At 48.7% G+C, this 66144-nt stretch overlaps 4 protein-coding genes across 5 annotated transcripts in view; 2 read left to right on the top strand and 2 right to left on the bottom strand.

Annotated features, from left to right (window-relative positions):
* The first annotated feature begins 16624 nt into the window (after positions 1 to 16624).
* On the top strand, positions 16625 to 30528 carry NELFCD (negative elongation factor complex member C/D). Of its 2 annotated transcripts, none has more exons than XR_001888997.1 (15): positions 16625 to 16780; positions 21488 to 21603; positions 22148 to 22257; positions 23105 to 23214; positions 24314 to 24421; positions 24892 to 25044; positions 25261 to 25391; positions 26313 to 26478; positions 26715 to 26849; positions 27287 to 27426; positions 28411 to 28525; positions 28848 to 28943; positions 29023 to 29074; positions 29514 to 29643; positions 30040 to 30528. XR_001888997.1 is itself a non-coding variant. In XM_017891188.1 (15 exons), the coding sequence occupies exons 1-15, from the start codon at positions 16667 to 16669 to the stop codon at positions 30072 to 30074; spliced, it is 1800 nt and encodes a 599-aa protein (XP_017746677.1). In that variant the 5' UTR covers positions 16625 to 16666; the 3' UTR covers positions 30075 to 30528. The 2 variants fall into 2 exon arrangements, 1 of the variants encoding a protein (XP_017746677.1); XM_017891188.1 differs by having other exon boundaries at positions 29023 to 29163.
* A 517-nt stretch (positions 30529 to 31045) lies between these two features.
* On the bottom strand, positions 31046 to 42590 carry CTSZ (cathepsin Z). Its single transcript, XM_017891187.1, has 6 exons — positions 42264 to 42590; positions 41605 to 41768; positions 36755 to 36934; positions 33248 to 33398; positions 32285 to 32447; positions 31046 to 31406 (listed from the first exon to the last, which is right to left on the bottom strand). Exons 1-6 carry the CDS (start codon positions 42404 to 42406, stop codon positions 31296 to 31298), a joined length of 912 nt encoding a protein of 303 aa, XP_017746676.1. The 5' UTR covers positions 42407 to 42590; the 3' UTR covers positions 31046 to 31295.
* Positions 42591 to 54536: 11946 nt separating this feature from the next.
* On the top strand, positions 54537 to 62168 carry TUBB1 (tubulin beta 1 class VI). The gene is made up of 4 exons (XM_017891182.1): positions 54537 to 54862; positions 58405 to 58513; positions 59043 to 59153; positions 59257 to 62168. Exons 1-4 carry the CDS (start codon positions 54806 to 54808, stop codon positions 60333 to 60335), a joined length of 1356 nt encoding a protein of 451 aa, XP_017746671.1. The 5' UTR covers positions 54537 to 54805; the 3' UTR covers positions 60336 to 62168.
* A 1912-nt stretch (positions 62169 to 64080) lies between these two features.
* ATP5F1E (ATP synthase F1 subunit epsilon) overlaps positions 64081 to 66144 on the bottom strand; it is a 5176-nt gene continuing 3112 nt past the window's right edge. The window contains exons 2-3 of the mRNA XM_017891186.1: positions 65693 to 65819; positions 64081 to 64245 (exon numbers count right to left, since the gene is read on the bottom strand). Of these exons, the coding sequence (XP_017746675.1) occupies positions 65696 to 65819 (124 nt within the window). The 3' untranslated portion in view covers positions 64081 to 64245; positions 65693 to 65695. The remainder of the gene's footprint in view (positions 64246 to 65692; positions 65820 to 66144) is intronic.

Below are 66144 nucleotides of genomic sequence, written 5' to 3'. Positions count from 1 at the left end.
TTTTGACAGGGTCTCACTCTGTCACCCAGGCTGGAGTGCAGTGGTGTGATCTCAGCTCACTGCATCCTCCACCTCCCAGGTTCAAGCGATTCTCCTGCCTCAGCCTCCCAAGTAGCTGGGATTACAGGCGCATGACATGACACCCAGCTAATTTTTTGTACTTTTAGTAGAGACAGGGTTTCATCATGTTGGCCAGGCTGGTCTCGAACTCCTGACCTCAAGTGATCTGCCTGCCTCGTCCTCCCAAAGTGCTGGGATTATGGGCATAAGCCACTGAGCCTGGCTTTTTTTTTTTTTTTTTTTTGAGATAGTTTTGTTGTCGCCCAGGCTGGAGTGCAATGGTGCAATCTCAGCTCACTGCAACCTCAACCTCCCAAGTAGCTGAGATTACAGATGCGTGCCACCATGTCTGGCTAATTTTTGTATTTTTAGTAGAGACAGGGTTTCACCATGTTGGCCAAGCTGGTCTTGAACTCCTGACCTCAGGTAATCCACCTGCCTCGCCTCCCAAAGTGCTGGGATTACAGATGTGAGCCACCACGCCCAGCCTAGTTCTTGAATGCAAATTTCCTTACCAACCCGGCAAGGAAGTGACAAATTGAAAATTTCATTTAAAGGAGTCCCCAAGCCACTCAGTAGTATTTATCAATAGGATTAGGTAAATGTAACACAGCATGGAATTATTAATAATTAATTTCCACCAATAAAGCTGAATATAAAGGTAAGAGACATTGAAATTATATTACAAAGAGAGAAATAACTGAAAATGACACAAGTGAGATTATTCTAAGAGTTTCTTAGAATCTTAGGATACATTTGCTCACTCGTTCAAGCTAGGTCAAGCAGAAAAAAGAATTAATTGGAAGGACAAAGGAATGGGAACTTCGTGGCAACAATGGTCAAAAATGCAGTCACTCATGAAGAATCAGTACCTAGTAAGTCAGAAGAGTGTACCGTGGTGTCTCTCAGGAACCACATAACCCCTCAGCCCTGCAGATCAGCAGTGTCTGACTCCCCAGCTCCAGCCCTGCACCACCTCTCTGCTGCAGCCACCAACATCTCTGAACTACATACAGTCTCTGGTCCCAGTTTCAACATCTAGGAAAGAGAACTTAATTGCCCAGCCTTGGGGCAAGGGTCCACCCCAGTCCAATCTGCCATGGCCAGGTGAGATCAGGGCATGGAATGCTGACACAGAAGCTGGCACTGTCCCTTTAGAAAGGATTGGGAGACAGGCAGTTCTCAGGGAAGGCAGGAGCTGGGTGATCCACCCCCACCCCACAGGGGCCTCTGTACTCCACACCCAGGTGCAGAAACTGTAAGGGGCCGCCTTGCTCAAACCTCCCTTGAAGGCACCCGTCCAGAGACATTGCCTTACTTTCTGCCTTATTTTCTGCCAGGTGACCCTGACTCCCAGGCCATACCCGATTGGAGCAAAGGATGGTCCCTGTAATGGTCAGGACCTTTTTCAATGGTGAGTCTTGAAATTTTTTTTTTTTGAGACGGAGTCTCGCTCTGTCACCCAGGCTGGAGTGCAGTGGCCGGATCTCAGCTCACTGCAAGCTCCGCCTCCCGGGTTTATGCCATTCTCCTGCCTCAGACGTCGAGTAGCTGGGACTACAGGCACCCACCACCTTGCCAGGCTAGTTTTTTTGTAAATTTTTTTTTTAGTAGAGACGGGGTTTCACGGTGTTAGCCAGGATGGTCTCGATCTCCTGACCTCGTGATCCGTCCGTCTTAGCCTCCCAAAGAGCTGGGATTACAAGTTTGAGCCACGGCGCCCGGCCTGAGTTTTGAAATTCAAATGACCTGCAGTGAAACAGAAAAAAGGGTAGTAGGAGGCAATGAACCAGCACCCCTCAGCAGGAAGGGCAGAGTCATGGTGGCCTCTGGAAGGACTGGACCCAGGACCCAGGGACTCAGGATACCATCTGACCCTCTTCTTCTCTGCTCCCTTTTGCTTCTCCCTATAGAATGCCCTCATCTTCTCCGCCTGGGACCTCATATGCATCATGCCAGGAAGCACGGCAGGAGGCCCTTCAGATTGATGTCCGACCAGCCCTACAATGAAGGCAAAAGCAGCTTTCTCCAATTTGAGCTTGAAAAATCCTCCATGAGGACTTGTTAGGAAAATATATATATGACAAAATATTTAAAACAAAAGTAGAAAAATTGTACTTTTAAACCAGTGATGTACTCATCACCGGTTTTCAACAATTATCAACCAACGGGCAATCATGTTTCATCTGTACAACCGCCCTCCACTGGATTATTTATTTTAAAGCAAATCTCAAATATTCTGTCACTTCCTCTGAAATACTTCTGACATATCATAAGGAGTTTTAAAAACTTAATCATGGCCAGGCACAGTGGCTCACGCCTGTAATCCCAGAACTTTGGGAGGCCGAGGCGGGCGGATCATCAGGTCAGGAGATCGAGATCATCTTGGCTAACATGGTGAAACCCCGTCTCTGCTAAAAATACAAAAAATTAGCCTGGTGTGGTGGCAGGCGCCTGTAGTCCCAGCTGCTCAGGAGGCTGAGGCAGGAGAGTTGCTTGAATCTGGGAGGCGGAGCTTGCAGTGAGCCGAGATTGTGTGACTGCACTCTGGCCTGGGCGACAGAGCCAAACTCCGTCTCAAAAAAAAAACCAAAACTTAATCATAATGTCAATATCATGCTAAAAAAATTAGCAAACACTCCTTAATACCATGAGCATAGTCAACCAGTGTTCACATTTCTTTAATTGTCTTAAAAATTGAAAACTGGACCAGAGCAATTGGGCAAGAGAAAGAAGTAAAGGGCATCCAGATTGGAAAGGAAGAAGTCAAGTTAGCCTTGTTCACAAACATGACCTTATACCTAGAATAACTCAAAGATTTCACCAAAAAAATGTTAGAACTGATAAACGAATTTGGTAAATTTGCAGCATACAAAATCAACATACAAAAGTCAGCAGCACTTATATATGTCAATAGCGAATAATCTGTTAAAAAAATCAAGAAAGCAATCCCATTTATAAAAACTACAAAGAATATTAAATATCTAGGAATCAATCTAACCAAAGAAGTGAAAGGTCTATATAAGGAAAACTATAAAACTCTGATGAAAAAAATAGAAAAGGACATACAAAAAAGTGAAAAGGTATTCCATGCTCATGGATTGAAAGAATTAATAGTATTAAAATGACAATACTATCCAAAGCTATTTACAGATTCAATGCAATCCCTATCAAAAATAGCAATGACATTCACAGAAATAGAAAAAAAATCCTAAAATTTATATAGAACCACAATAGACTCAGTATAGCCAAAGCAATCCTAAGCAAAAAGAACAAAGTTGGAGGCATCACACTACCAACTTCAAAATATATTACAAAGCTATAGTAACCAAAACAGCATGGTACTGGCATAAAAACAGACAAATATACCAATAGAACAGAATAGAGAACTCAGATATAAATCCACACATTCACATCCAATTCATCTTTGACAAAGGTACGAAGAACATACAATGGAAAAAGGATAGTCTTTTCAACAAATGTTGGTGGAAAAACTGGATAAACTATATGCAGAAGAATGAAATGAAACCCTATCACTCACCATACACAAAAATCAAATCAAAATGGATTAAGATTTGAATGTAACACCTGAAATTATGAAACTACTAAAACAGAACATTTGGAAAATGCTCCAAGACATTGGCCGTGGGTAAGCAAAGATTTTTTTGTGTAAGACCTCACAAGTACCAACAACAAAAGCAAATGAAAATAGACAGATGGGATTACATCAAGCTAAACAGCAAAGAAAACAATCAACCAAATGAAGAGACAACTCACAGAATGGCAGGAAATATTTGCAAACTACCCATTTGACAAGGGATTTATAATCAGAATATATAAGAAGCTCAAACAACAGAAACAAAGAAAATAAAAAACGCACAAATAATCTGATTTTAAAATGGGCAAAAGACTGGAATAGACATTTCTCAAAAGAAGCCATACAAGTGGCTAACAGGTATATGAAAAATGTTCAATATCACTAATCAAATGCAAATGCAAATCAAAACCAGAATGCAGTATCATTTCACCCCACTTAAAATGGCTTGTGTCAAAAGAAACAAAGAGTAACAGATGCTGGTAAGGATGTGGAGAAAGGGGAACCCTTCCTCATACACTGTTGATATGAATGTCAACTGGTATAGCCCCTACGGGGGACAGTATAAAGCTTCCTCAGAAACCTACAAATAAAACTATCAAGTGATCCAGCAATTCCACTATTGTGTATATATTCAAAGGAAAGGAAATCAATACATCCAAGCAACATCTATGCTCCCATGTTTATTGCAGCACTATTCATGATAGCCAAGATACGGAATCAACTGAAGTGCTCATCAACAGATGAATAAAGAGAAAGTAGTACATATACACAATGGAATATTATTCAGCCATTAAGAAAAAGCCAGAAGCGGCGGCTCACACTTGTAATTCCAGCACTTTGGGAGGCAGAGGCAGGAGGATCTCTTGGGGCAAGAGTTCAAGACCAGTCTGGACAACATAGGGAGACCTCATCTCTACTGAAAAAAAAAAAAAAGGCAGGCATGATGGTATGTGCCTGCAGTCTCGGCTACTCTGGAGGCTGAAGGGAGGATTGCTTAAACCTGGGCGTTCAAGGCTGTAAGGAGCCATGATTGCACCACTGCACTCCAGCCTGGGCAGCAGATTGAGAGAGAGAGAAAAAAAAAAAGATCCTGTCACTTGCAGCAACATGGATGGAACTGGAGGCTGTTCTGTAAAGTGCAATAAGCACAGAAAGACACGTGTCACATATTCTCACTCATACGTGGGAGCTAAAAACACAGCTCTCATGGAAAGAGAGTAGAATGTTGGTTACCAGAGGCTGGAAGGGGAGCAGGGAGGGAGGAATAAAGGGGAAAAAAAGAATATAAATATATTTATAACCACTGAACTGCACACTTAAATATGGTAAAGAGGTACTGACCATTTTTTATTTGGGTTAATAAAAGGAATAAGAGCAAAAAAAATTTAAAATGATAAAGAGGAACAGGCACGGTGGCTTACGCCTGTAATCCCAGCACTTTGGTAGGCCGAGGCGGGCAGATCACGAGGTCAGGAGATGGAGACCATCCTGGCTAACACGGTGAAACCCTGTCTCTACTAAAATACAAAAAATTAGCCAGGCGTGGTGGCGGGCGCCTGTAGTCCCAGCTACTCGGGAGGCTGAGGCAGGAGAATGGTGTGAACCCGGGAGGCGGAGCTTGCAGTGAGCCGAGATCATGCCACTGCACTCCAGCCTGGGCTACAGAGGGAGACTCCGTCTCAAAAAACAAACAAACAAACAAACAAAGATAAAGACAGCAAATTACGTATGTATATTTTACCTCAATAAAAAGAACAAAGAAAAAAACTTGAAAAATTGGCTTCAAATCAGGATCCAAACAAGCTTCATTCATTGCATTTTGTGGCTGTGTCTCTGCAGACTCCTTCAATCTACAAATCCCTCCTCTTTTGTCCTCCTTGTAGCTTTTATTTATTTATTTATTTTCCCAAGAAACTGAGCCATGTGCCATCTAGAGGTCCCCACATTCCAGGCCTTGTGTGGCATCTCTGCAGGGTCTTTCCACAGGATCCTCTATCTGACTTCATTGGCAGCTAGATCTAGAGGCCTCCTTTCCCACGCTGGGGTGTGCAGGTGAGCTACCTCACAGGTGGCGGGTGCTCCCTCAGCATCAAGATGGGAGACAGCGAGCCTGCTGGCGTCTCTTTTCCTGAGCCTGGAGAAAGGTTTCAGGTGTCTCATATGGCCATGATTTTAGGGCTTCCCATCAGGTTTCTGCCTGAGGGCTTTGGCAGATATTGATCACCATTGCTGTGATCCATTTCTTCTTCAGTATCCATTATCCATCTATCATTCCTTCTTAATTTATTAGCTAGAATTCTTTCTAAAGTGAGTTGGCTCACCTTTTCTCTAAAGAGCTAGACAGTAAATATTTTAGGCCTGATGAACCACATACAGTCTGTCGAATCTTCTTCTTTTTTTATTGTCCTTTAAAAATGTGAAAATCTTCCTTGACAGTAGGCATTACAAAAACAGGCTGCAAACCAGATTTGGTCCATGGGCCATAGTTTGCCAACTTCTGTCTAAAAAGAAGAGAACTTTTCCTCATCCACTATCTGGTTGCCTTAAAGTATAGGATAACTTGGACAAGAGAGGTGGGATTCTTTTCTTTTAATTCTCAATTTCAGAATGATGGTTTGAGGCTGGGCTCATGCCTGTATTCCCAGCACTTTGGAAGGCTGAGGCAGGAAAATTGCTTGCATCCAGGAGTTCGAGACCAGCCTGGGCAACATGGCAAAACCCTATCTCTACAAAAAATACAAAAATTAGCTAGGCATGGCGGTATACATGGCTGTAGTTCTAGGTACTTGGGGGTGCTGAGGTATGACGATTGCTTGAGCCTGGGAGATCAAGGATGCTGTGAGCCATGATCACACCACTGCACTCACCCTGGGTGAAAGAGTGAGAATCTGTCTCAAAAATAAATAAATAGGCTGGGCGCAGTGGCTCACGCCTATAATCCCAGCACTTTGGGAGGCCAAGGTGGGTAGATCACGAGGTCAGGAGATCGAGACCATCCTGGCTAACACGATGAAACCCCGTCTCTACTAAAAATACAAAAAAAATTAGCCAGGTGTGGTGGCAGGTGCCTATAGTCCCAGCTACTTGGGAGGCTGAGGCAGGAGAGTTGCTTGAACCTGGAAGGTAGAGGTTGCAGTGAGCCGAGATTGTGCCACTGCACTCCAGCCTGGGTGACAGAGCGAGACTCCTTCTCAAAAAAATAAAAATAAAAATAAAAATAAATAAATAAATGAAAATAACAGTCTGGCACCCTTATATGCTCCAAAGGTGATTAATTGGACACCTCATGTCACAGTTGCTTGAACCTGGAAGGTAGAGGTTGCAGTGAGCCGAGATTGTCCCACTGCACTCCAGCCTGGGTGACAGAGCGAGACTCCTTCTCAAAAAAATAAAATAAAATAAAATAAATAAATAAATGAAAATAACAGTCTGGCACCCTTATATGCTCCAAAGGTGATTAATTGGACACCTCATGTCACCAGCTCACCTGTTCTCGAATCACCATTCCCTCCAGGCACTACTACAGCTGCCAACTTTGCTCAGGTGAGACTTGGCTGCTCCTGCATCCACTGTACCTCTTACTTTTTCTTTCCTGTCCCAGGACTCCTAGGACACTGTGATATGTGACGATTGCAGAAATCTGCAAGACACTTGCATCTGGGCAGCCTGGAAGAGTGGGGAAGATAATGCCTCCTAGGGTGGTCCTTGACCAATAGAGGAAAAAAAAGCCAGGGGGAGGTAAACGTGTCCCCCTGTGTCCTTAAGTGAGCAATTTTGAGGCATATTTTAGATGATTCCACCAAAGGTCCTGCAAGAATATGGTCCACAGTCATAACCACCTCAGCACAGCACCCTCGTACTGGCTTCCCTCCTTTCCTATTCCTCCCTCCTGCCCCTGGAGTAACTTTGAAATTGAACTACCTGATGTTGTTCTGCCCAGTCACAGTGCTCCCAGCCACTGGTGAGGGATTTGCTCTGCTATCCACTCTGGTAGCAGCTTCATGGTTCAGCGACAGCTTCATTCAGATGTTCCCCAAGCGATGCTGCAAATTCGTCTTCAAGTGGGCAAACCTTCTCAAAGTGTAGAGATTTTCGCCGGGTGTGGTGACATGCACCTGTAGTCCCACCTACTCAGAGACAGGAGGATCATTTGAGTCCAGGAGTTCAAGGTTGCAGTGAGCTATGACGGTGCCACTGCATTCTAGCCTGGGCAACAGAGCAAGACTCCATCTCTAAATAATAATAATAATAAAGAAGAAGAAAGGCTGGGCGCAGTGGCTCATGCCTGTAATCCTAGCACTTTGGGAGGCTGAGAAGGACAGATTGCCTGAGCTCAGGAGTTCAAGACTAGACTGGGCAACACAGTGAAATCTCATCTCTACTAAAAATACAAAAAAATTAGCCAGGCGTGGTGCATGCACCTGTAGTCCCAGCTACTCGGGAGGCTGAGGCAGGAGAATTGCTTGAATCTGGAAGGTGGAGGTTGTGGTGAGCCAAGATTGTGCCACTACACTCCAGCCTGGGCAACAGAGTGAGATTCTGTCTCCAAAAAAAAAAAAAAAAAAGAAGAAGAAGTAGAAAAAAAGTCTTATAATTTTTCCATCCTTTTGCTTTCCACCTATTTGTGTCTTTAAATCTATGATGTTTCCATTATAGACAGCATATGGGTGGGGTCTTGCTTTTTCATCCAGTATGACTATCTCTGTCTTTTGAGGTATTTAGTCTATTCACATTTAATAAAATTCCAGATATGGTTGGATTTATGCTGCCATTTTGCTATTTGTTTTATATTTGTCTCCTGTCTCTTCAGGTCTGCTTTACTGTGTTATTTTATGTTAAATGTGTTTTCATGAACTACATGGATTTATCTATTGATTTTCTTTTTCACTTTTGTTTTTTAGTTTTTTCATCAGTGATTGCTCCAGGGATTACAATTCACATCTTAATTTAGCACAGTCTGTCAAATTTGCTTTTTTTTGTTTTTGAGATGGAGTCTTGCCCTTTCACCAGGTTGGAGTGTAGTGGCACAATCTTGGCTCACTGCAACCTCTGCCTCCCGGGTTCAAGCGATTCTCCTGCCTCAGCCTCCCAAGTAGCTGGGAATACAGGCACGTGCCACCACATCCAGCTAATTTTGTATTTTTAGTAGAGCTGGGGTTTCACCATGTTGGCCAGGATGGTCTCAATCTCTTGACCTCGTGATCCACCTGTCTTGGCCTCCCAAAGTACTGGGATTACAGGCGTGAGCCACTGCACCCGGCCCAAATTTACTTAATTTCAGTAAAATATAGAAACCTCGGTCAGGTGCAGTGACTCACACCTGTAATCCCAGCACTTTCGGAGGCTGAGGTGGGCAGATCACCTGAGGTGAGGAGTTCGAGACCAGCCTGGCCAACATGGTGAAACACTATCTCTACTAAAAATACAAAAATTAGCCGGGCGTGGTGGTGGGTGACTGTAATCCTAGCTACTGGGAAGGCTGAGGCAGGAGAATCACTTGCACAATGGTTCAAGTGAACGGCGGAGGTTGCAGTGAGCCAAGATCATGCCTCTTCATTCTAGCTTGGGCAAAAGAGCAAAACTCTGTCTCAAAAAAAAAAAAAAAAAAAAAAAGAACCCTCGCTCCAATGTCTCACTTCCCCTCATCCTTTTGCTATTATAAATGCAACCGTACAGTGTTATGATGATGCTATATTTAATATTACATATTTTTAAAAGATAAGAGAAGAACAAGAGTCTCTTTATAGACTTTAATATTTACCTGATAATTCTGATATTCTTCATCTCTTGTGAATTGAAGTTACTATCTAGAGTAACTCAGCTTGAAGAATTTCCTTTAGTTATTTCTTGTAAGGCAGGTCATTAGCAACAAATGCTTTCAGTCTTTATCTGGGAATGTATTTATTTTACCTTTATTTTGATATTGCTGGATATAAAATTCTTGGTTGACAGTTTGCTCTATTCTAGCATTTGGAATACGTCCTTCCACTACCTTTGGCTTCCAGTTTTTCCTGATAAGCAGTCAAGTCATTAATCACATTTCCCTTGTTGCTTCAAGAATAAGAAAATACACAGACCAAAATGTCACAGATTCACACTGTTTTTACTTAAAGTTTAGTAATTTTAATTAATAAATGCTTCTCCATTTGCTGTATGCCTTTGGTCTATTATTTCCAGAGGCTGCAATGGTTATTTTTGACAGTTTTGTCCAGTATCATTGTGGCATTTAAGGGGCAAGATTTGTTGACCTCACTCTGTTGTCATGTCAGACATGAGAAAATGGTTTGTTGGTATTTATTTTTATTTTTTCCAGATGAAATGAGAGGCCACTGAGATGTATTAAGCAGTGGAGGGACATAATCTGTGTTTTAAAAGACTGCTTTAGACACTCACATTAGTTAATTATTGCTGCACAAAAACTTACCCCAAATTGATATACTTACAACAACACACATTTATTATGTCATAGTTTCTGTAGGAAATTTACAAGCAGTTTAGCTGGATGGTTCTGACTCAGGGTCTCTCATGAAGTTGCAAGCAGTATGTCAGCTGGGACTTGACTGAAAGTGGAGAATCCACCTCCGAGCCCACCTACTTAGCTGCTGTAGGAGCCCTCAGTTCCTCACCATGGATTTCTCCATGGGGCTGCTCTCAGTGTGGCATCTGGCTTCCTCCAAAGTGAGTGATCTGAGAGAGTGTGGCCAAAATGGAAGTCCCAGTGTCTTTTATGACCTGGTCCATGAAGTCCCCACCGTCACTGCCTTATTCTATTCATTAGAGGTGAGTCACTAAGTTCAGCTCACACTCAAGAGGGAGGACATTAAGCTCCGCCTCTTGAAGAGAGGAGTATAAAAAAAGTTGTGGATATATTTTGTAAACCATCACACTGCTGTTTGGAGAATGGATTGTAACAGAGAAAAGAAAGATGAGTCAGATCAGTCTGTGGCTATTGCAGCCACCCAGGTGAGAGCTGGTAAGAGCCTGAACTAAGACAGTGGCATAATGATGGAGACAACCGGATAGATTTGAAGTAGATTTTTCAAGTGGATCTGATGCAGAATTTGCCTTGGGTTGAATAGAAGTCATGGGGGAACAGAAGTTACAAATGGTTTTCAGGTGTCTGGTATTGGTAACTAAGGACCTGGTGGCCCCATGTCCCGAGAGGAGAAAACAGAAGAAAGATGACATTTGGGTTGCTCATGGAGATGTTTGAGATGCCCATGGAAAACCCAAAGATGAGGTTAAGAGGCAGTTAGATTAGTTAAAGACACAAGTCTGGAAATCAGGGAAGACACGAGAGCTGGAGATAAATTTGAGAATTCTCAGCACATAGATGGTTTTAAAGACGTGGGCTAAATAAAATCTCTTAGGAAGAGAGTGGAAGTAGAGAAGAGATCCAGGTCTGAGTCCTGAGGAACTGCAATATCTAGAGAATAAGCAGAAGGACAACAAGAAGGAAGTCCAAGAATAAACAAGTGATGGGGTGGAAGGAAATCCAGGAGTATTGTACTGCAGATACAGAGGAAGAATAGCTCTGTATTTCAAGAGGGTCAGAGCTATCACTGGTGTCAATAACTGTCGAGAAATCAAATCGAATGAAAACAGAGAAGTGCTCTTTGGATATGGAAGAAATGATGGCATTGGCATGAAAGAGACAGAAGACAGAGAGGAGTGGATTGAAACATGAATAGAAGAGGAAAGATTTAAGGATCGGGGTGTTCATTATACACTCATTGGGTAAGACCTTTCAAACTGCGATCTATCTGACCTTCTAAGTTTCCACGAAATGTGTTCACTTCATCCTCATGCCTGCCTTCATCTCAGTTACCATAAAGTCTCATCTGGACGTCTCATCAATAGCATCCTAACTGGTCTCCCAGGTTCTACTTTGCTCCCCTCAGATCTTTTCTCCATAGGGTAGCCTGAAAGAGCTGCAAACCCATTTCTGATCATGTCACTCTTGTATTTAAAAGCCTTCTCAGGCTACCCATTGCCTGGAGATGAAGTCCAAACTAAGTTTCTAGGCCATCTGGCTCCTGTCTACCTCTCTGGCCTGGCCTCTCTCTCTCTCTCTCTCTCTCTCTGGACCGGCCTTTCTCTCTCTCTCCCTTACTCTCTCTCTCTGGTCTGCCCTCCCCCGCCCCAACCCTGGCCTCTCTCTCTCCCCTTTACTTTCTCTTTCTCTCTAGCCTGGTCCCTCTCTCTCCCTCTTACTTTCTCTCTCTCTCTCTGGCCTGGTCTCTCTCTCTCTCCCTCTCTCTCCCCCCCGCCCCTTGCTCTCTCTCTCTGGCTTGGCTTCTCTTTCTCTCTCTGGCCTGGCCCCTCTGTCTCCCTTATTCTCTCTCTCCCCCTTACTCTCTCTCTCTGTCTCGCCTGGCCCCTCTCTCTCTCCCTTACTCTCTCTCTGGCCTGGCCTCTCTCTCTCTCTCACTTTCTCTCTCTCTCTCTCTCTCTCTCCCCCCCTCCTCTCTCTGGCCTGGCCTTGCTCTCTCCCCTTACTGTCTCTCTCTCTCCTTTTGATGTCTGCACTCCAGACATTTTCTTTACTGTCATTTCTGATTTTCTCCACTGTACCCTATTCTGTTTGTCCTCCAGATTCAAGTCACAAGTCTCAGTTTAAACGTAATTTCCCTGGAAAGGACTTCTTGGCCTCTTTCTGAGGTCGCTGCATTTGTTAAAAATTATCAGAGACAGCTTCTCTTTTCTCCTTTTCTGCCATTAGCACCAGATGAACTGTGATTCTGATTCAGCTGTATCCCAGCACATGACACCTAGTAGGCACTCAGTATTTCTTCAATGGATTAAGTGAAACCAACTTCTAATTTTCATAAAAATTCTCCAACAGAATTCTTCTTCTTCTCTCTCCTCCTCCTCCTCCTCCTCTTCCTCTTCCTCTTCCTCTTCCTCCTCTTCTTCTTCTTCTTTCTCCTTCTCCTTCTTCTTTTCTTCTTTTTTTTGGGGGGCAGGGGGGCAGGGGGACAGAGTCTTGCTCTGTCGCCGAGGCTGGAGTGCAGTGGTGTGATCTCACTTCACTGCAACATCTGCCTCCCAAGTTCAAGCGATTCTCCTGCCTCAGCCTCCCAAGTAGCTGGGACTACAGGCACCCCCCACCACACATGGCTAATTTTTGTATTTTTAGTAGAGACGGGGTTTCACCATGTTGGCCAGGCTGGTCTCAAACTCCTGACCTCAAGTGATCCGCCTGCGTTGGCCTCCCAAAGTGCTGGGATTCCAGGCGTGAGCCACCACGCCCGGCCCGGAATTCTTCTTAAACAGGAGAATGACTTTAGAACTTAAATGACTTCAGGAGTATTTAAGCAATGCAAGCTAATTTGGACAATCTAGACAAAGCTTTGGAAGAAACAACAGATCCACAATATCTCAGGAGGCAAGACCTATAGACCCAACTACTATTTTTTTTTTTGAGACAGAGTCTTGCTCTGTCACCCAGGCTGGAGTGCAGTGGCACGATCTTGGCTTACTGCAAGCTCCATCTCTCAGGTTCACGCCATTCTCCCGTCTCAGCCTCCAGAGTAGCTAGGACTACAGGCACCCACCACCACCACACCGGCTAATTTTTTTGTTTGTTTTTAGTAGAGACGGGTTTCACCATGTTAGCCAGGATGGTCTCTATCTCCTGCCCTTGTGATCCGCCCGCCTCAGCCTCCCAAAGTGCTGGAATTACAGGCCTGAGCCACTGCGCCCAGCCGACCCAATTACTTTTAAATCATTGCGACTTATAGACTGAATGTAATGCTTTCATTATGGGTTGTTTGTTAATCCATTTAACAATAAATGGATTAACCAACCTTTTGGTTGAAGGAGAAGTGAGTTGAATAATCCCCAATTCTGTAGGCACAATTAGTTATACATACATTAATTGGTCTGCTTTCAATTCCGGCACTATTTTTAAAAAAATCTTAAGAGGAGAGGTAGTAGGAGTTTAACAGCCATATATTCTTTCCAACATTTTGAGAAAGCAAGTGAAAATGAACCCTGAAACAAGCCAACAGCAGGGGCACTCATTAACTTAATACACTTTAATCTTGTGAATAGAAGCTGGAGCTGGATCCTTTGAATTGGAGCTGCAGACTTCCATCTCCAACCACCTGCAAGACATCTCCGCAGGGGTGTCCTGCTGGCACCTCTAACTCAGCACAACCCAATCTGAACTCATTATCATCCCATTGCAGAAACCTGCCCTCCTCCTGGGTTCTCTGTCTCAGCCTTGGGCCATCCCCAGGCACACAAGCTGGGGGTCACAGCAGCATTTTCCCTGCCCCTGCTCCTGGCCCCTATCTCCCACCTCCGAGGCTGTTGTATCCTCTGGACTTGACACCAACTTCACAGCAGTTAGCCGCAGCTCCTTCTCAGGCTGCGTTAATGCTCACTGGAGCCTCTTAATTTACATTCTCACCTTCTCACTTCCTTCTGTAAGGCCCCCTCAGCTAGGAGAAATGCCTTTGAAAACTCAGATATGTCCTTTCACCCACTCAGAGCAAGCAAACCAAAAAAAAAAAAAAAAATCCAAACGTTTCATGTTCCTCATAATGATGCATACTTGTTGAACATCTACCATGTGCAAGCTCTCTGCTCAGTGCTTGGCATACCTTATTACATTCAATCCTTAGAGATGGCCCTCAGTTAATACAGACCTAACTTCCTCCCAAGATCTGGCCCTCCCTGCCTTGCCCACCTCATCTAGATTTCTCCTCGGCCTGCCAGGTGCCGGTCTCAGTGGCCTTTCTTTTCCAAGTATGCATGCCTGGCCTTTGCCCTGGCAGTTCTGCTCTCTGGAAATGCTCTAGCCTGGGTCTTAGCTTGCTTGGCCCTTTCATGACATGACTCTCAGTTCAAATGTAAGTTTCTCAGCGGCCATCTCTGATCTCCCCAAGAAGATCTCTCCTGTTACCACAGAATACTAGCACTGATCACCTGTCCTTATTTCATTTGTTCCTCCCACCCCCTCCCCACCCATTCAGCTCCTTCAACAGAATGCAGGCTCTACCAGGGCAAGGATCACGTCCAATTTGTTCACTGAGCTCCAGGGAGCAGCGTAGTGCTGGGCACTTAGGGGACACTCAATAAATATTTGTTGAATAAATGAAGACATATTCCCTTATAAGTTCTCCATAAATAGTCACTATTATCAGTATTCTGGAGCTCTTTTCTCTAATACTCTTTCCTTACTGACATGGGCATTACCTTTCTTTTTTTCCCTTATAGACAGGCTCTCACTTAGTCACACAGGCTGAAGTGCAATGGCACAACTATAGCTCACTGTAACCTCAAACTCCTGGGCTGAAGCAATCCTCCTGCCTCAGCCTCCTGAGCAGCTAGGACTACAGGGGTATCACCATACCTGGCTGGGGGCAGGGGGCGGGGGGCAGTGTCTCGCTATGTTGCCCAGGATGGTCTTGAACTCTTGTCTCAAGCAATCCTCCCACCTCGGCCTCCCAAGGTCCTGGGATTACAGGTGTGAGCCACGGCGCTCAGCCATGGGCATTACCTTTGAAAACATCCAGATTTGATGGCGTTAATCTCCCTGTTTAAAACTTTCTGTGATTTGGATACAAAGATGGGAACAACAGACATGGGGGATTCCAAAAGGCAGAAGGTGTGGAGGGGGGTAAAAGTTGAAAAAGGTTGGCGAAAGGATTATTAGAAGCATCACCCAATATATCAATGTAACAAACCTGTACATGTACCAAATCTAAAATTAAAACAAAACAAAACACAACAACCAAACAAAACCTTTCCGTGATCATCAGGAGCCTGTCATACTCTCACCCCCTACTTCATGCTAGGAATCGTGCTGCAGGCTTCACAACAGCATCAGCGGCTCCCTTTGGCAACTACCAGAGAGGTCCCTTCTCTAGAGATTTCTGTTGGCTCTGGGCACTTTTGCTTTGTGGGCTCTTCTTCCATTTAAAAAAAAAAATTAAAAATGCTACTTTCCACTGCATTTAGTACTTTTTCTTTTCTTTTCTCTCTTCCTTCTCCTTCTCCTTTCTTCTTTTTTGACACAGTTTCACTCTGTTGCCCAGGCTGGAGTGCAATGGTGTGATCTTGGCTCACTGCAACCTCCACCTGCTGGGTTCAAGCGATTCTTGTGACTCAGCCTCTCGAGTAGCTGGGACTTCAGGTGCCCGCCACCACGCCCAGCTAATTTTTGTATTATTAGTAGAGAAGGGGTTTTAGCATGTTGACCAGGTTGACTGGGCTGGTCTTGAACTCCTGACCTCAGGTGATCCACCTGCCTCGGCCTCCCAAAGTGTTGGGATTACAGGCGTGAGCCACTGGCGCCCGGCCCTTTTAATTAATTTATTTATTTATTTTTCTGAGACAGGGTCTCACTCTTTCGCTCAGGCTGGAGTGCAACGGTGCAATCTTGGCTCACTGCAACCTCCACCTCCTGGGTTCAAGAGATTCTCCTGCCTCAGTCTCCCGAGTACCTGGAATTACAGGCGCATACCACCACGCTCGGCTAATTTGTGTATTTTGAGTAGAGACGGGGTTTCACCATGTTGGCCAGGCTGGTCTCGAACTCCCGACCTCAAGTGATCCGTTTGCCTCGGTCTCCCAAAGTTCTGGGATTACAGGCGTTAGCCCCCACGCCCGGTCGCGCTTAGTATTTTTTACGAAAAATAAAAGATATTAAAACATTTTCGTGGGTCTTAGCCACTTCCCGAAGGATTTGTTTCCAGCTGTCAGATGAGGAAACTGGCGCTCGCAGGGCCGGCGCAGCAGGGGCGGGGCTCTGCACGAGTCCAGTGGGAAACCTCTCTCCGGAGCTAAGCCCCCGGCCCACCCGGCAGCGCTCCGGAATCGATTGGGGACGTTCCTTCCGCCGGTCCCCTTTGTTCCCAGCGTCGAGCCCGCGGCCCTGCCCTTCCTCCAGGCCCCGCCCCTTCCTCCAGGCCCCGCCCCTTCCTCCAAGCCCCGCCTCCCGCTCTAGCCGAGGCGCGCGGCCGCGCGTGCGCCCTCCCGTCTGTCCCCGCCTCGCGCATGCGCAGCGCTCGCTCGCGGGAGAGCGTGGCGGGGGCCGCGGCGGGCGCCATCATGGACGAGGACTACTACGGGAACGCGGCCGAGTGGGGCGACGAGGCTGACGGCGGCCAGGTGAGTGCGGGACACCTGGCGCCCCCGGCGAGGATCGTTCATCTCCGCCGCCCGGCGGGCCGCCCGCCTCCCAAGCGAGGCCGCGCGCCGCGAGCCGCGGCGTGCCGGGGTGTGCGCGCGCCACGGCCCCCCGCGCGGTCACCGTGTGTTTCAGGCGCAGCCCGCCCCGCCCCCGTCCACCCGGGGTCCTGCAGCGCGGCCGCCGGGGTCCCCGCCTCCTCGCCTGCAGGACCGTGGGGCGGGGCTGAGGCGGCGGAGGTTCTGGCGCAGGGCGGCCCGAGGGCCCCCGTACCCTCTTGCTCCGGCCAGGCCCGGCGCCGACCCTGCGACCCCCACGGCGGGCGGGACACCAACGCTAAGGTGGAGGGTTGGGCCCGGAGCTCACACAGTTTTAAACAAAATAAAGTGGAAAAACTTCACACCAGCATCATGGTGAAAAAGTAGAACTTAGGGCATTCCTACATGTGCGTCAGTGTTTTATAAACTGTTCTTTTCAGCACCTTGGGCTGATTTCATCTGTCTTTGAGCAAACTGATGGAAAGGATCTTCAGGCCTTGACCTTCCAGGGTTTGGGGTGGAAGACCAGGAGGGATCACTCTGTTCCCACCCTGAGAACAGGGCCTGCAGAGTCAGGGCAGGCAGCTCTAGTCTAGCCGGTGTGTACCCTCCTTAACTCTAAAGACCCACCTGCGGCGCATGATTGAAATGTAGCTTCTCACGTCCCTCCCCTGGAGACAGCCCAACAGTTGGTCTGGACGGGAGCCTGGGAACTTGCTTTTTTTTTTTTTTTTTTTTTTTTTTTGAGGGTTAGTTTCGCTCTTGTTGCCCAGGCTGGAGTGTAATGGCGCCATTGCGGCTCACCGCAACCTCTGCCTCCCGGGTTCAAGCGATTCTCCTGCCTCAGCCTCCCGAGTAGCTGGGATTACAGGCGTCCACCACCATGCCCAGCTAAGTTTTTAAATTTTGAGTAGAGAGGGGGGGTTCACTATGTTGGCCAGGCTGGTCTCGAACTCCTGACTTCGGGTGATTCACCCACCTCGGCCTCCCAAACTGCTGGGATTACAGGCATGAGCCACCGCGCCTCGCCCAGGAACTTGCATTTTTAACAAGAGTCAAGATTGGGGATGTCTGGTGCATTTTGAACTGGTGTTTTGAGGGAATAAAGGATGAAGTGGGGCTTACGTTGATGAACATGGGTGGTGGTGTGATGGCGGCTTCGGAGCCGTGTTATAAAATGCCAAGGCAGGCGATGTGTTTCTGGAACTGAAAGAAGCCCTGTGAAGTTAGCTGCCTGGTGGAAGCAGTGGCAGGAGGTCAGTAGGGAGCAGGTTCTGAAGATCCTTGGAGAGTGCTGAATGGTATGGCTTGTTCAGGAGTTTGGGGCAGGGAGTGACACGAGTAGATTTGCATGTTGGATCATTTCACAGTGTTGGAGGCTTAGGGTGGAGTAGATAGAGTCAGACTTAGCTAACTGAGAGCCTGGGCCATGTGCTTCATCCATTATCGCCTTCCACACTCAAGATTTTGAGTTGGGTGTTACTCTGCTTATCTGGTAAGTGAACAAAGTGAGACGAAAAGACTTAGTGACCTGCCCAAGGTCATGAAACTAATAAGGAAGGAGAGGGGACCCAAGCCCACGTCCTTTGGCTCCATTGCCACTTTTATCAAATTGCTGACCACCAAAGTGGTCCAGATGGGAGGGTGTGAATTAGCTTAGTGGTGGGTTGGTGTTTGGGGCTTCTTGTATATCACCTTGAGCCTTTTATTCTTTTTTGTTTTTTTTTTTTTTTTTTTTGAGATGGAGTCTTGCTCAGCCACCCAGGATGGAGTGCAGTGGCTTGATCTCGGCTCACTGCAACCACCATCTCCTGGGTTCAAGCGATTCTCCCGTCTCAGCCTCCCGAGTAGCTGGGATTACAGGCACCTGCCATCATGCCCAGCTAATTTTTGTGTTTTAGTAGAGACGGGGTTTCTACCATGTTGGCCAGGCTGGTCTTGAACTACCTGACCTCAGGTGATCCACCCGCCCCGGCCTCCCAAAATGCTAGGATTACAGGCATGAGCCACTGCGCCCAGCCTTTTTGTTTTTTTCTTTGAGACAGTCTCTTGTCACCCAGGCTGGAGTGCAGTGGCACCATCTTGGCTCACTGCAACGTCCACCTCCCAGGTTCAAGTGATTCTCCAAGTAGCTGGGATTACAGGCTGGTGCCGCCACACCTGGCTAATTTTTGTATTTTTAGTAGAGATGGGGTTTCACTATGTTGCCCAGGCTGGTCTCGAACTCCTGGTCTCAAGTAATCTGCCCGCCTCAGCCTCCCAAAGTGTTGGGATTATAGGTGTGAGCCACCATGCCCGGCTCACCTTGAGCCATTGAGTCATAAAATGTTAGAACTGGGGCATATGAGGGCCATCTAATCAGTGCCTTCACTTTATAGACCAAGTGAGTGAGTTACTTGCCCAAGTTTATGCAGTCAGACCTCGACCCCACTGATGGGAGACTGGGGAGTCTCACGTTTGGGGAATTTTAATCATGATCCTAATTTTGCCCATTGACACCTGTGGGCTCTCATTGATGGGGGGTGGACCAGATGTTCATTTCATGTTTATTCTGTGACTCAGCTTGGAAGAGGGACAGAAAGTTAGGAAAGGTGTTAGGAGGGTGGCAAGAACTGGATTTTAAAAGATAGTTGGCGACCCAAATCCTGTTCGCCTGATGCCGCGTTACATAGTGGGAGGCAGGAAGATGTGTAAGGAGGCCACTGTGATGTTCAGTCTGGATGATGGAAACTAAGAGCTACAGACATTGAAACGGATGAGTCCTGCTGCAGGTTGCAAGTGGGGAGTGGCGAGAGGTCAGAACGGACAGGGGAAGTGGGAAGGGCATGCTGTTGCTAGTGCTGGGGTGTTTTTTCCTGAAGGAGATGGGAATCTTTAAGCAGGAGAGAGATGTCAGTTTTGTGGCTTACAAAGATCACTGGCCACAGTGTGAAAGACGATTGAAAGGAAGGAATAAGACCGAGACTTCAGGGGAATGTTGCTACTGCAAGCATACAAAAAATAAGGAAGAGCAGAGGCAAATGTGGAAAGAAGGACCACCTTGGATAGACAGATGGGAGATGGAATTGATGAATCTATGTAACAGGATGTGGGGGTGGGGGGAGGGAGAGAAGCTGAAGATGATTTTCAGGTTTGGGGGTAACAGGTAGATATATGATGGAATCCTTTACTGAAATATGGGTTGTAGAAAGAAGATCTGTTTCCAGGGAAAAGATGTCAGTTTTGGACCTAAGGAGTTTGGATACTTGTGAGACATCTGACTGGAAATGAGAATGGAATGTTAGATACCTGAGTCTGGAGCTTAAGAGAGGAAGGACGGAGAGAGAGATCCAGGCTAATTCTGGATTTGTGAGCAGGTAGATAGCATGACCCGAGAGGTGGTGGAAGAGGCAGGTGAGCGCCCAGGGTGGAAGCCCAAGAGAACAGACATATGGGAATGAGGCTTGGGGTGAAGTCCGGCCTCTGTCACGCCCTCAGGGGCTCAGGGTTCCCCCACACAAATCTGGTCTGAGAGAAGACTCCACAGTCTTTAGTGGGAAGCCATCAGGTTCTGTCTGCTTCCAAAGTACTGCTTTTAGGATCTTAGTCCAGATCAGGAGTGAGCAAACTTTTCTGAAAAAGGGCAGATAGCAAATATTTTAGGCTGTGCCTGTCTCTGTCTTAACTACTTAACTCGGCCCTTACAGGGGGAAAATGATCACAGACAATCCTTAAAAGAATGGGTGTGGTTGTGTTCCACAAAACTTTATTTGCAAAAATAGGAGAGGGCTGGATTTGGCTCTGGGTCATAGTTTGCTGACCCCTGGCCCGGCTCTTGCCCCATTATGTTAGAGTAGGTTGCATGGAGATCTGTCTCTATTAGTTTGTAAACTTCTTTGATGGAAAAAGCCTTGTCTTGTCTTATATTTTCTTAGGTTCCTTGGTGGATGAGCATAGTGCAGACTGTTTAGAAAGCATCTGCTTGTTAGTTAGGGTGGCAGTGTTAAAGTTGAACAGGGTTTGGGATCACTCAGTCCATCCTCACATGGTCATCAGCAGGTGAAGAAGCCTGCTTTGCCCTTAGATTGAGTGACAGGCCTGAGGTTGCTTCCACATAGAATTGGGACTGGAGTCCAGCTAGAAGTGCCGATGCAAGGCAAGTTAGCGATCTTTACTTTCTAATGGTAAGTGATGGCTCACGCTTTTAAGAATCAGGTTGTTACTCTTCAATGGCATGTATGAAATAAGAATAGTGAAAATAATAATAATAGTTGACTGTCTATTGCACTGTTACTAAATGTCAGAGGTTATGCTGGGCTCTTCCAAAATTTAGCTCATGGAATCCTCACAACAGCCAAATGGGAATAGGTATTATTATTATCTTCACTTAACAGAGGAGGAAACGGACGCTCAGAGAGGTTGGGTAACTTGCGTGAGCATGGAACACGGTTTGCCAGGGAGGAGCTGTACACACCCACTCAGTGTGATCCTGGATCCCATTTTCCTAGCCGCTCACTACCTGCCCAGCCCATTTCATGAAATTGTCACGAAAGTCACGTGAAATAATGTGTGTAGAATACTTTCAAAATGGGCAGCATTATATGATTTAAGGTGAGATTAGGGTATTTATATTAATGAAAAAAAATCCTGGCTCCTGGCATTTACCAACAGCAGGAGGATGATTCTGGAGAAGGAGAGGATGATGCAGAGGTTCAGCAAGAATGCCTGCATAAATTTTCCACCCGGGATTATATCATGGAACCCTCCATCTTTAACACTCTGAAGAGGTATGTGAGAAAGGTGTTTGTATTGGGAGGAGGCTGGGATAATTTAGAGAAAGTTTTGTAATACACCCAGAAGGTGCTATGTAAAGCAAGAGTAATGTGAACTGAACTAAAGGCTTCAAGGGGTGGCCCCTCTGCCACTTTTTTTTTTTTTTTTTTTTTTAAGACAGAGTCTTGCCCTGTTGCCGTGGCACAATCACCGCTCACTGCAGCTTCAGCCTCCTGGAATCAGGCGGTTCTCCCACCTCAGCCTCACAAGGTGGCCACCGCAGACATGTGCCATCGTGCCTGGCTTTTTTTTTTTTTTTTTTTTTTTGGAGAGACAGGGCTCTTTATGTTGCCCAGGCTGGTCTTGAACTCCTAGGCTCAAGTGATTCTCCCACCTCTGCCTCCCAAAGTGCTGGGATTACAGGTGTGCACCACCACATCCAGCCCCCTCTGCCGCTTTAAAAATTTTGAAACCTGATTCTCTTCCTCCTTCCTTACCTTCCTGTTGTCCATCATTCCATTCATTCTGGTGTAATTGCCGCTTTGTTACTTTCCCTAGGTATTTTCAGGCAGGAGGGTCTCCAGAGAATGTTATCCAGCTCTTATCTGAAAACTACACCGCTGTGGCCCAAACTGTGAACCTGCTGGCTGAGTGGCTCATTCAGACAGGTGCTTTGTGGGTGGCCCGTGTCCTGGCTAGTCACCCCCACCTTTTTAAAAATAGACTTTTGTGTCCTTATAACACTGATACATTGCCTTGTTTTCCTGGTTTCTGAGACTTGTGTAAGAAAGAGCTGAACTTCTTCTTTTTATGTTTATCTTACTCATTTGTATCTGCTTGCCTCTTATCTTTGATTCAGTAATTGAGGTTTACTGGTAGCCTGCAAACGTGATTCTCATTGAGCTATTTTCCCTACCATGTTGTAGAATTATAGGATTATACAGTGTATGTTCAGTGTGTCATTTTCAAGACGTCTATTACAGCAAGCAGTAAATGACGGATAATTTAGGACTGGCTATGATTATGGCTTTTAGCTAATATGATCAAAGTAGAGCCTTACTGTAAATCCACGGAGCCGGGTGCAGATGACATCACTGGAGTGCGTGCTGTCCGGAAGCTTGTGGACGCACTGCTGTCCCGGTGATTAGATACGAGTGTGTCTCTTTTGGCTGCCATCTGCTCCCTCCTCACTGGGCAGGGGTGTTTTTCCATCCCCCTACCTGTCTGCTGTGGCCATTTGTCTTTATCCTTAGTGAGGCTCTGCAGACGGTGCTGTCCTTTGCATGAAGTCAGGGTGGACCAGACTTGTGTGTTCTGTTCTGTGCTGCTTTTTGGGTCTTATCATTGAGTATCATTGATAACTACTTTTAAGAGTTCCAAAATCTTACATTTATAAGTGGTCAGAAGCAATTCTTTGATATTTGATTCACATAGAGACTTTTGACCGTTTGCTTTCTAAAGCCACACAGTGAATGGAGAGCTTGCCATTGTCTTGTTGCTTTCATTTTCTTTCAGGTGTTGAGCCAGTGCAGGTTCAGGAAACTGTGGAAAATCACTTGAAGAGTTTGCTGATCAAACATTTTGACCCCCGCAAAGCAGATTCTATTTTTACTGAAGAAGGAGAGGTGAGGAATTATTTTGCTTTGTCTAGTACCAGGCCCTAGGGTCTTTTGCAAATTTCCTGTGTACAGTGGAGTGTGGCATATCATGTAAGTAATGGCAGAGTTGGGGACTAAAATCAGAGTGTGAGACAGAAGTTGCATCTAGTCAGAATTGCCCTTTAAACTCCGTACCCAGGGTCGTGACATGCTTGCACACGAGAGGCACATGGGTGCTGAGACCAAGAGAAAGAACAGCAAGTTCCCACCACTTCCCCTCTCAGGCTGACTCCCAGGCACAGCCCTTGGAGTGTTGTGGTGGATTTCGTTTGGTTCCTCCAGGAGCAGTTGCCAAGACAGGGCTAGACCTGCAGGAGATTATGGGGGAAGCAACTATCAGGGAAGATGGGGGTAGGGCTGGAGGAGGCTGGGGTAGCTGTGATGCAATCTGACCCTTGAGGGCAAGAGAGAAGGAATGAGGATTAGTAGGAAGAATGTTAGGCTGCAGTGTGGTTTCCAGAAAGTTCCAGCCATATCAGTGGGGAATCTTTAAGCCACAGGTGCCCATTCTGGGAGCCCACGTCTCTTGGACAGACCTGCTTTTGAGGCCCTGCTGCATTCCATCTGTGGCTGGGAGCAGCCTTGGGGAGCTGGCCTTGGCACAAACAGGATGGCAGGTTCAGAGCACAGCCCTTGAAGCCATCCGTCACATAGGAGAGCTGAGAGAAACGTTTTTCTGGCTACTTCATGTGGTGATGGGCCAGACCACCTGTGCCATTTAAAAATGGCCTCTTTCTGTTTTGCTGAGGGCATACAGCTGGGGCAGCATGAGCTGCCTGGGTGTGCAAGGCAGCTCTGTGTGGGTCTTGGTGTCTCCTAGGAAGCGACTTTCTGTACCCTCTTGTGTTGAGTCCAATCTTCTGAAAGCTGAGGGGGCATCCAGGGACCTTCCTGTCACTCAGCCAACTGTGTGGCCGTGGCCAGCTCTGGGTCTGCCTCCCCCAGAACTAGATGCCCATGGGGACTCCATCAGCACCAATCTCCTGCAATCGTTTATACAACAGAATCTCCACTCAAGTAAAAGCAGGGCCTCCTCCTATTTTCCTGTCTGTGTGTTTGTTGGCAGACCCCAGCGTGGCTGGAACAGATGATTGCACACACCACGTGGCGGGATCTTTTTTACAAACTGGCTGAAGCCCATCCAGACTGTTTGATGCTGAACTTTACCGTTAAGGTAGGAAGGGTTCTGGAGTTAAAGAGAAAGGTGTTTGTGAATGAGGGTTATTTTTCGTTGTTGGTCTGTTTCCTTTGACAGTTCATATTTGCTTTTTTTCATAAAGGTCTTTATTGTTTTATTTTCATAAGCCTTACACTGAGAAAGAAAAGTGTAAAATTTGTATCTGTGTTTTTGGGTCAGCATCGACTGTGTTTTAGGATTTAGCAGGGACACATAGAGTTCTCTGTGCTTTGAGAAGAGCTTTAGGTGTGCCTGCTTGATCTTCCTCTTGCATATGAAGAAACGATGGAGAGGTGGTCAGCCCAGGGCACACACCTAGGTGATAGCAGTGTGGGGGCGGAGTGAAGGCCTGAGACCCATGACCAGCGCACACTTACTCCACCTCACCACGAACACTGATAAGCCAGCTTCCCGTGGAGGTGCGGTCACTGCATGCCACCCCTTTGACTTCTTGTTTTGTGTCCTAGCTTATTTCTGACGCAGGGTACCAGGGGGAGATCACCAGCGTGTCCACAGCATGCCAGCAGCTAGAAGTGTTCTCGAGAGTGCTCCGGACCTCTCTAGCTACAATTTTAGATGGAGGAGAAGAAAACCTTGAAAAAAATCTCCCTGAGTTTGCCGTAAGTTCTTTCTTTATGAACCTCAGATTAGAAGGAGGCTACTTTGGGTCTTGGTTTTCAAGCATGAGATGCTCCTTCCCTGGAGAGAATCTCCATTTCTGAGGGCACCTTCCAAGATGCTCACTCCCGGGCCTGAGCACAGGGGAGGCTTGGCTCTAGTCCGCTGTCCGTGCTAGAGTAATGAACCCCACACCCTCTGTCCTTGAAATCTTTCAGAAGATGGTGTGCCATGGGGAGCACACGTACCTGTTTGCCCAGGCCATGATGTCCGTGCTGGCCCAGGAGGAGCAGGGGGGCTCCGCTGTGCGCAGGATCGCCCAGGAAGTGCAGCGCTTTGCCCAGGAGAAGTGAGAGGCCCTATTTCTGCTCAACCCCTCCCTCCCTAGTGCTCCCCACAAAACCCTTCCCATGGCCCTCATTCCACAGCCAAAGCTGCTAGCTCCTTCTGTTCAACATATAGGTAGACTTCCTTGTGGCTGGGCATGGTGGCTCACGCCTGTAATCCCAGCACTTTGGGAGGCTGAGGCGGATGGATCACCTAAGGTCAGGAGTTCAAGACCAGCCTGACAAACATGGAGAAACCCCTTCCCTACTAAACAAAAATACAAAATTAGCCAGGTGTGGTGGCACATGCCTGTAACCCCAGCTATTTGGGAGGCTGAGGCAGGAGAATCGCTTGAACCTGGGAGGTGGAGGTTGTGGTCAGCCAAGATCGCACTATTGCACTCCAACCTGGGCAACAAGAGCGAAACTCTGTCTCAAAAAGAAAAAAAAAAACTTCCTTTTATCCAGCAGAGCTGGAAAAGTTAGAGTTGTTTTTGGTATACTTAGAGAGCTGGCATTCTAAAGTGCTGCTTTGAGGACTGTTTTGTAAAGCACTTGATTCTTTTTCACTTTGCCAGATTTATGGACCTGGGTTTTACACTGGGATTCATAAGTAACAAATAACATCAGTCCTGAAATAGTTGCTCAGAATCTCATTGTTACAGTGTCGTCCATATCTTACTGTACAAAATGAGCTCGTGTTAACTTTATTTTCTGCTACCAATAGAGTGTTCATAAGTATTTAAAGTGCATGACTCCTTTATTATAGAGCCAGCAAGCTGTATTTGAATCACTTTCCCAGTGTTGTAAATGTTAGGAGTCAGTACACTCGTGAATGACAGAAAAACAGACATCCCGACAATGTAAAGTATTCTATGTGTAAAGAAGAACAGAAAAAAGAAGCTGCCTTGTTAGTAACAGGCTCTCTGGTTTTTCTCATCAAGAGGTCACGACGCCAGTCAGATCACACTAGCGTTGGGCACAGCTGCCTCCTACCCCAGGGCCTGCCAGGCTCTTGGGGCCATGCTGTCCAAAGGAGCCCTGAACCCTGCCGACATCACCGTCCTGTTCAAGATGTTCACAAGCATGGACCCTCCTCCGGTTGAACTCGTAAGTTGCTTCTCAAGAACCCCCAGTGCCAACTGGTAGGGTTACTTTGGAAAGTCTATGCTTGTCTGATTCTCTGAAGGCTGTGCATGCAAATCCATCATTGTCCTGGTCCTTCCTCAGTCACGCTCTCGGCCTGGAGCCTGTTAGGCCCCTGCTGTGTAGGGAGCCCTGAGGGGAGGTGGGTGAGCAGTGCCCTCAGGCCTGCCGTCCCGAACTGGGCCTGTGCTTCTCCTCAGATCCGTGTTCCAGCCTTCCTGGACCTGTTCATGCAGTCACTCTTTAAACCAGGGGCTCGGATCAACCAGGACCACAAGCACAAATACATCCACATCTTGGCGTACGCGGCAAGTGTGGTTGAGACCTGGAAGAAGGTACCATCGGTTCTGGGAATTTGTGGATTTTTTAGGAGACAAATCTCCTCCTCTGCTTTGATATTATTTTGGAATTTTGGCTACAAGAAATCTTGAGCCTTCTAGTATCAAGCATTTCTTTTCTTCTGTTTCTGCATAGAGAAAGTGCTAAACGTCTCAAGGAAATGTGTGTAACCTCTCTTAATACTCTGCAAACCGTAATTTGAAATGTGACTAAAGAAATGAAACTGATTTCCATAAGACATGGACAAACACTAGTCTCAATGCTTTTCAGTTTCTGTACACTGTGTGACTGTGAAGTTTGACAATTAAATTGACTCCCAACTTAAGGAGAAATAGGGAAAGTGATTTGCAAGGAGAGGTAGCCGATACCAGAACACCCCAACAGCAGGGATATCTGCCCTGTCAGGCTCACTAGCTTGTGTGTGTGTTTTCAGAACAAGCGAGTGAGCATCAATAAAGATGAGCTGAAGTCAACGTCGAAAGCTGTTGAAACTGTTCACAATTTGTGTTGCAACGAGAACAAAGGGGCCTCTGAACTAGTGGCAGAATTGAGCACACTTTATCAGTGTATTAGGTAAGTAAAACGAAACTTAGTTCTTCAGTCAGTCCTCTGGGGAGGAGGTGGTTTGAGTTTTCATATTGAAAGCTCAAATAACAAAAGCTTCAGTGATACGTATTTTATGTACTTTTTCATTTTTAAACAGTATGTAGGGAACTTTGGACAGCTTTAGCAGCGTGAGGAATTTTCAGGTGTTTATTTGCCAGAAGTCTCTTGAGCACATCCTCACAAATTAGACGAAGTAAAAGATAGCCAGAGTTACAAAAACTGATTTGAAGGGTCTATTTACAGTACAGTTATACCCACAAACTATTGCTTAGATAGAAATGATTTGTGATTATGCCAATTATATAAATACATGTGTCCTAGAAATAGTATGTTCTCTTAGGCATGTCTTTCCCCTAATAATTTATACTAGGGATGAAGAAAGAGTTTGCTAAATAAAGGTAAACTTCAACCCAGTTCACCAAACTCACTGAGGGTCGCTCATTAATGATCTTTTCCTTTAAATAAGTGGTTTAAAGTGAGCAGAGAATTGAACTCTGCTTCTCGCATCACATGTTGAGTGGCTGCCGATTCATTCACGCTATTTACTAATAAGCAGAGCTTAGGCCGGGCACGGTGGCTCCCACCTGGAATCCCAGCACTCTGGGAGGCCAAGGCAAGAAAATCGCTTGAACCCAGGAGTGCAAGACCAGCCTGAGCAACATGGTGGACCCTCTCTCTACAAAAAATTAGCTAGACATGGTGGCACGCACCTGTAGTCCCAGGTACTCGGGAGGCCGCAGTGAGCCATGATTGTGCCATCCATTGTACTCCAGCCTGGGTGACAGAGTGAGACCCTGTCTAAAAAAAAAAAAAAAAAAAAAGGTTGGGGGGCGTATTGAAGGGTGAATGATGGAGTCGTTTGAGTTTGTTTGTAACCATCCTTTAACGCTTTTCTAGCATATTTTGTGTTTTCAATTGTTTTTTAAAGGAAGCATTCTGCCTTGACTGTAGGTTTCCAGTGGTAGCAATGGGTGTGCTGAAGTGGGTGGATTGGACTGTATCAGAACCAAGGTACTTTCAGCTGCAGACTGACCATACCCCCGTCCACCTGGCATTGCTGGATGAGGTAAGAGGGCGGAGGGCTGTTCACAGTGTACACAGTGTCTGTCTCATGCTGTTTACATTGGCATTAACATTGCATCTATTTAGTAAGTTTAGAGGATACTCTTTTCAAAAATAGTTATTTCAGTCCTAAGTGAGGATTTTCCTCTTAAGGACCTAGCGTCATTGACTGCAGAAAGTGTTACTGGAAGCTGATGGCCATGGCTTAGGTGTCAGGACCTTCCTCCTCAGTGATAAGCTTTTTGGTGACTGTGACAGTGCCCGGTTTCTCTGTGTGCCAAGTGTGACCACATTGCTCAGCGAAGCTCCCTCTGGCCTGTTTGTAGATCAGCACCTGCCACCAACTCCTGCACCCCCAGGTCCTGCAGCTGCTTGTTAAGCTTTTTGAGACTGAGCACTCCCAGCTGGATGTGATGGAGCAGGTGAGCAGTGCCCATGGGGCTCGCCAGGGGGCTGGGGAGGACCCCCTCTAACCAGCTCCCTGTCCCCCTTCTTTTGTAGCTTGAGTTGAAGAAGACACTGCTGGACAGGATGGTTCACCTGCTGAGTCGAGGTTATGTACTTCCTGTTGTCAGTTACATCCGAAAGTGTCTGGAGAAGCTGGACACTGACATTTCACTCATTCGCTATTTTGTCACTGAGGTCAGCAATGCACCGTTGGTTTCATGTTTCATACTGTTTACACTAGCACTGCCCTTTTTGGCTTAATGTAGTTCATTTTGTACCTAACTGAGAACTGTGCTTTCTGATGTAGTGATGACAATGACAGATACTCATTTACCAAAAAGCACTTCCTGCCTGCAGCAGCTGTATTACACACTTTGCCTCCGTTACCACCCTGGGCATCTTAATGTTGGAGACGGGTGGTGTCACCAGGGAAGCTGGTGGGGGCGGGGAGGGATTTTTTTCAAACTGATTGCCATTTCACCCAAATGTCGGTGGATGCCCCACACTAGTGTGCGGAAGAAGTCACCCTGTGCTCCCCCACACAGGTGCTGGACGTCATTGCTCCTCCTTATACCTCTGACTTCGTGCAGCTTTTCCTCCCCATCTTGGAGAATGACAGCATCGCAGGTACCATCAAAACGGAAGGCGAGCATGACCCTGTGACGGAGTTTATAGGTGAGGCCCAGTGCCTAGCCCTTTGTTACAACAGAAAATGTCAGCTGGGCGCGGTGGCTCATGCCTGTAATCCCAGCACTTTGGGAGGCCGAGGTGGGTGGATCACCTGAGGTTGGGAGTTCAAGACCAGCCTGACCAACATGGAGAAACCCCATCTCTACTAAAAATACAAAATTAGCCAGGCGTGGTAGCACATGCCTGTAATCCCAGCTACTTGGGAGGCTGAGGCAGGAGAATTGCTTACCCTGGGAGGCGGAGGTTGCGTGAGCCAAGATCGTGCCATTGCACTCTATCCTGGGCAACAAGAGCAAAACTCCATCTCAAAAAAAAAAAAAAAAAGAAAATGTCATGTTCTACTTCCTGTTTCTAACGCAGTCACTGTTTTCCTCGTTACAGCTCACTGCAAATCTAACTTCATCATGGTGAACTAATTTAGAGCATCCTCCAGAGCTGAAGCAGAACATTCCAGAACCAGTTGTGGAGAAACCCTTTCAAGAAGCTGTTTTAAGAGGCTCGGGCAGCTTCTTGAAAATGGGCACCATTGGGAGGAGGTGGATGACTTCTTTACAAAGGAAAATGGTAGCAGCTTCAGTGAGAAACTGCTCTTACGAACAGTCCCTTCTCTGCTGTCAATCCAGTACTGCTCTCAAATCCTGTTTTCGGTGTTCATTTCCTTCAAGGCAGGCACTGGGCTCGCATGACGCCTCAGGACAGATCCAGCCGTCAGCCGTGGGCCGCTGGGAACTCAGACACTCGGGGAACTCCTTTCAAAGCTGACCTCAGTTTTCTCACAAGAACCCAGTTAGTTGATGTTTTATTGTGATTGTCTTAATTTGCTAAGGACAAGTAATAAATTTTTAAAAAGCCTTTCTGCTGGGTTGGATTGGGTGCTGATGTGACATTGTTTTTGTGTGTGAATAAGGCATAGTCAGCCTCAGTCTTGTGTGGAGCCAGATACTTTATTCATCACTTGGGCGATTTGAAACTGCCATCTCCCTCCTTCCCTCCCTCCCCAGCCCTTGATTCCAAAGTGACATAAGAAGCGGTGATGCGTCTGAACTGTTTCACCTCTCACATGCCGTATGATTGCCCACAGTGGCCAAATACAAAAGATCAAGCCCTCTACGGAAGAAAACTGAGGTCCCATGGTTTGCTGGGTCACAAATCACTTCTTCACCAGGTGGCTGACTGCAGTCATTGTGAGGCAGAGCCCTCCTGTGTCCTGTGCAAGTGTTTTAAGTCATCCCATTTTCTTTCTTTTTTTTTTTTAATTTTTATATTTTTTTAAATTATTTTTTATTTTTTTATTTTTTTATTATACTTTAAGTTCTAGGGTACATGTGCATAATGTGCAGGTTTGTTACATATGTATACTTGTGCCATGTTGGTGTGCTGCACCCATCAGCTCGTCAGCACCCATCAATTCATCATTTATATCAAGTATAAATCCCAATGCAATCCCTCCCCCCTCCCAAGTCATCCCATTTTCAACCCTCAGGAACGCTCTCAGCCAGTACTATGTTGTCCTTGCCATCCAGTATTGATAGCCAGCCCCGTTCCCACCTGCCAGCCTGGCACACACAACCATAGGATCTCCCTCTGATCACGGCTCACCAGGCCTTTTCTTAAACGGCTCTTCTAGTGACATAGCCTTAAACGATGGGGTCCCCAAACGTACAGAGCTCCTCGATGGCAAGGTTGTATTTGGCGCCCTTCCCATCCTTATAGGTGCTGGTCACGATCCTCAGCCAGCCTCTCTCGCCCTGTGAGAAGTGGGATCGCGCGTCAGCCCATCTGCAGCCGTCCCCAGCTCCCTCTGCTGCTCTCAGCACCCTGCCCCCTGCTTTCTGCCTCCATCCCTCAGGCCAACCTTGGGGGATCCAGACAACCCACTCAGCTGCCCCTCAGCTTTCTCATGACCCCTGTTCTGAAATACCTTTTGTGAAATATTTCACTTGGTTAACGTTTAACATGAGGGCCCTCTATGCCAAAAGTGAATTCATGTAACAAAACATGTCGACTCTAGACCGGCGACGACTCCACCTACTGCTACCCCCATTAGTAGTCACCTAGTAAAAAATATATTTCATCACCTGCACGTGAACTGCCTTTCCTCCATTTCGTAACAATGAATTTCTGTGTCTTAAATTATTAATGGCTAAGACTAGGCCTGGCAGTTGATTTATCTCTCCTGGACTTTTGGCCCAACTTGAGTATTTTTGAAAAACCTACACAGTATTTTAGGGGAGCCCAGAAACCATGATAGGAAAAAGAATGAGCTGGTTGTAAAGGAAGAAGGTGGCAGAGCTCCTCTCCAGCAGTGCTCACAAGGACTTCCCCAGGGCACCAGGCACCATCTGGAGACAGTTTTGGTCACACTGGGATTGCGGGGAGTCACCTAGTGGGTGGAGGGGCCAGGGATGCTGCTAAACACCCAAAGTGCACAGGATGGCGGCAGCCGTGCACGACAGAGAAGGGTCTGGCCCCAAAAGCCACTGGCGAGATGGCTGAGACAGCTGGAGCAAGGAACCGTCCGTCAAGGCCCCAGTTTTTAGCTAAAAGTCAACAGAACCATTCAAGCGAGAGGAGTACCAGGACGCTTTTTTCTAGGAATGACCTTAAGAAAATGCAAACCTCTTACCCATGGTTCACCCCATGAATTCCGGACAATCCAGTACTCAGTCCCATCGCTGATGCCCCACCCAGCCACGGAAATGACATGGTTTATGTAGGTGACATCCTGGTATTCAGCATAGATACCTCCAGTGTAGTTAGTCAGTCTTTCTGTTGCCATTATTCCACAGCTGAGAGCAAGCAGTTAAGGAATTACCACTTTAAATTGAGAGAATTTACCATCATTAGAAATAATCTGATATGGCCAGGCACAGTGGCTCACACCTGTAATCCCAGCAATTTGGGAGGCCGAGGCAGGTGGATTGCTTGAGTCCAGGAGTTCAAGACCAGCCTGGGCAAGATGGCAAAACCCCCACCTCTACAAAAAATACAAAAATTAGCTAGGTGTGGTGGTGTGCGCCAGTAGTCCCAGCTATTCGGTGGAGGGGGCTGAGGCAGGAGGATCGCTTGAGCCCAGACGGTCAAGGCTACAGTGAGCCAAGATCACACCACTGCACTCCAGCCTGGGTGACAGAGTGAGACTTTGTTTAAAAAAATAATAATAATAAAATAAAAAATAAAATAAATTCTGATATGACGAAAAAGTTATGTAAACCCAACTCAGATAATCTATATCCAACGGTTCTGGATAAACTTCTGTTATTCACATAGTCTTCCCTGCTGAAACTGCCCCCAACACACTGCCCTCAGTACAGCTTGGGGGAGCGCCTCACCCGCATTCCACACAGCCGTCCACAGGGCAGACTTGCTATCAGCTCAGCTTTACCTCTGAGAAAACTGAAGCTCTTAGAGGGGAAATGATGTGGCTGTCTCGAGCCTACTGAATACAACCGGCCAGAAGGAAAGTGGGAAGGACGGAGACACGTGCACCTGCATGAGCCCACGCTGGCGCTGTCACCCGCGGATCTCTCCTCACCCGCAAACCTCTCCTCACCCGCAGACCTCTCCTCACCCGCAGACCTCTCCTCACCTGATGGGACCATTTGCATAGATTTCTGCCATCATCTTCTCCCTCCCAGAGAGGGAGCCGTAGTCTCCCACTCTCCAGAGGGTGTAGTTCCGGATGGCGTGGCAGTCTTTGAATTCATTGCATGTCCCACATTGGTTAAACTTGTCACACTCTGGGGGAGAGCAAGAAAAGTCAGCATGAGGCCGTCTCCTCATTAACCCACTGACAAAGAAGCCCGCCAAGCGCACTCTCCACTCTCCTCATGCAGCCTACCACTCAGCAGCTAAGAACAGAAATCATCTTGCCATTGGATGCTGCTTTAATGACGCTCTTCTTTCAGCTGCCAGGGAGTTATGAAAAGCCCTTCCCCAGGCCTTGGCAGAGAACGAAAGAGACACATTAATTAGCACATAGTAGGCACCCAGGAGTTCGCTTTTTTCTGTCTAATGGCTGGAGAAGAAGGACCTTTCCACAATACTTTCTGGCTGAAAATGGAGCATAATCAAATGATTAGCACTTAATAAAATGTCTCTATTGCTGGCTGGTGAATAAATAGGCCAATACGTTGAGTAACAATAGAAAAGCATTTTCTTCTGTGCCCATGCTGAGGATACCGAAAAAAAAAAAAAATTCTGGTTATTTCGACTTAAGAGGTTATCAAGAATTAGGCTTAAAACAATAAAATAAAATAAAGAGGGCCAGGCACCTGCAATCCCAGTACTTTGGGAGGCCGAGGTGGGTGGATCACCTGAGGTCAGGAGTTCGAGGCCAGCCTGGCCAACATGGTGAAACCCTGTCTCTTCTAAAAGTACAAAAATTAGCCGGCCGTGGTGGTGGTGCATGACTGTCATCCCAGATACTCGGGAGGCTGAGGCAGGAGAATTGCTTGAACCCAGGAGGTGGAGGTTGCAGTGAGCCTGGATTGCGCCACTACACTCCAGCCTGGGTGACAAGAGCAAGACTCTGTCTCTAAAAAAAAAAAAAAAAAAAAGGAAAGGAAGAGGACGGGGTGGTGGCTCACACCTGTAATCCCAGCACTTTGGGTGGCCAAGGCAGGAGGATGGCTTGAGGCCAGGAGTCTGAGACCAGCCTGGACAACAGAGCGAGACTCCATCTCTACAGAAAAAAAATTTTTTTAATTAATTAAAAAAAAAGAAGAAAATAAAAAGTACAGCTCTTGGTTTTGCAAGCTCAGAGTCGCTGTGTTCCCACTTTTCACTCTATCCACACAGTGGCCGTTGGCCTGCCATTCGCTGCTTTGGTGTGACCTGTCATAGTTACCCGTCTGTCCAATTCTTCCCCCAGGAACATGAGCACCTTGAGGCTCAGACACTGGTTCAATTTGTTCCTTGCACACCAAGGGCCCAGTGCCCAGTACTACAGGAAAATGGTGGATTTGTGGCCACATTTTGCTAACACTACAAAGACAAGACTGTTTATCGCAATCAGTTTTTTTTTTTCTTTTTTGAGACTGAGTCTCACTCTGTCACCCAGGCTGAAGTTCAGTGGTATGATCCTGGCTTACTACAACCTCCACCTCCTGGGTTCAAGTGATTGAATAATCCCAGTAGCTGGGATTACAGGCACACACCACCACGCTCGGCTAATTTTTGTATTTTTAGTAGGGACAGGGTTTCACCATGTTGGCCAGGCTGGCCTCGAACTCCTGGTCTCAAGTGATCCGCCCACCTCAGCCTCCCAAAGCGCTGGGATTACAGGTGTGAGCCACCGCGGTCACCAGTCACACAATCAGGTTTCTGATGAGCTCCATCTGCTCCTGTCAGGCTGGGTGGGGTGGAGGGGCCTGGCCTCGGCTGGGCGAGAGCAGTTGGGGGATGGAGTGGGGTGGGCGTGGCCCTGGAGACCACCCAATACCCGCTTCCTGCTTCCAGAGCTGTCTGACCGCCCTTCCCTCTGTGCCTTCATCTTTTCCCCTTCTCTAAAGACTCAGTCAGTCCAGGAGAATTCTTTCTGGCTGAACAATAAGGCCTGAGAGGCAAGGCAAGGGAGCCCTGTTGGCAGAGGGTGGTGCCCAGAGGACCTTGTGCCACTTCAGAGTGCACAGGGCGCTGGGGCCAGCCTATATAGCCTGGGGCGGGGGGAAACAGCAAAGCAAGCAGCAGCTGTTGGGCTTTCCCAGCTCTCTGCTCTGACTGTGAGGGAGATCTGAGTCAGGTGGCTTAAAACTACCAATTATGGCCGGGCACAGTGGCTCATGCCTGTAATCCCAGCACTTTGGGAGGCTGAGGTGGGCGGATCACCTGAGGTCGGGAGTTTGAGACCAGCCTGACCAACATGGAGAAACCCCGTCTCTACTAAAAAATGCAAAATTAGCTAGGTGTGGTGGCACATGCCTGTAATCCCAGGTACTCGGGAGGCTGAGGCAGGAGAATCACTCAAACCTGGGAGATGCAGGTTGCAGTGAGCAGAGATCGTGCCATTACACTCCAGCCTGGGCAACAAGAGCGAAACTCCATCTCAAAAACAAACAAACAAAACCTACCAATTACGGGATTAGGGTCTGGACTTTCCTTTCCTTCTGTTTCCAATGGGAGCAGCCTGAAAGGAATGCCAGCTACAGGGATTCCAAGCTAGCTTGGGTCTGCTCATCCACACAGCACCCCATTGGCCGCAGACACACCTGAATGTGGGGGACCTGGGCCCTGGGTCACCAGAACAGGAACCAAGCCAATAGCTGCTTCCAGCTTGGGGCAGCACCTCCCCACCTGCCCTTCACCAAAGCTCCTGGAAAATGAACTCTCCTTCCACAAGGCCCCCTACACCTCTCCCCTACAAAGGCCCAAAAAGCCACCAACATGCCAGCATGTCAGAACCCAAACAACACATCCAGGCCCAGCCAAAGGGGCGCAGGAGCAAGACACTTCCACAAGGCTAGAGACATGGGGACAGGAATTTTTTTTTGAGACGTAGTCGTGCTCTGTCACCCAGGCTAGAGTGCAGTAGCATGATCTTGGCTCACTGCAACCTCTGCCTCCCGGGTCAAGTGATGCTCCTGCCTCAGCTACCCGAGTAGCTGGGATTACAGGCGTGCACCACCATACCCGGCTAATTTTTGTGTTTTTAGTAGGGACAGGATTTCACCGTGTTGGCCAGGCTGGTCTTGAACTTCTGACCTCAAGTGATCTGCCTGTCTTGGCTTCCCAAAGTGCTGAGATTACAGGCGTGAGCCACCGCGCATGGCCAAGGATGCTCTTCAGCCCACTCCTGCACCAGGCTTTTTCGCTGACCTTCTCAGCAGGGACTACGGGGTCCAGTTTTCTGGTCCCCAGCCCAAGCAGGTGCACAGTAGCAGAGGGGCTTCTGCAGGGAGAGGCTGGAGCAGGTGCTGTGAACACTGCCCCTCACGGTCAAGCACCCCTGAGGGTTGCAACCTCTGCCCTCCCGCAGCTCCCCAGCCACCAGCCAATGTGAGGAGCATGGGATTGGGCTGGGCCCTCAGCCACGAGTATCCGTGGAAGATGGCGTAGAGGGCGGGAGGGTGGAGTGGGGGCGTGGGCAGCAGCCTACCCTGGTCCTTGGCCTGGTAGTTGTTGCAGGTCTCATCGGGGATGCCGTGCCGGTGGGCGTAGTCCCACACGGGCAGGTCATTGCCCCCTTCACAGGAGCCAGCGTTACCACAGTCGATGACGTGCTGCACGGACAGGAGGGTGGAGGGCCACGCTCCCTTCCTCTTGATGTTGATCCGATCTGCAACAGTCAGCACCTGCCAGTCAGCACTCACCCGCCCTCCACCCACTTCCCCAAATGGGCCTGACTGCCTGGGGTGGGATGCAGGCTCTGCCCAGCCTGGCCTGCCTTGGGCTCTGCCCAGCTTCCTGTGTCTCCCTCTCCCTGCTGACCTCTTCATAGAGGTCTCTGCTCAGACTTCACTCTGCAGAGAGGCCTTCCCTGGCCTTCTTTGGGCACTGTCCTGTCTGCCACACCTCCTACTACAAATGCCATGACAGCAGGGCCAGGGCCAGGCAGTCACCAGCCTCTGGCCCTGCAGACACCAGAGAAGTGCCTGCTGAATGTAGGGCTGAATGGACAGAGACTCTGCCACCCGTGCCAAGTGGGCCACGCCCCAAAGCCAGCCAGGAGAAACCATCCCTGCCCTCGTGGACAGGGGGCCAAAGTGTCAGCTCTGTAAACGAGTATAGCCCAGGGAGCTGCATGAGCCCCAGTGAGGGGCCAGATGCAGTACCAAGGGCTGGGGAAGGCCAGCAGGGACCCAGCTCCGAAGGCACAGGGGGATGCAGAGGGCTCCCAGTGGCTGGCTGACCATGCCCTCACTGCCCAGGTACCTGGGATCTAAATCCCAAGGTGCAGCCAAGGACAGGTGAGGTTGGTCACCAAGGGACCTGCTTCCCTTCTCATGCACAAATGTAATAAAACAGATCCTACAAGGAAACCCAGGCCCTCATTCAAGGTCATCTCACTCTCTGCCCTCCCAGGACAATGACTTCACAGCCACACACCCCTGCACCTGCCTCAGGCCTCATCTTCTGACCCTACCTCCAAGTCAGAACCCTTCTGGCAGCCTCACCTGTCCCTCCCCCAGGGCACAGTGAGCAGCGGGTTCCTCTGCCCATTGGCAGCCCCCTCTGGGCCTGCACACCTCCTCCATCTCCTGTCACCTTCCAGACTTTCCCACACTGCCCCACAGTCTGCTCTTCCACCGGCCTCCTCCCGGTCGCCCAGCCAGGGGCCTTCTGAACTGGCCCTGCTCTGGTGACTTTGCTTCACACATCACTGAGAAGTCCCAAAGCAGACCTCCATCCTGCCGCCACCCAGCCTGCCCACGCTCTGCACCCCAAACGCTCTTCCTGGAGCAGCCAGTGCCTGGTTTGTCCCCTCCCACCCGACCGAGCCACTCTAGGTTCCATCCTGTTTCCTCCCAAGGACTTGGCTCCCTCCAGCTCTTCTCCTCCCCTCCCCCTTGTCAGCCACGCCCCCTCTAAGCGGATCTGCACACCTCAGACTTGCCTTTCTCACAACACCACGTGAGCCCCCGGCGCCCCCCCCACTCACTGTCATGGTTTTCTGCTTTCCTCAATGGTTTGAGACAGTGCCCCGACCTCTATTGCCTCGCTCCTCTTCAGCCCTTTCTCTCTTGCTAATGGCGACTTCTCCGTCATCCGAGCCGACCACTCTCCGGCAACAGTCAGCACAGTGGTCGCTCCATCCTTCTGGAAGTACCTCCTGCCTGGACTTCTGGGGTTCCACTTGGCAGTGCAGGGTATCCCATGGCCTGCCTGGAGCCCTTCCCTTCTCTGCCCAACCCAACCTGGCAACAGCAGTCCTGGCCCAGAGGCAGAGCTCGGATGGATGAGCAGTTTCGGTTCTGGCCTCTCTGTCTACGCCTGCCTGAAGCATCTGGACCCGGCCTAACCAGCTCACTGAGGTGTGCACAAGCTTTTCCCATGGCCAGACTCAATCCTTCATCCCACCGGCCCCATCCGGCAATGGGCTTATTACTCACACCCAACTGTGGGCTAACACAAGTGTCCTGAATACGTTTAACGCAGACCAGGCCAAGCTAGGGTGTGCAGGAAGTTGGGTGTGTCAAATGCATTTTCCACTTACGGCGTTTTCAACTTATGATGGGGTTGTCAGGACATGACCCCACTGTTAAGTCAAGGAGCATCTGTAACCGTGCAAAGCATACAGTGCCATGAAGAAAAATAAAACGAGGAGATAATTCAGGAAGTGGGGTGTCATATGCATAGGGTGGCTGAGGAAGACCCCGCTGAGGTGACATCCATAGGAGGGAGGCAGGGAGCCACAGGACCTCAGGGAGAGAGGAGGTGCCTGGCGGGAGAAGCTACCACCCCGATAGGGCAGGGGAGTGAGAGGGGTCCTGGGAGGGAGCCTGATGGTAAAGGCTCTTGAAGACCAGAGGGTTCTGTCTTTTATCTGAGTGCAATCCTGAGAGGGTTTCAAGCCAAAGAACATGATCTGATGGGTTTTCACAGGCTCACTGTGGCCATAGGGGCTGAGGCCAGGAGACCAGTGAGGGCAGTCGGCAGCGGGGCGGTGTGGCTTACACCTGGAGGAGGCGGTGGGCGGTGCATGATTTCTGTATCTGCTTCAAAGGTAGAACCGACAAGACTTGTGGGTGGATTATATGAGGGACAGAAACCAGAGGAGTCGTGTACCAGTCCAGGCTTTTGCCTGCATAGCCGGAAGGACAGCCAGGGAGGACTGGGGAAGAAATGGGCTCTCGGGTCACAGCGGTGGAAGGAGCCATCCAGACCTCAAGGTCTGAGGCTGGAGGCGTCAGGTGCCTGGGCCAGCGGGCAAGTGGGCAGGCAGATGAAAAAGTGAGTTCAGGTGAAGAGTTGATCCTAGGGTAGCTGACACTCAGAACTCTGAGGAGACAGTTGGGGAGAGGGGAAGGATGGGCCAGGGAGGTGCAGGCAGGGAGTGTGGTGCAGGAGAGGGAAGCATCTTGGGGAGACGTGATCAGGAGAATGCTTCATAGTGGGCCCCAGGTAGCTGTGGCAAGAACAGTGCTGGTGGAGTGGCAGAGGTGGGACTGAGGCTGGAGTGGGTTCAAGGGTAGAGAAGAGGAAGTGGAGGAACTCCAGATACTTCCCCAGGGAGCCAGCAATTGGGGTGGGGCGGGACCGGGGGCTTTGTGTTCCTTTGTTCCAGGTGGGAGAGCTTCCCTGAGTGGGAAGGGACGGGCTTAGTGAGGGGCCAAGCCATTTGATCCTGGGGGAGAGGAGGGAAGACAAATGGAGGACCTGCCGCCTTGGCTGGCAGATGGCCAGGGCCCCGTGGAAGTCCCCTTCTGGTGGCTTCTATTCCTCAGTGAAAGAGGACGCAAGGGCCTGGGTCTGGGTGCACTGAGAAGGAGATTTCAGGAGAAAGTGGGGTGAAGCAGTCATCCACCCAGAGAGAGAGTCCCCTGGGGAAATGCGGCAGGGCTGACCCCTGGCCAGGGTCCCGCACCCATCTGAAAGCCATCTCCTTCCTACCCGCAGTCCTTCGCAGATGCACATCTTGTCACCTGACTCCCTCTCAAAGAGTTCAAGGCTTCCCACAGCACCTGGTGACCTTTCTATCCTCCCCTCACCCTCACCCCACCCTCAAAGCCTCTTTAACTTCCTCAGCAGGTGCCAGGCCTGGGCACTTCCCCTGGACTCTGCCCAGTCCTCTGCCTCTAGCCCCACCCACACCCTGCAGCCCACCCAAGGTCTCCCAGACCTTCCAGCTCCATCCACATCAAAGGGGACTTTGAGCGGTCAGAAGTGTGTTCCAGCCCCCGGGGGAGGTGCCACAGATGCCACAGCTTCAGTTCGCTGGCTCCGGGGTCCAGACCCTACCCCCAGAGCGAGAACCCCTCATTCACAAGACAGAGTCCATCAGACATCCTGGCACAAAGCCCAGGCTTCCGGGCTCAAATCTCAGCCGTCACTCACACTACGCTCAAGCCTCCCAATCTCTCTGCAAAAAGTCTGTTTCCTCATCTGCAAATGGAAAGCAATCATGGCATTGAGGAGGCGTCAGTGAGATGGAGCACACACAAGCGCGTGTCCCCCAGCCTTGGCCCACAGCGGCAGCCACACTGGAGTCGATCCTTTTCACATGGGTGTACAGCAGGCCTGGCCCATGAGGACCAAGGCCAGGGAGGAGGCAGCAGCACTACAGCGCTCATGGCCCAAACTCCCAGCCCACGCAAGTCCCGTCTCCTGGGGAAATCCAGGCTCCTGGACCCTGTGCTGTGACTGGAGAGGGGATAGCAGAGTCCCTCCCAAATGCTGTGGGGTGGGCCTGGGGCTGGTTTGCAGCTGTCTCTTCTTCTGCCTTCTCTCCCAAAGCAGGGTGCAGCAGCCTCGTTGATAGGGTGGGCCTCAGCTTCCCCTTCCTCTTTGCTGAGAGCCTTCCTACCCCACTGCAGCCAAAAGCCTAAGATAGAAACCCACCAGGCTGGGGGTAGTGACCAGGTTAGGCCATAGGCTGTAGCCAACAAGCCTCACTCAATATTCCAAGCCCAGGACAGGCTTTCATCTGTGCTGAGAAGTAGTTTACTTCTGTGTCCTCAAATACAGCCGGGGGACTCTGATTTTGCATTTCTGTTTCTATCCCAATGGCTGAGGTCACAAGCTTTGGGGGAAGAGAGGGCACCTGGCAGCCACTTGTCACTGGGCTTCAGTCCTAGTCCTGCCTATCGCCCAAAGGCCCCAGAATGACCCAGCTTGGGTCATCTCAGCAGAGGGCAAAGGCCTGCACCCCTCGGCCTTAGCACCCCAGCCCAGGCTGACCTGGCCTTGAATCACAGGCCCCTGGAATCGCGGGCTGAGCTGCCTGGGCTGATAAAAAGGCAGCCGGGATGGGCTTTTCTGGCCCACAGTCAAAGGGCGGCCACTCACCCGCCATAGCGCTGGTGCTGGCGTGAGCCCAGCAGGAGCCGCAGTATTGGGGGATGTGCTGGTTCCGGGTGATGCTGGCATAGTTGACACCATTCACGTTGCGCCAGTCCCAGCTCTTGGGCAGATCCGCTGGGGACAGGTACTCATGAGGCCGGGGGTATGTGCTGAGAAGAGACCATTCCTACCCAGATCAGTGCTGGGGCCCTGGGGGGTCATGAGCCCAGGAAGCCCTGGCTAGGGTCCTCTCGCCCTTCCCAACACCTGAGGGCATGGAAGTGAGGCCACAGTCACCAGAGGTGAGCCAGGTGTGGGCCCACCTCACACTAGGAGGCTCCAGCGCTCTCAGAATGTGAAGGAGGCAGGGCACCCCCGAAAGGAGGGAACTGGGGTGCTCCCCCAGCCATGCCATGCCATGAGGGTTACCCCCAGAGGCCGAGGAGGTGGGGCTGGCCTGACTTTCTGGCCAGGTGGGGCTTGTCCAACCCCACAAACATCAGGGCTCACCCTGGATGTGGAAGAGAAGGAGCGACCCCCAAAATGAAGCGGCTGGATCTGACCTTCCAAGGCCTGGTGGCGAGGCCCTCAGGAGGCAGAGCGCGCACCTGGCCCGGGAGATGGGCCTCCCGTCCCCCCAGGGCTGCCTCCCTGCCGGCGCCCACCTGCGCCCCAGCGGAGCCAACCGGTCCCCCCGCAGAGGCCGGTAGCAGGTCTGTCCCGGGCGGAAGTAGAGGCCGCCCTGCGCCGCGCCTGTCAGCAGCACGAGCAGCAGCAGCGGTCGCCACCCCGGCCCGCGCCTCGCCATGGTCCCGCGCCGGCTCCTGGGTCCTGCTCCAGATCCCGCTCCGAGTCCCAGATCCCTCGCCGGCTCCCGCTCTGGATCGCGTCCCGACCTCGGCCTCGGCCCCGCACCCGGCCGACCCCGCACTTTGGGCCCCTGCCCCGCCCGGCCCTTAAGGCTGCGGCGGCCGGCCGGGACACTCCCCCGGGGCGGGGCTGTCCCATCGCGGCTCCTGCCCCGCCCGGTGACCCCTGCCCGCCCCGCCCGGCGCCGCGCCCCGCTCCCTCCCTGACTCCGGGGTGCCTGAATTCACGGGCCAGACGCGAGGTCACCGGGCAGACCCCAGGCCGGACCCCGCCGCCGGCCGCCGCGGGCTAGTGACCGCCCTGAGCGCGGGACTGTCCAACTGGACCTCTTTGCCGGGGTTCCTGGCTTCGGGGTGGGGGGCCGCAGGCTCATGGGCCCCCTTGACCCTGCGTTCCTGGGGCCCTCAGCCCTGGAGAGAGGCCCCAGCCTCACATGTGGGCTCAGGCCTCCCCTAGGAAGGGACCCAGGGATGCGGCCACCGCCCCCACAGAAGGGTGCCAGCGCCTGGCTTTCTAAACCCCTTTTCCCAAAGGCCCAGGCCCTTTCGGAGGGACGGTTCCCTTTTGCAGAGAAAGAAGGAGGGATCTTTCTAGAAGATGCCCCAAAGGAAAATTCCACTTGGCGCATGCATCAGGAGTTCTACAGTGTGACTTGCAAAGATGTCTGAAAAGGTTTTCTGCTAACAAAACTCTTCTTAGGCAAATGAGGAACCAAAAGCAGAAGTGGCCCCCCAGGACGTGGTTTTGTAACTAGAGGAGGGCTTCTCGCTCCCTGCGGCCCCTCTGAGTGCTTGTCACGGCCTTCGGGCCTACACCATGGCCTCCTTCTCTGGTAAGAACAGGGCCCAGCATTCTGGGCTTGGGCCTGACAGGCCCTTGCTGGGGGCCCTTGGCACAGGGCCCTCAGATGAGCTTGCCCAACCCTCTTCATACTCAGTGGCACTCACCACATTCCGAGGGTGCCACGTGGGCAAGGGGAAGTCACAGCAGCTGACTCCTGACTTCCAGCAGCTTCCATGACCATTCCCGGAAGCCCTGAGGTGGCCATGAAATCCCCGTATGACTGAGCGGAGAGCAAGGCTGGAGAGCTGCTTCGTCAGCCCAGAAGTTTCGGTCCTTGTTCCCCAAAAAGTGGTCACTGAGGCAAAGTGTGGACCCGGGGCTCTATCTACTGATGTGTCTCTTGTTTGTTTGGCAAGTTGCTCATGGAAACCATTAGTGTCCATCAGTCATCAGAAGGCGGGGTGGGGTGGCCATCCTGAGAGAAGCGCCCCAAAGTTGAGCTGGCGGTGGGGGTGGAAGCCAGGCCTCCCAGCCTCTGGGCATAAAAGGAGTGGAAAGAGAATTGCCAATAGGGGGCTTTCTTCCGCTCATGTCAACTCTCTGGCCTCCCTGACTACAGGAGCTGGGTCCTTGTGAGGAAGAAATCCAGACACAGCTGCCCCTGCTGGGTCATCAGGTGGCATCTACCAAAGCGGCCGGTTTTTGGCCTCTTCTAAAGAAAAAGCTAAGAACTCACAAAATTTTGTGGTAAGAGACATTGTGCCCCCACCCTCCAAGGACCCATAGACTGTTATGATCCAGGTGCTATGAAGTCCAACAGCACATTCTACAGCCTGAGAAACAAGCCTGGAGACGGGAGGGCCCCTTGTGCTTGGCCTCTGGTGCCTGAGCTGTGATGTCCTGGACCCTCATCCCTGAATCTGGGTGAAAAGGCACCCAAGGTGTAAGCTTCTCTTTCCTGTAGCATGGGGAGAGCTGGGGTGCTCTGAAGATGCTCCGAGACTCTCCAAGCAGGTCCAGTGCATGTAGAAGGTATCAAGGCAGGCAGGTCCAGCAAGGCAGGCACACGGACCCCTGCAGTCACATGGGGCCCCAAGTCCTGAAGTGTAATGCAGAGCTGAACAAGGGCCTCTCCAGGTTCACTGTGCCCTGGGTCCCACAAATTATGCAGCTGGGTCTGATGACAGCAGCCGCACCTGCTGCATCACAAGTCCTGTACATCACCCGCTTTCAGCCCAGAGCCTCTGGCAAATCAAACTCACAAACAAGGGTTAGGAGGAGGGATGAGACGGTCAGGGAGGGAATAAACAGTCACAGTGCTGCTCCCGAATATGCTGGCACAAGGCTTAGTTTATCTGGGGAGCTCCGAAGAGGAGACTCTCCGGATTTACCCTATTGAAAGTTGGTTAAAGGGAAGGATATTTTTAGGCTGGTAACAAAAAGGACATCCAAAGTTGACAAGTTGTGGCCCCTGGGTTTCCCTAACATAGAAGCAATTCAAGATCAGAATCTGATGGAAGAACAGGGCAGGAAGAGAGGGAGGGAGTCCATCCATTTGAAATCATCACCTCACCTTCCCTTCCCTTCCCTTTTCTTTTCTTTTCTTTTCTCTTTTCTTTTCTTTTGTTACAGTCTCGCTTTGTTGCCTGGGTGAGTGCAATGGAGCAATCTCGGCTCACTGCCACCTCCGCCTCCTGGGTTCACGTGATTCTCCTGCCTCAGCCTCCTGAGTAGCTGGGATTACAGGCGCTCACCACCACACCTGGCTAACTTTTTGTATTTTTAGTACAGACGGGGTTTCACTATGTTGACCAGATTGGTCTTGAGCTCCTGACCTCGAGATCCTCCCGCCTCCACCTCCCAAAGTGCTGGGATTACAGGTGTGAGCCACCGCGCCTGGCCTAAAATCATTTTCAACCCAAGAAGGAAGGAAGGGGCCTGATCAGACTTACCTCTTCAGCGCCTTCTGATGGGTCCAACACAGCAAACCAAGCAGAGACAAGGCTCCTCATCTCTGAACCTGGCCCTGGTCGAGTGGATGAATGTATGGCTGCCACACTGCTCCGAGAAGCTGGCGGGCTGTGTCATTTTGCGGGTTACTAAAATTGTGCAGCAGAGGATCCTAAATAGGTTTTTTGTTTTTTTTTTTTTTTTGGTTTTGGGGTTTTTGTTTGTTGTTTTCGTTTTTCCCTTAACTTGATGCAAGATCTTAAACATGTTCCTTGTGGGGGCGGGGCTGGCAATGGCCACAAACCCACCCAAACTCAAATTCCAGTGCTGCTATTAGTGAAGGATGTTTAGCCGGAGGAGTTCTCTGAAGGGCACACAGATAAAGCTGGGAGGTGTCTGGGACTGGAAAAAATAGGAGGAGCACATTGGGAACCTGATAGACAGGCCACCCCAGCCGTTTCTTGCTGGGGACTGCCTGCTGGGGGTTGAGTTTAGCCCCAGAGCTGTGTCTCTCTCTCTTCAAAGCAGACTCACCTGCAGAGCAGTCTGGGGACTCTTGGAAACCGGAAAGGTGTGTTTCCTCCTGAGCTGGCTGCAGGTGCCTGCAAGGTGGTTTTGTGGATACTGACTCATCTCCTCCGGGCCGGGATCTGAGGAGGCTTGGGGCAGGGCACTTGGACCTTCCTACCTCTGAGGCCTTACTTGCCTAAGCATTGCTTCTAGCAGCCCTTTATAAGCAGTTGTGTGCCAGCACCTTCCAGCTTGGGGGCAGAATTGAGTAGGTATTTAGAGCGAGGCGTCTCCCCTGAAACCACTTTGCCTGGAAAGCTGGCACCTGCCCTGGGTTTTCCTCCCTGGAGGTAACGGAGTCATTCCTGCTCCCAGTGGTGCTTGAGGGCAGAGGGCTGAGCCAATGACATTCTAGAGGACTCTGCAACCCCATTTGATCCTTTGCACAACGCTGTGGGTGGGGGTGGGGGTGGGAAGGCAGATGCTATTACTCCATTCTACTGGTGAAAAGACTGAGCCTCTGGAGATGTCAGGAAACCTGTGCTCAGCATGAGGCTCCTGGGTGGCAGGTTCGAATCCAGTCCCTTTTTTTTTTTAACCCCATGAATTCTCCTGGAAAACACATGATCCAAGATCAGCACTCAGTTAGGCCAGGCTGGCCCACCTTCCCAACTTGGCGGAGGAGAACACAGATGAGTTTTAACTGACTGTGGAATGGCCTCGAAATCCTTTTTCTCCTTCTCCCTTTGTGCCATATTGTCTGGCTCCCACCCCGACAAGCTACAGACATTTCCTATTATTCCACATTCCTGAGTTTAGCCACATCCTGGATACCAGCATTTGTTTGGGTGGATGCCGACAATGCTCGCTAGGCTAGGCTGGTTTTGCAGGGCACAACGGTTCCCTCACCAGCTACAGGAGTTCCTCTTGATCCACTTGGTCAACGGGTCAGAGGCACTCGCTCACAGCCAGATATCTCTGCAGTGAGGGTCTTCAGATAGTGTGGGTCAGGTTTGCAATCCACCATGCCACTGTCCCCAGGCACCACCATGCATCACATCCTGGCCTGGTTGTGTTATGGGAAAGGGGATCCCAAGCCAGACCCCAAGAGAGGGTTCTTGGACCTCATGCAAGAAGGAATTCGGGGAAAGTCCATAAAGTGAAAGCAAGTTTATTAAGAAAGCAAAGGAATAAAAGAATGGCTGCTCCGCAGGCAGAGCAGCAGCATGGGAAGCTCAGCTATTTATACTTACTGTTACTTCTGGATTATACACTAAACAAGGGGTGGATTATTCATGAGTTTTCCGGAAAGGGGTGGGCAATTCCAGGAACTGAGGGTTCCTCCCCTTTTTAGACCATACAGGGTAACTTCCTGACGCTGCCATGGCATCTGTAAACTGTCATGGTGCTGGTAGGAGTTTCTCTTAGCATGCTAATGCATTATAATTAGCATATAATGAGCACTGAGGACTAACCAGAGGCCACTTTCATCGCCATCTTGGATTTGGTGGGTTTTGGCTGGCTTCTTTATCACATCCTTTTATCAGCAAGGTCTTTTTTTTTTTGTCTTGTTGTTTTGTTTTTTTGAGACAGAGTTTCGCTCTTGTTACCCAGGCTGGAGGGCAATGGCACAATCTTGGCTCACTGCAACTTCTGCCTCCTGGGGTCAAGTGATTCTGCTGCCTTAGCCTCCTGAGTAGCTGGGATTGATTACAGGCGCCTGCCACCATGCGTGGCTAATTTTTTGGCTTTTTTTTAGTAGAGATGGGGTTTCACTATGTTGGCCAGGCTGGTCTCGAACTCCTGACCTCAGGTGTTCCACCCACCTCACCCTCCCAAAGTGCTGGGATTACAGGCCTGAGCCACGGCACCCGGCCTTTCGGCAAGGTCCTGGTGACTTGTACCTTGTGCCGACCTCCTATCTCATCCTGTGACGTAGAATGCCTAACCTCCAGGGAATGCAGTCCAGTAGGTCTCAGTCTTATTTTACCCAGTCTGTATTCAAGATGGAGTCGCTGTGGTTCAAACGCCTCTGACAGTTGCACAGTGACTGGTGGTGCACACTTGCTTAGGTGTGGATGTGGCTTCTTGGGCTGACATGATGAGGGCAGCCTCATCAGCATCACCTTTGGGGCACGCCCTGTGCAGCACAGCATGTAACAGACACAGCCCACCCATGAACTCACCAGGAAGTCTTTCAAAGGGGCACTCAATGACTATTTACCCGATTGAATTTGTTTGCCCTCTAAAGTTAGGCTGTCAGCAAATATTTGTCGAGCACCTAGTATGTGCAGGCTTCTGTTTTCTTCCCCGGGGATTCGGCAGTGAACAAAGTCCCTGTCTGCAAGGACTTATGTGTTCTGCATAAGGGAACATGTGGAAAAGTAAAATGCTCAGGAGGTAGGAAGTGCTTGGAAACAGTTAAAATGGGGAACGGGAGAGACTGGGGGCGGTCTCTGGAGAAGTCTGGTCTGGGACCATTCTTTTAGGTATCCAGCGAGTTGGGATTGAATAATGAGACAGCCATGGAAGGTGCTGGAAGGAGACTCAGCAGAAGGAAGACTGTCTGCAGAGGCCTGAGAATGTGAGTGCATTGGGTAAGTGTGTGATGCACTGGGGAAAGCCTGCGGGGAGGCCATGGACAGGTGGGCTCAGCCTCCAAGCTGCAGGGACCATGCGGGCGCTCAAGGCCAGCTTCACACGGCCAGCCCACCTCTCCCCTTCCCTCCCGCTTCTGCCATCTGACAGAGGCTCTGCTGGCTTCCTTCATCCCCCACCTAATTTCCCTGCCTAGCGGGTTTCCCATCCCTGTCTCATGGGGCGTGTGCATTTTGGAAGATGTGAAGGCACATATCAACCTTCCTTTTGTAAGAGGTTTGGGTTTTCTCCCGGTTGCCACTGGCTTTCCAGGAGGGCAGTGGCTGAGAGCTGATTTCTGTTTGTAAGATCCCTCTGGTGGCTGTGGGAAGGATGCTGTGAGTGGAGACAGTTGTGGGACAGGAAGGCCCCTGGAGGGGAGAGCCACAGGTGATGGATGAGGAATGCTGCTGGGGAGAAGGGGAGAGTAGATGCATCAGGACATCCACCTGGGAGCAGGGCTTGCAGGAAGCAGTTACAGAGTGAGGAGCAGGGGACGTGAGCACCCCGGGCTCCTGGAGCCTGCCTCTTGACCCCTTGAATTGGACCCCTGGATGTAGGTGTCTGAAGACCTGCAATCCATTTCTGGTTCTGCCACATTATCCTGAGACTTGAACATGTCAATTCCTCTCTGAGCCTTAGTTTCTTCTTCTACAATGTGGTGAGAACCATCACTCGGCTCGAAGGTGGTGGCGTCCTGCAGGCTAAACGAGGGCGCACGTGGGAGACGGCCACGGCAGAGAAACTGGTCAAGACCGGCAGAGTGGGAGGCTGGTGCTGCTTTCACCCTCTAAGTCCCTGGAGGGCAGGGCCCATATTTTCTACTTTTCTGAGGTCCCTCAAAACTCATACATCAGAGATTTCTTGGACAAACATTGGGCTTGAAGAAGTATATATTTTTGTTCGATTTTAGCTCCAGGTGCTGACCCATTTTATGCTTATCTCTGTTCATGCCACAGAACATCGTCTATCACTAGCTGCAACTTCGGGAGACGGGAAAGATGTAACTGAGAAGGTTCGTGTGTCCATCTCTTTGATCTCTGCAGCAGTTCAGGGGAAGTGATGGTGGTGTGTGTGTGTGTGTGCGCGCCTGTGTGTGTTTGCAGTTCAGGGGAAGTGATGGTGGGGTGTGTGTGTGCACACGTGTATGTTTTCTCTTGTAAATCAGAGCTGCCGCAGCCTGTATGCTGTTCACCAGTGCACCCAGAGAGACAGCAAGGTGTATCCACCCTCTGGGCTTGGAGACTGGACAGGTGTGAGGAGCAGCCAGGGTCTGCCTGGTACAGGAACCATAAGCATCTCAGCTGTGGGGGAAGGTTAACACTCCTGGCTCAGTGAACACCAGCAATGTCCTCCTAGTCCCTCTCCTCTTGTAGTTAGTTATTCATCCTCCTAGAACTTTCTTTTCCAGTAAGAGAACACACACCGAGGCAGGGTACAAGAAAGTGGAGCTCAGCTCCTCTGGCGGCCTGCCCACACCCGCTGAGTCACTCATAATGGCCCCTCAGATGTCATTTTCTTGCTAAGACATTTGGAATAATTTCTGGTTCTAAATCACACACAAACAGTATAATTCAACAATCTTCTCTGAGTTATTCAAGGAACTTCAATGCACTCAGAAGTGGAAGATCGGGGCGGATAAAATCAATGAATTCTCTGAGTGCTCTGTTTTTCTCTGAATTCTATTTCATTTGCCAAATGGAGGGTGGGGGCAGCTCCATCTGACCCCTGGGGATAAGTCCTGGGGGAAGTCTGGAAGCAGCCGATTCAGGGTTTCTGGGTGACACTGGTTTTTCTTATCTTCCTGGTTCTATTCCTGTAATAGACCCAAGTGTCATGCAGGAAAAGGCTTGCTGCCATGGAGCCTTCTGTGGACTGCTGTGACAGGCCACTGGAAGAGAGGGTTTCAAGCTCAGGGCTGGGCTGGTCCCGGTTGGGAATCTCAAGTGTTGTGGGCCATGGGCGTCCTCGCCACATTTGCTGGGAGGAAGCGCCTGCCCTCCGCTCTGGGGCAATGATTGCTGATCTCACCTAAATGCAGTCACCGCTAACCTGCCTTGGTCACAGCCCTTTGTAGGGAGGCAGAAAACAACTTTGTCACTCATCACAGTGGCCACTGTTAGTCACTTGCTGCAGTTCAGGACTGGGGGCGGTCACCTTCACCTGGCAAAACAGACCTTGGGGTCATGCTGGCCTCTCCAGGGGCACTGTTCGCCTATGTCCTGCACAGGGCCGGCTTCTACCAGTCCGAGGGCAAGGCAGACTGTATTCCCCACCTCATTGCTGGCACTAAGTTGGCACTCAGAGGAGAGCTGTTTCCTCTGGGGAGCAGGTACCTTCAGAAACAAGGACAAGAGAGTTGAGACGGGATGCACGGCTTTCCAGACCTGCCGCCTTTCCTGCCACTCTGTTCTGCCCAGGCATTTTCCATTGAGACAGGCCCCGATGCCCATGGCCATGTCAGGTCTGCCGCATGCTAGGTGCTCCGTCTGTAGGTGTGGAATGCAGGGGCCTGTCTGCACCGAGAGCCGCATCTCCCCCTCCCACCCTGTGAAGCCCACTTGAAAACCACCACCAGCAGCTACATGTTAGGGGTCAGCCCTGGCAGGCCCATTCCTCACACCGACTTGTGATGCGGGAACTTTAATTTCATTTTTCACGTGAAAAAATTCAGGTTTAGGGCGAAGATGAGCCCCTGGGTGGAGGAGCTGCCACTCCGCCCCTTAGGCCTTCACAGCCCAGCGTCCAAAGCTCAGCGCTCGCCTGGCCTGGATAAACATGGCCGGCGATACAGGAATCAAAGCAAACAGGGCTTCTCTCTCTTTCCTCCTTTTTGCCAACTGCCCCATTAACAGAAAAACCTTTTAAGCGCCCACCTGGAAACCTGGCTTTTTCCCCTCCCTAAGCAAACTGAGACGGCCAAGAGGAATGTGCTGCAGTGCGGAGGGTGGGTGGAGGACCCCAGCACCCTGGATCCTGCTCACATGGCAAAGAATGAACACAGGCAGGTCAGAAATGCCCCTTGGGCCCAGTCCCGCGGTCCCTGCAGCGAGGCGGTTTGTGGCCAACAGGGGCTCCTTTCAGGAGCTGGGCCACAGAAGGCCGCGGCTGCCCACCGGTCACACCTTCCCATAATAGCTCACTGCGGTTATTCCATCTAGTCTGTCCCCAAACATCCAGGTTTCTTGGAGCAGTTTATACCTTCAGCCTAGACCACCTCTTACAGCATGGAGGAAAAAGGTGACCCCACCTAGAGAAGGACACGCTCGTGAATAAACACATCACTGGCTTTAAGAACACAGCCCACTCTGAGCATCCCTGCTCAAACTTGCCCAGCTGTCGATGTGCCCTTAACAAACATTTACTGAGGCCCTGCCAGTGGATCAGGCACTTTGGGGACTCAAAGATGAAATGAGACGGACAGCTCCCAGGCTGGCGGGAGATAAGGCATGTGTATAAGTAATTAGCAAACAGGGCTGTGTGTGGCACTGCAGGTTCAAGTGCTCTGGTCCCCAGGAGGGGAGGTGTCTCTGGCGAAGGAACCGCCTGCGGGAAGATCATGGAGCTGTCTTTGATCTTTGGAGGAGTCTGATAGGCAGGGGCCCCTGGGTGGGGAGGGAGGCTGGGGAGAGCTCGCGGGGACAGAGAGAAGGGGGAAAAGAGGTCGAGGCATGCCGGGAGAGAGGCTGGAAGTGAGGGAAGATGGGCTAACATTTATGGAAACAGAATGGTCTGTTCTTAATTTTAAAATAGTCTGTGTTAATTTCTGAAAAATACTGCTGAGGACCTATGAATATCCTCCTCTTGAATTTGCACATTCTTCTCTTTACCTTTGGGCAGGGAGGAGGGCTGACTGGACCGGAAGCATCTGTGAGTCATGTGACATTCAGGTTTGAGCACAAAAAAGTTCCAAACTTAAGAGAAACATTGCAAGGGTTCTAATCTTGTGCTAACTTTGAAGATTCAGCAATTGTTACCACTTTGCCCCTTTACTTAACTGCTGTCTCTCTGTTTATCACATTATTGTGGTCGTGGAACTGGTTCAGAGTAAGCTGCCAGCATCACAATGACCTTGAAGTACAGTGCTTCATAATATGGGATCTCCTGGAAACAAGGACTTCCACTTAGAACCACCATGCCATGATCAAAGTCAAGAAATGGAACACTGATACAATACTATTTTCCAGTATACACAGTTCTTATTTGAATTTTGACAATTATCCTCACACCATCCTCTATAGGAGCTCTCTTCCCCGGTCCTGGATCCAGCCCAGGATCACGGGGTGCACTGTCAGTACTCAAGGGCAGCCTGGGATCTACACACTAGACAGAGGTGAGAAGCAGTCCCAGTCCGGGCACTCTTAGGACAGAGTGCTCTCTTCTTCCCCACCTCTAGGTTTCTCTTCTGGTTTATAGCTCAGGCCCTTTGGCTGTGTGTTTGAGCTCCTTTGCAAGTAAGCAGAAGCGATTTCCCCCAGACACTCCATCGCTAGCAACTTTCCTGATTGTGTTCCTGACCTCACATCCTGGGCCCCACCAGGCCTGTAGAGGGAACACAAGGTTTAGGAGTCAAACCTGGGCTTGGGGTACAGGAAGCACAGGCTCCTCATGGATCAGGCTGGGCTCCAATGCTCCAACCAAGGTCACGGGTCTGGCGAGAGGCAGGGGAGGGAAGGACCTCCAGGCTTCTGGCTCTGAGTTCAGCAGTCTTGCCTTGAGTCCCTGTCCTGAGAGATGGTGTCCTTGAGCTGCTCCAGAGCTAGCAGTGCTCTCTTCCTAAGTAAGCCAGAGTTCCAAGAGTGCAGGATCTGGCCGCATCTACCTCCTTCATTCCCTTGTCCGCAGCACCCAAGGTGAGCCCAGCGTATGACAGGTCCCCTTCCATAGCCATTCAAGGAATGGGGGCAACCTCAGGGTGCCCGGCAGACGCTAAAGAGGCCTCAAGAGGCAGGTGCTCACTGGGTGGTGGTTGTCCACATCCTCAGGGCTTCAGGAGACCTTGCCCTGTACCTGCCCACCTGCACCTTGAGAGTTCAACAGGCACAAGGCAGTGCCTACCAGCTCTCCCCTTCTGAGTCAGTCTCTCACGCCTTCTCGGGGAGTCCATTCCCCATCTTCTTTGGAAGTGTCCACCTTCTCTCCCCCAGGTGGTGGGGAACTGCCATCCTCCTGCGCAAGGATATGGAGCTGGTGTTTGGCCTGGATGCTCTTGCCTGGTTGGAGGTAATAAAGCCTAGGGCTGGCTTTCGACGTTGATAGAAGCTTGGTGGCAGGGGATGTACTGAGGACCAGGAGACAGAACAGCTGCTTTCAAGCTGCTGAGTACCCAGCCTGCTGCCACTTAAGTACTGCGTGTGAGGGAATGCAATTTTTTTTTTTTTTTGACAGAGTGTTGCTCTGTTGCGCAGCCTGGAGTGCAGTGGCGTGATCGTGGCTCACTACAACCTCTGCCTCTCAGGTTCAAGCAATTCTCCTGCTGCAGTCTCCTGAGTAGTTGGGACTACATGTGTGTGCCACCACACCTGGCTAATATTTCTATTTTTAGTAGAGATGGGGTTTTGCCATGTTGGCCAGACTGGTCTTGAACTCCTGACTTCCGGTGATCTGCCCATCTTGGCCTCCCAAAGTGCTGGGATTACAGGAGTGAGCCACCACGCCCAACTCTAAGGGAATGCAGTTGGGAGTCCATTTTGCTCTTGGAGAATTCAGGGTCTGGTAAAGGGACCCTATGGCAAATAGTAAGACCCCAGACACCATGACGGGAGAGACGGAACGACAGAGCGGGAGCTGGGAAGGCGCAGCCCAGCCCTGGCATGGACAGGGCAGGGGTCCAAGAGGCCTGCAGGACACTGCAGAGTAACTTGCAGACAGGGCGAGAAAGGGCATGTGGGGGAGGGGCGGGCAGACAGTGCCTGATGCAGGCAATTCTGGGACCTGTGAGGCCTAGCTGTGAAGTCTCCCGCTGCGTCGGGGCACGGGGCTTCTGGGGACCAAAGTCTTGAAAAGGGCCCGGGAAGTTGGACAGGGAAAGCCCTTGGAGGTGGTCTGGTTACCGGGGTAAGCTAGGAGCCAGAGTCATCACACCACAGGCATCAGGGCCAGCATGGGCACCTAGAAGCCTGCAAACAGTGCCAGCCTCCAGGCACTGAGGCGGCCTTTAATCTTGCACTCACTCTCTAGGAAATGATGAGGCAGTATTCTGTGTCGAGAGAGGAAAAACACCACCTTCCAAAAGCATGACAGGCAGAAAGCAGAGAAGGGCCAGGACTGGCTGAGGGCGGGGAACTGGGCCTCTGGGGTGGACACACTCTTGGTCACATTGCGAGGGTAGCTTAGTTGGCCAGTCCCACCACTGCCGTGACCACAGTTGTGTTGGGCTCACACCAGTGAACCGAGGCTCTGGATTCTGAGAGTCCGAGGATTCCGTGAAGATCTCAGACTTGGGCTCAGAGCAAGGATGCGTGAAATTGTCCATATTCAGATTGGCCAGTGTGGCAACCAGATCGGAGCCAAGGTAAGTAACGTCTGGCTACTAATCCTAGCTTTGCCACAGTCCACAGAGGCAGACAACCAAGAAAATACCCTAAGTTAGCAGGGAAGACAATGAGTCGAGCAGATTTCATGTACTTGCTAAGTATCAGACAATGCCTTTGGGCTTTAAAAAAATTCTTAAAAAAGAATTTCACACGGGAAAAGAAGGAAACAATCTTTAAAGAGCCACAAGACACATGAAGGGCTTACAGTGTTAATTTAGTTAATGTTAATTGTACCCATAGACACCTATGGACACATGCCAACCATTACGTTAGATAATATGCTTACCGTCTTTTTCTTTGCCCATTCTGTTGCCCAGGCTGGAGTAGTGTGGCAGAATCATGGCTCACCACAGCCTCAACCTCCTGGGCTCAAGCTATTCTCCTGCCTCAGCCTCCTGAGTAGCTGAGATTATAGGCATGCACCACTATGCCTGGCTAATTTTTCAATTTTTTTTGAGAGACAGGGATCTCACTTTGTTGCCCAGGCTGGTCTTGAACTCATGGGCTCAAGTGATCTCCCGCCTCCGACTTCCAAAGTGATGGGGTGACAGGTGTAAGCCACCGCGTGTGGCACTTTTATCATCTTTTATTTTTTTGAGATGGAGTTTTGCTCTTGTTGCCCAGGCTGGAATGCAATGGCGTGATCTCGGCTCACTGCAACCTCCACTTCCTGGGTTCAAGTGATTCTCCTGCCTCAGCCTCCCCAGTAGCTGGGATTACAGGCACCTGCCACCATGTCTGGCTAATATTGTATTTTTAGTAGAGATGGGGTTTCATCATGTTGGGCAGGCTGGTCTCGAACTCCTGACCTCAGGTGATGTGCCCGCCTTAGCCTCCCCAAGTGCTGGGATTATAGGTGTGAGCCACTGTACCTGGCCTACTTTTATCATCTTAACAATGAACTTCTCATATCTAGAAACAGTAATTTGTCTCAAAACAGCTTTTTGAAGTTTTTTGAGAAACTTTCTATACCCTGTCACTATGGTGTCTTTTCCCTCCCCTCTCATGTTTATTATAACCCTTAAAAAAAATCAATTACTGTTTTATTACTATGCAATTGAAAATGTAAGAGACAGACCTAAAATAAAGTTTTTGTGTACAGTAACATCATTAATTAAAATACACTGCCTGGAATATAAATGAGTTTTTCTCTCCCTTGCCCCCCTGCTTAAAATGTTCTACCAAGTATGTAACTTACTTGGCCAACCCCAAGAACACAGATGCCCGAGCCCAGGATCTCCAATCTTGATTTTAAGATGGCCAACTGCACTGAGAAAATTTACCGTGTTCTCTTTGCTATTGTGAAGTTACTTTTACTAATATGAGATGCATTAAAGGTAAGGTTTTAAAACACCCACATGCATCATCCATCAATGACACTTGGTTTGCTTCTGCCTTTTGGCTACTGCGAGTAATGCTGCTAGGGAACAACGAAGACGGTTAAATGCAGGTGTTTTAAATCCGGGGCAAGGAAGTCACCATTCCTCCATGCCTCAGGGGTGAGACATTCATAACTAACACACAGAGAAGTGGGAGGCAGGAGCCCTGCTGCTCTGAAGCTGGAAGATAACACAGAAAGGGGCCCTCGAGAGACTGTTGGGTTCAGATAGGGTCTTAGCTCTCACTCTAGAATTGTGTTGTCTGGCGTTGAGAGTCCTGGCTGACTCATCATTTAGAGCCATAAGAACTTTAAGACACATTTAATTTGGGGTATCTTAGAACTTGAATTTATTTATTCTTCCACTCCCTGAACAGTGCTGGCAGTTTACCACGAACTAGTGCCTTGTTATTAAGACCATGGCCAGAGCAGCGCTGTCATTTACAAGATACGGTTGGAGTTTTAAACATACCCTTGGGGATTTTAATGTATGTGAATACATTTTCTTTCTTTTTTTTTTTTTGAGACGGAGTCTCACTCTGTCGCCCGGGCTGGAGTGCAGTGGCCGGATCTCAGCTCACTGCAAGCTCCGCCCCCCGGGTTTACGCCATTCTCCTGCCTCAGCCTCCCGAGTAGCTGGGACTACAGGCGCCCGCCACCTCGCCCGGCCAGTTTCTTGTATTTTCAGTAGAGACGGGGTTTCACCGTGTTAGCCAGGATGGTCTCGATCTCCTGACCTCGTGATCCGCCCGTCTCGGCCTCCCAAAGTGCTGGGATTACAGGCCTTGAGCCACCACGCCTTGGGCCGTGAATACATTTTCATTGCATTTGAATATGTTTCTTTCTCCTTTCAGGGTGATCAGAAGGAGTCTTCCCAGTAACTGTTTTCCATATAGAGTTTTGGCATGTATCTATTATATACCTACTGTGTATGTGATTGGAATTGGCTGTTATGTTTCAAATAGTTACTTATGAGGACAAACAATGCGTTAATTTTCAGTTATGTGTACACCTGATCATCAAAAATGCACATTCTGCCGGGCGCGTGGCTCATGCCTGTAATACTAAGCACTTTGGGGAGGCCGGGAGGCAGGTTGGGATCACCTGAGCGTCAGGCAGTTGAGACCGCCTGGCCAAACATGCAACCCGTCTCTACTAAAAAACGCAAAGCAAAAATTAGCTAGGCATGGTGGTAAACGCCTGTAATCCCAGCTACTTGAGAGGCTGAGGCAGAAGAGTTGCTTGAACCCAGGAGGTGGAAGTTGCAGTGAGCCAAGATTGTGCCACTGCACTCCAGCCTAGGTGACAAGAGTGAAACTCTTGTCTCAAAAAAAAAAAAAAAAAAGGCCAGGCGTGGTGGCTCACGCCTGTAATCCCAGTACTTTGGAAGGCCAAGGTGGGCAGATCACGAGGTCAAGAGATAGAGACCATCCTGGCCAACATGGTGAAACCCCGTGTCTACTAAAAATACAAAAATTAGCTGGGCATGGTGGCACATGCCTGTAGTCCCAGCTACTTCAGGAGGCTGAGGCAGGAGAATTGCTTGAACCCAGGAGGTGGAGGTTGCAGTGAGCCAGGATCACGCCACTGTATTCCAGCCTGGTAACAGAGCAAGACTCTGTCTAAAAAAAAAAAAAAAGTGCTAATTACTTAAAATCATGCACACAGGTCCAAGTTATGGATTGCTTGGAAAAGTTCATGAAAATAAATCCCCAAAGTGAAATGAGATATTATTGTGAAATCAGATAAGAATTCAGTTTATTTTCCTGTAATGGAATCTATACTTTACAAGCTTGGAGCACTATAAGGAGAAATTAGAGGTATATTGACATTAAAATCTAAACAACAGCGCTAATATATGTATAATGGCCTGAGTTTAATAGGAGGAAAATCTGATTTAGTATTCTGTGTTTGACATTTTATTTAAGGAGTTCAGGTGGGGAGAAAATGCAGTCTTCATATTACTTCATATTGCTTAGTAGAGGCAAAAAGTGAATGCCATGGTTATGAAAAGGTCCAAAAAGAATGTCTTGGGGAGGGTCAGGCAACCCCAGGGAAACAGGCCTGGGGGTGCTAACTTTCTCTCTGGTTAACACAGCCTTTTTCTGGATCCGTTTACTCTGACCTTCCTCCTGCTTTCAGTTCTGGGAGATGATTGGTGAGGAGCACGGGATCGACTTGGCTGGGAGTGACCGCGGGGCCTCTGCCTTGCAGCTGGAGAGAATCAGCGTGTACTACAATGAAGCCTACGGTAGGACTGGCAGGGCTCTGGGAGCAGTGGTCCCGCAACTGGGAACATAAGCAGAGGAAGGGCAGAGGCTCAGGAGATGGAAATGTCAAAGCAGTGATGTCTAGGTTCAGGGAGGCGACAGGCAGGGCAGCAGCAGGATCCCAGAGTGGTGGGTCCCCAACCCTTGGTCAAGAGGCAGGACTGGGGAAGGAGCTGCTGGATGGGGCACACACCTTAACACAAGCAGGTCAAGTACTCACTTCCCTTTGTGGCTTCACAAATGAAACCAGAATCATTTCCAATGCGAAGAAAGAGAATCTCTGTCACTGGCAATACCACAGAGCAGACGATGGAAATTGTTTCTTGGGTATTCTATAGATTTGTGGTATTGTTGTTGGGGTAAAAAATATGTTACTCAAATCTCAACCTACCAAGGGCCCCTTTCTAGAATATCCATGAAGTTTTTGGACCAGTATCACAAAGTTCTATTTTGATAAAACATTAACTTTTAGAAAAACAAGTAGGCTGACTTTTCCTATTTTCTACACAGGTAGGAAATATGTGCCCCGAGCAGTCTTGGTGGACCTAGAACCTGGGACGATGGACAGCATTCGATCTAGCAAATTAGGAGCCCTCTTTCAACCTGACAGTTTTGTTCATGGTAGGTTTTTCCAGAAGGTTCCACCAGGAGCAGGGGGGATGCCTTACTGGTGCCCTTCTCGTTTCACTTTTCTTCCCCTGCTGGTTACTCTTTTTGGTCACAGGTAACTCTGGAGCTGGCAACAACTGGGCCAAAGGCCATTACACGGAGGGAGCCGAGCTGATTGAGAACGTGCTGGAGGTAGTGAGGCGCGAGAGTGAGAGCTGTGACTGCCTGCAGGGCTTCCAGGTCGTCCACTCCCTGGGCGGGGGCACAGGCTCCGGGATGGGCACTCTGCTCATGAACAAGATGAGAGAGGAGTACCCGGACCGGATCATGAATTCCTTCAGTGTCATGCCTTCTCCCAAGGTGTCGGACACGGTGGTGGAGCCCTACAATGCAGTTCTGTCCATCCACCAGCTGATTGAGAATGCAGATGCCTGTTTCTGCATTGACAATGAGGCCCTCTATGACATTTGCTTCCGTACCCTGAAGCTGACGACACCCACCTACGGGGATCTCAACCACCTGGTGTCCTTGACTATGAGCGGCATAACCACCTCCCTCCGGTTCCCGGGTCAGCTCAACGCAGACCTGCGCAAGCTGGCAGTGAACATGGTCCCCTTCCCCCGCCTGCACTTCTTTATACCTGGCTTTGCCCCGCTCACAGCCCAGGGCAGCCAGCAGTACCGAGCCCTCTCCGTGGCTGAGCTTACCCAGCAGATGTTTGACGCCCGCAATACCATGGCTGCCTGTGACCCCCGCCGTGGCCGCTACCTCACAGTGGCCTGCATATTCCGGGGCAAGATGTCCACCAAGGAAGTGGACCAGCAACTGCTCTCCGTGCAGACCAGAAACAGCAGCTGTTTTGTGGAGTGGATTCCCAACAATGTCAAGGTGGCCGTCTGCGACATCCCGCCCCGGGGGCTGAGCATGGCTGCCACCTTCATTGGCAACAACACGGCCATCCAAGAGATCTTTAACAGGGTCTCTGAGCATTTCTCAGCCATGTTCAAGAGGAAAGCTTTTGTGCACTGGTACACCAGCGAAGGGATGGACATAAGCGAATTTGGGGAAGCTGAAAGTAACATCCATGATTTGGTATCCGAGTACCAACAATTTCAAGATGCCAAAGCTGTTCTAGAGGAAGATGAAGAGGTCATGGAGGAGGCAGAAATGGAGCCAGAAGATAAGGGACATTAACAGTGAGAGAAGCTGTCCCGTGGAGTTGCTTACAGAACAGTTTCTCGTTAGATGAGTGTTTCTCCTGCAGCACTCCAAAACCTATTCTGCACTGCAGCACAGTGAATGATACGCACTCATCATTAGCTTCGACACAGGGACTGCGGGAGACAGGTGGGGAACAGCTGACAGGCATTAGGGTCTTTGCTGACATTTACTAACCTTGAAGAGTTTGACATTCAATGCATACTTATTAACTTAAAAAAACAGCAAATTTATTGTAAAGTGCTCCCTTTGTTTCAAAGTGTTCACTGAGTATTTTATTACATGCCCTGTGCCAGGCATGCAGACTACACGTGTGGATTTGCAGGAAGCCACTGGAGTTGTTGTTAACATTTTTAAACTTTAGCAGCACTGATAAGCACCCTGGAATCCTCACTTGGTATCCGAGGGTTACTAAGACTCTTCCCTTAGGTTCTTTCCTTTGAGCAAACACTGCCTGCCATCCTGCCTTCCTGTGCCTGCCATCCTCCAGAAGAGCCAGGTGCCTAACTAGTACATGGGGAGCTACAGAGCCAAGGTCAATGTGAGTCAACATCCACTAGAAATATCTATGTTGTGTAGACCTGTGCGCAAACATGCTAACTGGAAAAGAGGAAAAAAGAAAAGCCACAATCCTCTCCACAAAAACACCTGGTCCAAACATGAAAAACAAAAAGACAAGCAAAACGACAGAACTGCAGTCCTCTGATCTTTATTTCTGAAGCGCTAGCCTTTAACATATACGTTTATATAGTTTAAATTTCTTACTACTGTTAGATCCCAGTAATTCATTAATAATCATCCTTGGTTTTCCTTTTAAAGGCTCTTTTGAAATGCTCTTTTCACTTTCATTCAGCCATCACCCCCCAAAATGCTCTGCAGCCTCTCTGCTCTGAGAAACGGCACACCATCCGCTCGGCAACCATTCAAATGCAGGAATTAAGCAGCAATGGCTGCAGTGTCCTTCTCAGTTACAGAGGACATCGTCTCATTAGGGAACTTTTACAGTTCAAATTAATTTGCAGAAGTTGCCATAAATGTTTGCATAATGACACAGCTTTAACCACTACATGATTTTAATCTGCTCACATTACAACAGGACCAAATACACAAGAGCGTAATCAAATCATCCGTAACTTCTTAATTACAGTTTACCTATTTCTGACATGCAGCACTGCCATCTCTTCCAGCACCATCAGGGTTTTAATGGCCCTCTAGAATTACCACTGAGATACACTATTTGATCCATGGATAACGGGTAATGGGAAAATGCTCCGACCCTCAATGCAGTAAATATTTACTTGCAGGCAACTGGGTTCTCATCTCTTGATTTGCTTTTGTAATCGGCAATAGTAAAATAGCAGGTGGATGGATGACAGTTGCTCATTCTGAGAAACTTCACTCTTTTCACGTATGCATCATGAGGAAATACTAAATACATACCAAGAGAAAAATACCTTGCCATCGGATCATCAACAAGTCTTCTATTTACAAACTTCAAAAAACACAATGCAACAATCATGTTTTAAATGCTTTCTACTTGTGGTTCAAGAAGTACTAGATTTAGTAAGAAACTCCACCTATACACTTAGTTTGAAGTTAGTAACTTCCTGAGATGCTAAAGACTTACAGCTTGCGATTATAAAGGATTTACACATGCTTCCTCTGGTGCTTTACTTCTAAAATCTAAAAAGGCAATGAAACAGGTGTAAGGAGAGAGGGATTTAAACCTTTTAAAAAACTTTTGCTGACTTATATTACTGTAAAGATTTGTTTGCTCAATAGTAATCATTAAAGTACAAAATAATTCAATTTTAAATGGCAAAATTGCTTTATTTCAGACTAAATAAATTCCTTTTCTTGAAGCCTAACCACCCAGACTTAGTTAAAAATATTTAGAAATGCATCTCACCATCCTACTCTTTCGTATGGTAGAAATAGATTTAAAAACACAAAACACAAACTAGAAACCTAAGAAATCTGTCCCTTTTGATTTTGAAGAGCTTATTCCTTTAGCAGTATGGTTGCTACGGCGACCTCGGTCTCTCAGAGACCGAGGTCTCTGAGCACAATCACCGAATTTTAGAGCTTATCCAATTCCTTCACTTTGCTCATAAGGACTACGTGAACTAAGAGATTAACTGACAACCTCAAACATCATCCAACTAGTTAGTGGGATACTCATTAAGTTGGTCTGATTGGGGTCACCTCATCATTGGGCACAGTCATCCTGCCAGTGACCCAGCACTGCTGGAGAAAGGAAGTTTATTTCATTATACTACTGGTTCAGGATATTTACTAATCACAGAGAAAAGAGCCTCTAAGAATCTCTGCTGGACAGTAAACTTGTCTTTTACTCAGTTACTTCACTCCTTTCCATATCACAAACCCTGTCCCTAAGTCTCACCTCTCTACCCATCCGCCTCCTTAATAATATACCATCTATATACCAATAATCTACCAATCTACTATACCATCTATATACCAATAATACCCCATCTGCCTCCTTAATAAATGATTTATCTCTAATTACCGGACTGGAAATAATTTAGCCCCTTTGCCTATTAACTTTATTTGTCCTGTGTCAAAAAGGCCTGACAGCCTTTTGATTCATTTATTCCTGTTCTCTATAATGGGGGATGCTTCCTAGTACCTTAATCTTGGGGACCACAGCACTGAACTGAGGTGCCCTAACTTGCAAGCAGGAGGATGACAGCTCCGAGGCGAAGGACTCCAAGGGCTCCTAACCCGCTGTTATCCAGAGGCACCCTCTCACTCAATCGGCTCTGCCTCCCTGCTCGCGCTGTGCTGAGAATTCAGTAAAACTTACAGGTCAAGTGTTGGGACAATAAGTCATTCCCAGAAGCCGAGAACAAAGACATTCTATTCGGCTTAGCCTCGGCATTGCTGACAGTGGCCCTGAGAAATTATTGTGAGCTTAAGTACCATGTGAAAACTGGTCCTAGAATGGCGTTTCAAAATTTCCAGTTCAAATTTATTTCTCCATTCTCCTAAAACAGTTAAAATCAGGCAATTAACTTTTCAGTGGTGTTTTACTTGTCCAAGCGCTTCCAAGTTTCAAAGAAAGATAACGACATAACTTGCAACAATTTTTCATCCCTAAATAATGAATGAATGAATCACTATGGAAATATCAAGAAACTGATGTTGTGGTCACCGTGTCTCAGACCTGTAGTCAAAACTCCTAGGTTTTAATTTCAGTTTGGCTATCAACTCAATGAGCAAGTTATTCAATAGCTTTGTCTCATTTCCTAAGATCAATGCTACCAGCATCTATTCATTTATAAAACAATGTGAAAAACATTTTGTGCTTCAATTCTGGAATTGTTCTTATCTATAGGTTTTAAGTGCACAATCCAAAACGAGTACAATTTAGTATTTCTTCTTCTAATCAATGCTTTTAGTATTTAATAGTTATTTCCATTTAGGTTACTGATGACCACGTCATTATTCTGACATGGCAGCAATTCAGACATACGGAAGGGACTACAAAGCCTCAGCGACAGCAGGTAATTTTGGTCACCAATTAATGTCACGCAACAACTATTTCGAGACATTTTCAAAATCCTTTCTGAATCCCTTTGGTCACTAAATATTAAATCTGGCTTCCCCTGCTTTTAAGAAACCCTGGTTCACATGGCCATAATCATGCAGCTGTGCAGAGTTCCTTTAAAGAAGACGAAAAAGTCTGACAAACTAAAAATCAAGAGTAACAGTGAACCATACTTCAATTTATTGACATTGTCAATTTATGAACAAGACAGGATTTTTTTTTTCCCCCATGAAATGAGATCCTTTTCAATCTGCCATAACATGTGCCCACACATCTTCACCTTGGAAATGTAGCATTTCAAGCTTTAGTCAGGGTCTAGGAGGAAAAAGAAAATGCAACAGTTGCTGGCTAGTTCTCGGTTTTCTTAAAAACTCAACATGAATATAAGAAATAACTTCCTTATAGTGAACTGTATAACCATGGCTATCATTCACACTGCCTTGGCTCAGATGTAAAAAAAGCGCTGGTTGAAGTACACAGGCTTAGTCAAGCAGGCATTTCTCCGCTGAGTAAAAGTAAATACTCTCCCAGCAATAAAGAAACTACTTTGCCTTTAAAAGACACTAATATCTCCTTGTGCTAATGAGGTAGGGTCAGTAACCCCGAAGGGCATAGCAGAGAGGGGCTAAAGCTTTAAGGGGATCGACACTACTTCCTGACCCCCAGGACTTTGCAAAATCTCAGCCTTAGATGCAGTCTGGTGGCTCGGAGCCGAGTGAGGCTAAATGATTTTCTGTTAGCTTACTGTTAAAATAAAACAACCCAACATAAAACCAGGTCTCATTACTCAGAATTATGAGATTAGACAGAGAGCCCCTAGAAAAAGCGCTAAATTCAAAACACTGCATCTCCAGACTTGTAATAAAATATTTACTAATTCAAAATGAAAATGAAAAGTTAGGGGAGACAGTTTCAATAAGTAAAATTGCTCATAACCACAAGCTGCCAAAGGATTAATATTTATCACATTTCTGTGCTATTATGGGTCTGAAGCTTTTAAAAGCAAAACTAGAAAAATTAAACCTGAAAAACATCTCTGCTAATTTGCCTTGCCTACTTTTGAAATAATGTCAAGAAAGTACTTTTGAGATCAAACCACTTTTATAATTTGGAACACAGGAGTCTACACTTATCAACTGTACAGAACTTTTTATTTCATGTGAATATAACTTTACATCACCAACATCTTTGAAAAAGTAAAATGAACCAAACCCTCTGAAAACATAATAAATTAGCAAAACAGTATTCACTGCAGGTTCTTGCATATTTTATTGCTTGATGCAACAGCAGGACCCTTGCCTGTACTTGCAGTTATTATGTTCGGGAAGTAGTGGTTTGTGAGAATATTAGTAGATGTGGGGTAAATAAAAATGTAAAGAACTGTAGTTTTTTATGCTCTTGAACTGTTATGTAACTCCAATAGCAATTATAAAAGTGGGGAGTTCATCCTCCAAGTTACTTGATTTGTGCAGACAAATGAAACAGGTTTAACTATAATAAGATGGCTCTCTACCTAAGCATTGCTAAATGAATTGAAAATCAATGTGCCAATTACTTCTGCTTGTCGGGCCCAAAAGACTTTCTTTTATTTATTAGGCCACGGGACTTCTACAACCTGCATGCTTTAAATTATATTATCCCAATAACTTCCAAATACACTGACTAAAAAATGAATAGAACGCAAAATTAAAATTATTTTGGTTTTTACGGTGCTCCAAAAACTTAAGATGCAACTGCTCTTCTAAATAAATCACTAACTTACAGATTATTCCTTCTTTACTTTCACAATTTTTACGCTGCTGCCAGAAGTCTTCTCGGCATTTGCTTTGAATTCTGTCTTCAGTGCATCTCTGACTGCTTTTGCACAAATCTGGGAGTATCGGATGTAGCTGGGAGAAAATGAGAAAAAGCATATAGTTAATTATCAATATTCCAGCCAGACCAGCTGTTACTGTGCTTTCGCTTTTCTTCCTGTACTTTTTATTGTGGTTTGGTAGTACCTTATTACAGAACTGGATTTAAAATATGACTAATGCCAAAATAATCTATACAAAGAAAAGAACACTAGAAAATATGTACCAAAGTATTAATTGGTGTTTGGACAGATGATCTTTGATTTTCTTCTTTGTACTGTGTTTTCTCTTTAGTGTATAGTAACTCAAAATATAAGACGCATAAATGTTTTTAAAAATCCCACAGCACAGAAAAAAAAAA

Source organism: Rhinopithecus bieti, unplaced genomic scaffold (assembly GCF_001698545.2).
Source record: "Rhinopithecus bieti isolate Rb0 unplaced genomic scaffold, ASM169854v2 scaffold_20477, whole genome shotgun sequence".
NCBI classification, from domain to species: Eukaryota; Metazoa; Chordata; class Mammalia; order Primates; family Cercopithecidae; genus Rhinopithecus; species Rhinopithecus bieti.
The sequence above is the reverse complement of the archived record's forward strand: the minus strand, read 5'-3'. Positions and strand labels throughout refer to the sequence as shown.

What these genes read in the sequence shown, in the direction of transcription:
- CTSZ (XM_017891187.1), bottom strand. Translation starts at nt 42,406, where the DNA reads ATGGCGAGGCGCGGGCCGGGGTGGCGACCGCTGCTGCTGCTCGTGCTG. An exon ending in CTACCAGGCCAAGGACCAGG is followed by an intron (nt 33,399 to 36,754) that starts GTAGGCTGCTGC and finishes GCTCTCCCCCAG; the next exon opens with AGTGTGACAAGTTTAACCAA. An exon ending in TATGCAAATGGTCCCATCAG is followed by an intron (nt 32,448 to 33,247) that starts GTGAGGAGAGGT and finishes GCTTGCTCTCAG; the next exon opens with CTGTGGAATAATGGCAACAG.
- TUBB1 (XM_017891182.1), top strand. Translation starts at nt 54,806, where the DNA reads ATGCGTGAAATTGTCCATATTCAGATTGGCCAGTGTGGCAACCAGATC. An exon ending in GTACTACAATGAAGCCTACG is followed by an intron (nt 58,514 to 59,042) that starts GTAGGACTGGCA and finishes TTTTCTACACAG; the next exon opens with GTAGGAAATATGTGCCCCGA. An exon ending in ACCTGACAGTTTTGTTCATG is followed by an intron (nt 59,154 to 59,256) that starts GTAGGTTTTTCC and finishes TTTTGGTCACAG; the next exon opens with GTAACTCTGGAGCTGGCAAC.
- NELFCD (XM_017891188.1), top strand. Translation starts at nt 16,667, where the DNA reads ATGCGCAGCGCTCGCTCGCGGGAGAGCGTGGCGGGGGCCGCGGCGGGC. An exon ending in TGCTGAACTTTACCGTTAAG is followed by an intron (nt 24,422 to 24,891) that starts GTAGGAAGGGTT and finishes TTTGTGTCCTAG; the next exon opens with CTTATTTCTGACGCAGGGTA. An exon ending in TGGTTGAGACCTGGAAGAAG is followed by an intron (nt 26,850 to 27,286) that starts GTACCATCGGTT and finishes GTGTGTTTTCAG; the next exon opens with AACAAGCGAGTGAGCATCAA.